This window comes from Oncorhynchus masou, chromosome 24 (genome assembly GCF_036934945.1).
Source record: "Oncorhynchus masou masou isolate Uvic2021 chromosome 24, UVic_Omas_1.1, whole genome shotgun sequence".
Classification (NCBI taxonomy): Eukaryota; Metazoa; Chordata; class Actinopteri; order Salmoniformes; family Salmonidae; genus Oncorhynchus; species Oncorhynchus masou.
The window spans coordinates 56,185,981-56,249,594 of record NC_088235.1 but is presented as its reverse complement, the minus strand read 5'-3'; the positions used below and the strand labels follow the sequence as shown (position 1 = coordinate 56,249,594).

At 43.1% G+C, this 63,614-nt stretch overlaps 2 protein-coding genes across 2 annotated transcripts in view; one reads left to right on the top strand and one right to left on the bottom strand.

The window, feature by feature from the left end:
• Window positions 1–4,787: 4,787 nt before the first annotated feature.
• LOC135512347 (rap1 GTPase-GDP dissociation stimulator 1-B-like) lies at window positions 4,788–22,040 on the bottom strand. Its single transcript, XM_064934295.1, has 14 exons — window positions 21,711–22,040; window positions 19,738–19,842; window positions 17,875–17,997; window positions 16,495–16,620; window positions 16,127–16,255; window positions 15,808–15,933; window positions 15,520–15,663; window positions 10,576–10,707; window positions 10,209–10,343; window positions 9,871–9,996; window positions 7,662–7,801; window positions 7,417–7,543; window positions 6,522–6,650; window positions 4,788–6,392 (listed from the first exon to the last, which is right to left on the bottom strand). The coding sequence occupies exons 1-14, from the start codon at window positions 21,721–21,723 to the stop codon at window positions 6,265–6,267; spliced, it is 1,683 nt and encodes a 560-aa protein (XP_064790367.1). The 5' UTR covers window positions 21,724–22,040; the 3' UTR covers window positions 4,788–6,264.
• Window positions 22,041–60,672: 38,632 nt separating this feature from the next.
• Window positions 60,673–63,614, top strand: part of LOC135512346 (neurotrypsin-like) — a 28,183-nt gene continuing 25,241 nt past the window's right edge. Inside the window, exons 1-2 of the mRNA XM_064934294.1 lie at window positions 60,673–61,088; window positions 62,969–63,011. Coding sequence (XP_064790366.1) covers window positions 61,011–61,088; window positions 62,969–63,011 — 121 coding nt within the window. The 5' untranslated portion in view covers window positions 60,673–61,010. The remainder of the gene's footprint in view (window positions 61,089–62,968; window positions 63,012–63,614) is intronic.

Sequence of the window (63,614 nt, the reverse complement as noted above, 5' to 3'; positions counted from 1 at the left end):
TGGAGCTACAGTGCCTTTAGAAAGTATTCATACCTCTTGACTTATTTCACATTTTGTTGTAAATGGATTAAGGGCTTGTAAGTAAGCATTTCAAGGTAAGATCTAACCTGTTGTATTTGGTGCATGTGACAAATAATATTTGATTTAATTTACAGTATTTCTTTTATTTATGAGGTTGAGTGATGCCCAGTGATGTGCACAGAAAGCTCTCTTCAGGTCATTGCACTGTCTCTCAGCAGCATCAGTTAACATTTGGAAAATGTTAACATGGACATTTTCTATTCTAAGGTACTATGACTGGATTGATGTGGACAACTTGACAGATAAGGTTCATGGGAAATGCACCTTGAAGACTGAAGTACTTGGAAAGAAAATATGTTTGTGGCCCGCAAGGCTGTTCACATCCTGATCAAACCTACAGATAAAACAACAACTCTTTGAGTCAACAGGGGGTGTTATTCGCAGTATGATTTCCTGTCTTATCCCTTACCCAACAACATCCTCAAACCCTCTACTCTGTACAAAAATAATGTGGGGTGTATTGTGTAAACATGAGACCCACTTAACAGAGACCAAGGACAAACCCTATCACTTGAGACCTATGTCACCTTGGAAACTAGTTATTGCCCTCCCAGTCATGTCAGAGGAGAGTGGAACTAAGGGATTCCTATCTATGCATCAAGATCTGCAAGACCTGCTTCCCACAGGAATGCTGAGAGGCCTGATGGTGGCTATTATAGGGGGCTTAGCAAGCATAAATCTACAGAAGGTCAAACAAAAGATGCTTGTATGTGATCCCTCACCTCCTGTGGTATATAAAAATGCTGGGTTATCATCTTTGTCCGCCATGTACAGGTGTAGGATTGTAATTTGACAAGTATTATCGCAGCAAAATAATCCTGCAGCAACAGAATTTGAACATTTAGTCTATTCACTCTTTTCCGCAGATGTAATGTTGCTTGATCGTGGTTAGGCAATTAGCTGGCCAAAATTAGGCTACATGAAAGTGCAGTACTGTTAATAAAACCATGTGTTAGTGCAGGTTTTTAGTGAATTTATGTAAATCCATTCTCAGAGACAGCAGAGCAATCAAATTAAGATCCAACATCTGTATACTGTCTGTCTGTTATACAGTGCCTTCAGAAAGTATCCACATAGCTTGACTTTTTCCACATTGTGTTGTGTTACAGCCTGAATTTAAAATGAATTAAACTTCAATTGTTTTGTCACTGGCCTACATACAATACCGCATAATGTCAAAGTGAAATTACATTTTTACAAATTAGTTAAAAATGAAAAGCTGAAATGCCTTGAGTCAATAAGTAGTCAACCTATTTGTTATGGCAAGCCTAAATAAGTTCAGCAGTAAGACTTTGCTTAAAAAGTCATATAATAATTTGAATGGACTCATTCTGTGTGCAATAATAGTGTTTTTTGTCTCTGTACCCTACACATACAATTATCTGTAAGGTCCCTTTGTCGACCAGTGAATTTCAAACAGAGATTCAACCAAAAAGACCAAGGCGGTTTTCCAATGCCTCGCAAAGAAGGGCATTCATTGGTAGATGGGTGAAAAATGTCAAAGCAGACATTGAATATCCCTTTAAGCATGTTGAAGTTATTAACTACACTTTGGATGGTGTAGTAATACACCTAGTAACTAGAAAGATACAGGTGTCCTTCCTAACTCAGTTGCCGGAGAGAAAGAAACCACTCATGGATTTCCCCGTGAGGTCAATGGTGACTTTAAAACAGTTACAGAGTTTAATGGCTGTGATAGGAGAAAACTGAGGATGGATCAACAACATTGTAGTTACTCCACAATCATTTAAATTTAACTAGGCAAGTCAGTTAAGAACAAATTCTTATTTACAATGACAGCCTAGGAACAGTGGGTTAACTGCCTTGTTTGTTGGGGCAGAACAACAGATTTTTCCCTTGTCAGCTCAGGGATTTGGTCTCACAACCTTTCAGTTACTGCCCCAATGCTCTAACCACTAGGCTCCCTGCCGCCCCAAATACAATATTAACCTAATTGACAGAGTGAAAAGAAGGAAGCCTGTACAGAATAGAAATATAACAAACTGTGTATCCTGTTTGCAGCATGGCACTAAAAGTAATACTGCAAAAAATGTGGCAAAACAATCCACTTTTTGTCCTGAATACAAAGTGTTATGATTGGGGCAAATCCAATGCAAAACATCTCTCCCTATCTTCAGGCATAGTGGTTTCTGTATCATGTTATGGGTATGCTTGTAATCGTTAAGGACTGGGGAGTTTTTCAGGATAAAACATTTATGGAATGGAGCTAAGCAGAGGCAAAATTCTAGAGGAAAACCTGATTAAGTCTGCTTTCCACCAGACACTGAGAGACCTTTCAGCAGGTCAATAACTTAAAACACAAATCTGCACTGAAGTTGCTTACCAAGAAGACAGTGAATGTTTGGGAATGGCCGAGTTACAGTTTTGACTAAAATCTACTTGAAAATCTATGGAAATACCTGAAAATGGTTGTCTAGCAGTAATCAACAACCAATTTGACAGAGCTTGAAGAATTTTGAAAAAAACAATGGGAAAATGTTGCACAATCCAGGTGTAGAAAGCACTTATAGAGACTTACCCAGAAAGACTCACAGCTGTAATTACTGCCAAAAGGTGATTCTAACATGTATTGACTGAGGGGTATGAATACTTACAGTATGTAAATGAGATATTTCTGCATTTAATTTTCAATACATTTGCAAAAATGTCTAAAAATATAACGAGGTAACGAGTTCAAACAGGTGCAGTTAATACAGGTAATGAGTGGAGATTCAGGAGGGCTTCTTAAAGAAAAACTAACAGGTCTGTGAGAGCCGGAATTCTTACTGGTTGGTAGGTGATCAAATACTTATGTCATGCAATAAAGTGCTCATTGATTACTTAAAAATCATACAATGCGATTTTCTGGATTTTGTTTTAGATTCCGTCTCTCACAGTTGAAGTGTACCTATGATAAAAATTACAGACCTCTACATGCTTTGTAAGTAGGGAAACCTGCAAAATCGGCAGTGTATCAAATACTTGTTCTCCCCACTGTAGTTCAAAGCTTCTGCTCTTTTTTTAGAAGCTGTGGGGAATGCTGTATATGGTCTATACATGGCATGTAGGTTTCGCAAACTGGGATTTCGGGGAGGGGAATGGGCAGGGTATATGCAAATGAAATACTGTACTATTTATAATAGTTTAAAAAGTGTAGTGTTTTATAGAACTGTGTTTTTATTGCAGACATTACTTTAGTATTTAGCACAGTGTGTCTGTGTGAATAATAATGTAGTATTCACTATAATAATCAACAGTATTCTACAACATTCTATAGTAAAGTACTACACACCATACTACAGTGTGTAGTGTTGTATTCTACAGTATACTACGGGTTTACTACAGAGTTCTGTAGTATTCTATAGTAAACTGTAGTAGTTTTTCATGTGTGCTTCCTGTCTGTCTAGTGCTCACAGTCTCTGGGGAATGCTCTGCTTGAGTACAAAGAAGATGTAAGAGTCCGTGACATACGAATGACATTCAAATGTCACACGACTTGTACGCTTCCATAGACAACTTGGTATACTGTGATGCACAGATCTAACATGGATGGCTCTTACAGATGTCTATTTCTAGTAGTATGTAGTCCTAAATGTTTATCCCACACAGATGACTTGGTTCATACTGCAACAGAAATGGAAGCCACTGACATGACGGTCACGCTCCAGGTTCTAATTCCAATGTTGCGAGATGTGCAGTGCGACTCCAATAAAGACAACCTGGTATACAACCATGTTGGTTATAGAGGTGGTTATCTGATTAGCTCAGGGTGCAGAACTTGGTGCAGGTTGGCAGCAGTGTTAATGACACACTCAGGACTCAGCTGTGCTCTGCCTGGTGTGAGACACACGCACATACACAAGAATACTGTCTGGGCCCGTGGCCCAGTATCCCACTCTCCTGCGGAGATCACCCATATGTTGGCTACTGTGCAATCTGTGAAAATGTGTGGCTACCCAATGATACACGTACAAGCATGTACTCACACACATAGATCACACACACACACACACACACACACACACACACACACACACACACACACACACACACACACACACACACACACACACACACACACACACACACACACACACACACACACACACACACACACAGAGAGTACTGTAAGTGTGCACATACTGAGACTCATTTCAATAAGGAGCCCTGGAGAAACATCTACTGTACCATAAAACTATGTTGCCACCTAGTGGTTAGAATGGTTGTCTTCCTTTCTAATGTGCTACATTGTTGTTTCCCTGTCCTTCTACAGGAGGGACATACAAGGGCTTTTTACACAGTATGTATGGTGTGAAAGCACAGTACGGGCCTTTAAAACCCAACTAAAACAAGACCTCTCCTGTAACCACGGAGGCTTCACCACAACACCTCATTCTCCTCACAGGGAAAGAGCCTAAGGGAGTCTGTGTGAAACAATGTGTTAATCAGTGTTTCGAGTACGTTAGCAGAGTGAGAAGAGCAGCCATCATGTTCGGAAAATGACAAGTAGACAGCAGACCCAGTATTGAATTGTAGGGGGGAAAAAGACCAGCAGCCCTCCTCCAGTTTTTTTTCACCTGTCCTATGTTTTCAGATCAGTGCAGACGAAGGAAAGGAGACAAGGACAGGAAGTCTTTTAGAGAACTGAAACACACCCACAGTCATTCATATATACTCCAATGAACAGAAAAGAGTCACAGGCCATGGCCATTCATATTTTTATTTTATTTCCAGTTGTTTCTGTAAGCCACCCTTTTTAAAACATCAAAATAGTTATATTTCAAAGATAAATTCAATAACAACAACTCAGCTCCCATTGAGTAGCTTATTAGGTACTATTAAGGGCAGACAGATGGACGGAGGGCTGTTTTCAGTTGATATTCACTATGTAAATGCTTTTGAAATAGCCAGCCAGTCTCCGTTGGGCTCTAGACACCTTAACAAATTGGTCTTAAAAGGAGTTGGATGAATCAGCGGGGCTCTGAGTGCAACATTAAAGCTGCCTTCATCACGAGCCCTTTGCTGCCCCAGCATTCACACAACATATTGATCTCTTTTCATCAGAATGTTGGAGCTGGCACCCAGTGGGAAAGCTGCCTGTCACTCTCACAGCTCTGTAATGATTACTCTGCCCAGTGCCCACCCACCCGGGCTCTTAGATAACTAGGACTGAGCTAGATGTGTCAGTGGGAATTTTTGGGGGGGATAAATGTCTGGAGATCTTCCCTCTGACAACATGGGATAAAAACCTCTTAGGTCTACAGTTACTGTTATCTTCCTGGTACCTGGATGACAATCAAAGAATACTTTAGAATAAACTCCAAACGCCTCACACAATTGTTACTCAGATTAGATTTCTTACTTCCTCGCGCACAGTTTTAACAATTAGAATGTACTTTGGTAAAAGATCATGATTGAGATATTGACTTTGAATGCTTTTCTTGTCCTGTACACTGTAGATATTGCCAAGAGAATCTCACTATACGAGATCCACAGAGAAGAGACAGACATGGTCATATTCTTGGAACATTTACATCCATATACATTGGTCAATACAGAGCATATATAGAACATCACATTGATAAACAGTGTCAGATATTAGTTTTATGTTTTCCATTGAGGGTTAACACATTAGATGCTATGAATAGTAGCCATCGTTAACTCTATGGCGCATACATACGCAAACATTTCCTTTGACAATATACACTGATCCCTATAGGAAATCTACATAGTGTACATTCAACTGATTGGTGTACTGATTAGAATAGCTATTTCACACATACAGTAAACCCTCTTTCTACAGATGGTCATGATGAGTGAACCGGGGATGTTGTGATTCGTGTGCGTTTTACATGGGTTGGCTCATTCAACTTGTGCTTCGAACATCGGCAATCACCTTGTTACCTCTCTGTCAGATTGGGTTGGTCAGTCCTTGTATATCTCTCTCCAACTGTGTTCTCCATAGGCCAGGTGAATGAAAACCCAGCTTTGGAAGACTGTCAATATGTCTTTTCAAACCCTCCAGCTGTTTTCCCCTTTCAGAGCGAGGGATGGGTTGTTCTCTGGTGAAGTGCGGTTGATGGGTAGGATGGTGTGGTCACGGTAGTAGGGGTGATTGTGGTGGCACGTGGTGCGGAGAGTCTATGATCACATTGGCCAGGGCAGTGGTCCGGTCAGGACAGTCTAGTTCGTTTCAGAGAGCATGGCCAGCACTGTGTCGGCCTGTGTGGCTAGCTTGGTGCTGGAGTGACCAGAGAGCTTTGTTAGCGTCTCCTTCAGGTTTAGAGATTCCATTTCTTCCTTCATCATGCCTGAGAGAGTGAGAAAGAAGTAGAGAGAGGACATGCGTATGTGTGTGTGTGTGTGTGTGTGTGTGTGTGTGTGTGTGTGTGTGTGTGTGTGTGTGTGTGTGTGTGTGTGTGTGTGTGTGTGGTACCTACTGGAGTTGGCCAGGCTACAGATGAGGCCTAGGGCGCTGAACTTGACCTCCACTGCCCCTACTGGGTCTTCCAGCATCTTCTGCAGTGTAGGCAAGAGCTCTGCCTCCTGGAAGGATTCCTGCATGGAGTCTGGAGAACAGCAGGACAAACACGCACACACACACACACAAAGAGGGGGAATTAGTATAAACTAGAATATGCTTACTGTAATTCGCCATTGTAAAATATGAGCTGATATTATTACATTAGCAGTATATTATTACATACTGATATAATATATACAGACATTATTACAAATATACACTTAGTATACCAAACTTTAGGAACACCCCCCTTTTGCCCTCAGAACAGCCTCAATTCGTCGGGCATGGACTCGACAAGGTTGTGTCAAGTTGGCTGAGTGTATTTTGGGTGGTGGACCATTCTTGATACACACAGGAAACTGTTGAGCGTGAAAAACCCTGCAGCGGTGCAGTTCTTGACACAAACCGGTGCACCTGGCACTTACTACCATACCCCGTTCAAAGGCACTTAAATCTTCTGTCTTGCCCATTCACCCTCTGAATGGCACATATACACAATCCATGTCTCAATTGTCTCAAGGCTTAAAAATCCTTCTTTAACCTGTCTCCTCCCCTTCATCTACACTGATTGAAGTGGATTTTTACAAGTGACATCAATAAGGGATCATAGTTTTCACCTGGATTCACCTGGTCAGTCTATGTCTTCATGTTTTGTATACTCAGTGTGTTAGTTTTGGTTACTGTCAGTAAACCTGTATCTAGTTATATTATGCTAGTCCAAGATAAGAGCGTCTGCTAAATGACTTAAATGTAAATGTAAATGTATTGGTCTTTCCCTCTGAATGCTCTCAAAGGATAGAAAAATCCCTCACCAATGTCAATGGCAGATGCAATCGCCAGGGCAACCAGGGCTTCATTCTGCATGATGACGTGTTCACTGGTTGCCATAGAGATGAGGTGACGCACCCCATCTGCTTTGGTTACAGCGTTGATGACTTCCTGTCAAAGTCAGGAGGGAGAGAATCAGCCTCTAGAAGAGATGGGGATTACGTACTGTATGTATGGTGTGTGTGCGTGCGTATGTTTGTGTGTGCTCGCGCATGTGTGTGTGTCTCACCGGAGCACGACTGTGTCTAATAAGGGCAGCCAGGAGGCGGTTTGCCTCTCCCCTGACCCCTGCATGGTCCCTTGCCTCACACCACTCCATGACCCTCGCCAAGAGAGCCTCATCTTTGCCCAGCACCGTAGCTGCCTCCTCTGACAGAGGTCGAAAGGAAGGAGCGGAGGAAGAGAGAGTCGGAGATAGAGAGCGGGTGTGAGAGATTGAGATAAGGGAGAGAGTAGAGATGAGAGAAATATGTTGGGTAGAAAGGGATGATTGAAGGAGAGGGATATAGAGGAGAGAGACAAAACAAGAGAAGGCAGAAAAATAAAGAACAGAAAGGATCAGAGAGGGTGAGGACATTAGAAAGTGTCAAGGGGAAGGGGATTGCAGAAGTTAGAAAGAGAACCACAGAGATGGGCAAAGAAACAGTCAAGATTGAGGTGGGCTAGTGAGTAAAGAGAGCAGGAGTGAGAAAGCAGACTCGAGAGTGGTGACTCCCTTTAGACGAGTGTATTACCTCAGTAGACTCCAGTAATCAAGGGGAGCCACAGTACCCTGCAATTTACCGTGACAGGTCATAGCAGTGCCTGTGGCGGCTTGGCATTTACTCTATTGTTTGGCGCTGAGACCTCCCACAGACAGTGTAAATAGGCTGTGATTCCAACAGTGCCGTTGGACATAGTATAACATTACAACATCTAATGGAGCTGAATTAACTATCAATTACAGGTGGTTGGTTGAGGGAACAACAGCCCTGTTTCGCACATTTATCACAACTAAAATGACTCCCACCACATACAGTTGCAGCCAAGTGTATTTGCACACTTGCACTTTTCTTACAATTCCCTACTTGTTCAAAAAATACTTTGAAATTGAAAAAGGTCTGTCCTTGAGGTTTGATAATGCTGTGTGGTTGCTTTGCTGCCTCTGGCACTAGGGGCCTTGAATGTGTGCAAGACATCATGAAATCAGCAGATTACAAAGGTGTCTTGGAGTGCAGCGTTCAACCCAGTGTCCAAAAACTGTGTCTCTTGAGGGTTGTGGGTCTTCCAGCAGGAGAAGAATCCCAAAACACACGTGAAAAAAAACACCCCCAGATATGGTTCAAGAAGAACCGTTCTGGAGTGGCCAACGATGAATCCAGATTTGAATCCCATCGAAAATCTATGGAGAGATCTGTAAACAGTTGGTGGAAGGCACACCTCAAACTTTAAAGAATTGGAGTAGTTGAAGAGTAGGGCAAATTGCCAGTAGAAAGGTGCAGCTCATTGATGGCTACAAGAAGTGTTTGTCTGCAGTTATCTTGGCCAAAGGCTGTGCAACCAAGTATTAGCCCCGAGTGCCAAACATTTGGTCAATGCCATTTGTTTCTATTTTCGTAATTAATATTGTACAAGTAACGGTGCTACATATAGGTTTTTTTTGTTGAATTTTAGCATTGTATTTTCAGAAAATGTTCATAACATATATCATTGTACCATCTAAATCACTGTGAAATATATTTTCACTAACAAAAAAAATAGTGTTTTTACAGTTGTTTGAAGCTGGTGGACCAAAACCTCTGTTTGAAGCTGATGGACCAAGACAGAAAGGTCCATCAGCTTGAAATAGCTGTAAAAACTACATTTTTGTTATTGAAAATAGACGGTACGATGACTCCCTACACTATTGTTTTCTCACATAAACTGAAGAATTTTACAGCCAGGAAATGAGTGCGACTTCCACTAGATAAAACAGCCAGAAAGAACAGTTTTCCCAGTTTATCAACAGATGCCACTTGGGCGGGAAAAATCAATAGGCAAATATCACAGCCAATCACAACACTGGCAGGTAAATAATACTCTGAAACATTATCATTCCACTGTTAGTGCCAGATATATTATCAACATTTTCTGAAATTATAATGCAAAGATTTTTGCAAATAATTTGTGTAGCACCTTTAAGTTTCCCGAAAATAAATTGGTTGTGCAATGTTGAAAATATAATAACAATGTGTGGAGACCAAAATTTTTCCTCAACTTTCTACATATTTTAAAAGAAATAGGGATTTTTTTAAAGAAAAGTGCAAGGGTCCCAATATGTTTGGCTGCTACCGTATAATTACCTCTATACCGGCTAAATGCATCATGCCTTTATGATTTTAGCTTAATCAGATACAGTATAACCCACACATCTACACTGAGCACACACTCCTCCTCCACCATACACCTTTTCCAGTCACCTTGGCCATCCACCATCATGCGCAGGGTGCCCAGCAGTTTGAACTGCACTGGGGGCATGTCAGAGCGCAGCAAGGTCCTGATTCTCTCTGTCACCCCATCCTTCAGCATCCTCACCTTATTAGTGGCTGAAACACCAGGGAGAAGAGGGAGAAGAGGAATCAAAGGGATCAAAGGTCAGAGTTGACAGTCCTGAGAAGAGCTTACAAAAGAATAATGATTCGTTTCATGGTGTCAGTTTGTAATTCAGTGGTGGGGTCAGTGGGGTCAGTGTGTGTGTGTGTGTGAGTGTGTGTGCGCACATGCATGTGTGTATGTGGTTATCCATCCAAATATGCACCTGGGATGGCCAGGTTTCTGAGAGCGCTCAGTCCGGCATGCTGGACGGACACATCGCCTTCGTCCACATGCTGCTCTAGCAGGGTCAGGATATGAGGAACCACCCCCAACTCCAACATCTTCACACAGTTACTGTCTGAGAAGGTTGAGAGAGGAAGGGCGATAAAGAGAGAGTAGAGAAGAGAAGAGACAGTAATTGATGAGAAGAGACAGTGAAAAGATACAGAGAGAGAAAGAGGTGATAAGGTAATCAAATATGAAGATAGACAGGGGCTTAGAACATCAGAGATGGGGGAGAATCCATTCTCATGTCAAAACCAAATCAGACAATACAGATAAGTCAATCTGAAGGCATTTTGCCATCTTACCGTTCCTGGCAAAATTGGCGATGGCCAGGGCTCCAGACAGCTGCAGCTGAGTGTTGGAGGACTGCAGCCAGGAGAGCACGTCCTGGTACACCACCCCTGTGCCCTCGCCGAAACACTTCTGCATGGACTCATCTGATGCACCAATACACAGCACACAGGGAAAGGCAGCACATCAGAGTCGTCAACCACCAACTATACATTTGTTGTGATCAATATTTAATTTATAATTTCATTTTTTATTTATTTCACCTTTATTTAACCAGGTAGGCTAGTTGTGAACAAGTTCTCATTTACAACTGCGACCTGGCCAAGATAAAGCAAAGCAGTGCGACACAAACAACAACACAGAGTTACACATGGAATAAACAAACATACAGTCAATAACACAATAGAAAAAAAGTATATGTACAGTGTGTGCAAATGAAGTAGGTTAAGGGAGGTAAGGCAATAAATAGGCCATGGTGGCGAAATAATTACAATTTAGCAATTTAAACACTGGAGTGAAAGCTGTGCAGACGATGAACGTGCAAGTCAAATGTCAAATGTACCTACGGGGGAAGGATGGCCAGCCACACAGGAGGATGATTTTTTACTAAAGTGGAGAAAGAGGCCGTGCTAACCGAGATTGATGCAGGCCATTTCGGAGTGAAATGCATGAGTGAAGTGCAACATCGACCTATACGCTGATTCGGTGAGTGAGTTTATAAAGAAGTACATTGGAGATGTTGTACCCACTGCAACTATTAAAACCTACCCTAACCAGAAACCGTGGATGGATGACTGCATTCGCACAAAACTGAAAGCGCGAACCATGGAAAGAGGTCTGGGAATATGGCTGAATATCAACAGTGTAGCTATTCCCTCCGCAAGGCAATCAAACAAGCAAAATGCTGGTACACGGACAAGGTAGAGTCACAATTCAATGGCTCAGGCATGAGACGTATGCAGCAGGGTCTACAGGAAATCTCAGACTACAAAATCTCAGACTACAAAAAGAAAACCAGCCACGTCACAGACACTGACGTCACGCTTCCAGACAAACTAAACACCTTCTTTGCCCGCTTTGAGGATAATACAGTGCCACCGTCGCGGCTCGCTGTGTTAACCATTTAACATTACATTTACATTTAAGTCATTTGGCAGACGCTCTTATCCAGAGCGACTTACAAATTGGTGAATTCACCTTATGACATCCAGTGGAACAGCCACTTTACAATAGTGCATCTAAATCATTAAAGGGGGGTGAGAAGGATTACTTTATCCGATCCTAGGTATTCCTTAAAGAGGTGGGGTTTCAGGTGTCTCCGGAAGGTGGTGATTGACTCCGCTGTCCTGGCGTCGTGAGGGAGTTTGTTCCACCATTGTGGGGCCAGAGCAGCGAACAGTTTTGACTGGGCTGAGCGGGAACTGTACTTCCTCAGTGGTAGGGAGGCGAGCAGGCCAGAGGTGGATGAACGCAGTGCCCTTGTTTGGGTGTAGGGCCTGATCAGAGCCTGGAGGTACTGCGGTGCCGTTCCCCTCACAGCTCCGTAGGCAAGCACCATGGTCTTGTAGCGGATGCGAGCTTCAACTGGAAGCCAGTGGAGAGAGCGGAGGAGCGGGGTGACGTGAGAGAACTTGGGAAGGTTGAACACCAGACGGGCTGCGGCGTTCTGGATGAGTTGTAGGGGTTTAATGGCACAGGCAGGGAGCCCAGCCAACAGCGAGTTGCAGTAATCCAGACGGGAGATGACAAGTGCCTGGATTAGGACCTGCGCCGCTTCCTGTGTGAGGCAGGGTCGTACTCTGCGGATGTTGTAGAGCATGAACCTACAGGAACGGGCCACCGCCATGATGTTAGTTGAGAACGACAGGGTGTTGTCCAGGATCACGCCAAGGTTCTTAGCGCTCTGGGAGGAGGACACAATGGAGTTGTCAACCGTGATGGTGAGATCATGGAACGGGCAGTCCTTCCCCGGGAGGAAGAGCAGCTCCGTCTTGCCGAGGTTCAGCTTGAGGTGGTGATCCGTCATCCACACTGATATGTCTGCCAGACATGCAGAGATGCGATTCGCCACCTGGTCATCAGAAGGGGGAAAGGAGAAGATTAATTGTGTGTCGTCTGCATAGCAATGATAGGAGAGACCATGTGAGGTTATGACAGAGCCAAGTGACTTGGTGTATAGCAAGAATAGGAGAGGGCCTAGAACAGAGCCCTGGGGGACACCAGTGGTGAGAGCGCGTGGTGAGGAGACAGATTCTCGCCATAACCCCCTGGTAGGAGCGACCTGTCAGGTAGGACGCAATCCAAGCGTGGGCCGCGCCGGAGATGCCCAACTCGGAGAGGGTGGAGAGGAGGATCTGATGGTTCACAGTATCGAAGGCAGCCGATAGGTCTAGAAGGATGAGAGCAGAGGAGAGAGAGTTAGCTTTAGCAGTGCGGAGCGCCTCCGTGATACAGAGAAGAGCAGTCTCAGTTGAATGACTAGTCTTGAAACCTGACTGATTTGGATCAAGAAGGTCATTCTGAGAGAGATAGCGGGAGAGCTGGCCAAGGACGGCACGTTCAAGAGTTTTGGAGAGAAAAGAAAGAAGGGATACTGGTCTGTAGTTGTTGACATCGGAGGGATCGAGTGTAGGTTTTTTCAGAAGGGGTGCAACTCCCCCAAAAGGCTGCTGGCCCAGTCAGCATCCCTAGCTGCGTCCTCAGAGCATGCGCAGACCAGCTGGCTGGTGTGTTTACTGACATATTCAATCACCCCCTATCCCAGTCTGTTGTCCCCACATGCTTCAAGATGGCTACCATTGTTCATGTACCCAAGAAGGCAAAGATAACAGAACTAATGACTATCGCCCCGAGGCACTCACTTCTGTCATCATGAAGTGCTTTGAGAGGCTAGTCAAGGCTCATGTCACCTACACCTTACCAGCCAACCTAGACACACTTCAATTTGCATACCGCACCAACAGGTCCACAGACGACGCAATCGCCATCACACTGCACACTGCCCTATCCCACCTGGACAAAAATAATATACCTATGTAAGAATGCTGTTCATTGACTACAGCTCAGCATTCAACACCATAATACCCTCCAAGCTCATCATCAAGCTGGAGGCTCTGGATCTCAACCCCGTCCTGTGCAATTGGGTCCTGGACTTTCTGACGGGCCGCCCCCAGGTGGTGAAGGTAGGAAACAACATCTCCACTTTGCTGACCCTCAACACTGGGGCCCCACAAGGGTGCGTTCTCAGCCCTCTCCTGTACTCCCTGTTCACCCATGACTGTGTGGCCATGCATGCCTATACCTCAATCATCAAGTTTGCAGATGACACAACAGTAGTGGGCTTGATTACCAATAACGACGAGACAGCCTACAGGGAGGAGGTGAGGGCACTCGGAGTGTGGTGTCAGGAAATCAACCTCTCACACAACGACAACAAAACAAAGGAGATGATTGTGGACATCAGCAAACAGCAGAGGGAGCATCCCCCTATCCACATCGACGAGACAGCAGTGGAGAAGGTGGAAAGTTTTAAGTTCTTATGAGTACACATCACAGACAAAAACAGCTTCTATCTCAAGGCTGTCATACTGCTAAACAGCAATCACTAACTCAGAGAGGCTGCTGCCTACATTGAGACCCAATCACTGGCCACTTTAATAAATTGATCACTAGTCACTTTAAACAATGTCACTTTAAATAATGCCACTTTAATAATGTTTACATATCTTACATTACTCATATCACATGTAGAGTACAGTATTTTATACCATCTATTACAACTTGCCTATGCCGCTCGGGTCAGTGCTCATGGCCGAGCAGCAAGCTCTGGCTGGCCTCCTTAAACCACTCTCTGTTCCTCATTGCCCCTGGTCCCATATATCCCTGGACTTTGTCACCGGTCTCCCTCCGTCAGATGGCAACCCCACTGTGGTAGATAGGTTTTCCAAAACTGCACATTTCATACCACTTCCCAAGTTACCCTCAGCCAAGGAGACAGCCCCAGTTTATGGTGCAGCATGTCTTCCTGGATCCATAGACTTCCGGGTCGACATTGTCTCCGATCGGAGTCCTAAGTTCTCGTCCAGGTTCTGGAAGGCATTCTGCACCCTCATTGGGTCATCGGTCAGCTTGTCCTCCGGATTTTATCCTCAGTCCAACGGCCAATCAGAGCGAGCCAATCAGGACCTGGAGACTACTCTTCGCTGCCTCGTCTCTGTCAACCCCACCACCTGGAGTACACCAGCAACTCCCTTCCTTGCTCGGCCACTGGACTCTCGCCCTTCGAGCATTCCTTGGGTTACCAGCCCGTGCTCTTCCCTGAGAAAGAGGAAGAGGTCAGCTGTCGCGTACCTGGAAGAGAGCCTGGTCCACTCTTCTTAAGACCACCTCTAGGTATCGGTGACAGGAGGATCGCCACCGTACCCCATCTCACCGCTATCGGCCCAGACAGAGGGTATGGCGGACCTCCAGTGATTGTCTCACAGCCCTTTGTCTCCTGTTTCCAGTTTGTCTTGTCTCATCTTGTCTCTTCAAATGTCCCAGCATGTTTTCCATGTGTTACCTTCTCTCTTGTTCTTGCTTTATAGTCTACCGGTTCTGACCTTTCTGCCTGCCCTGACCCTGAGCCTGCCTGCCGCTCTGTCCCTTTTAGACTCTGCTTTGGACTACGAACTGCCTGCCCTTTTGTCATAATAACTATTTTGAGAACCGAACCATCCACCTCCTGTGTCTGCATCTGAGTCATATTCTGAGTTGTGAGAGGTGTGAGCTGATAGACAGTGAAATGGTGTGTGTGTGTGTGTGTGTGTGTGTGTGTGTGTGTGTGTGTGTGTGTGTGTGTGTGTGTGTGTGTGTGTGTGTGTGTGTGTGTGTGGGTGAGGCATGGACACAGAGGGTTAGGTTGAAGGGGAGGATAGTAAAGGGTTTCTGGTGCCTCCAGGTCAGGTTGAGTCCCTTACCTCCCAGCAGGAGAGACACGATGAGGTTGGAGCCGATCTTGATGCTGCAGAGATCATGGGGGTCAGAGCCACCCTGTAGACCTCGAATCATCTCAGACAGAGCCTTAGGCACCCCCGACTCCACAAACTGCAGCTTTAGCACGTCTGACAACAGCAGCACAGGAGGGATGTGTTAGTCTGAGCACACATTCATTCAACCCTTCATGTGAAAAGCATAAACCCCATACAGCCTATTTCATCTCGCGTGTCTCTGTATAAATTATATTTCAGGCCCTTGTCCAGACTCACCACTCTCTCCCAGGGATCCCAGAACCTCCAGTATGATGTGTCTTCTCTCTGCGTCAGGAGCCCGTTTCAGCTGGGCTGTCAGCACCTCTGCCACGCCCACTTCTACCAGCGCCTCCCGCGCCGTGTCTGCAGGGATCAGAGGCCAAACGTTTTTGTCTAAACCTATATCTAACCAGGTCTTTCAGTTATGAAACAATTATCATTCACAGATAAGATGTGAGGAACACAATATCAACTGGTTCAAGTCAGTATACAGTGTAAAGTCTCCTCGTCATTCCTCGTCTCTGTGATCCTCTAAAGTTCCTCTGGTGGTCCTCACCCATGTCGGCCAGGTTACAGAGGGCCAGCAGACACACATTGACCAGTGGGTCATTCTCTGGATACTCCCTCATGATGTCCACCAGCCTGGGGATCACCCCACTCTGCACCAGCTGATCCTGCTGGGCCGCTGAGAGAGGGAGGAGGAGAGAGAATAGAGGGAAAGGGAAAGAAGGAGGGCAAGTCTAATGGATTGAGACTGAGATAAATAGACATAGAGAGGTGGAGGCACACACATCCACACACACAAAATCCACCAGGACAAGCATTGCGTGCTAAGATTACAGAATTAATTGAATTAATAGGGTACAATCCATCCTGTCACTGCAGGTAAAGCCAGGCCCTGGCCTGCTAGTCAGTCTCACTCACTGTTGTCGAAGCAGATGCGTCCGATGGCTCTTCCAGTGTGGAGCAGCAGTTCCTCATCTGCACTGTTAAGCAGGGGCACCAGAACCTTCACGAGCCCTGCCTCAATGCACGTGTCCCTCACGGCCGCTTTAACACAGGGACAGAATTTCCTCAACCTCTGATTCTACCCACAGTGAGCCTATGGCATTGGACTGGATCTTGGCAGATGTAAATGAAAAGTACTCTAGGCACTGTCAGTGAGTGATAACCAAAACCACCCCCTCATTTTTGGTTTAGGGGGTGGTTAGTACTGAATGCAAATAACTGAGTGGCAGACGTGCTTTAAGCATAGCACAGAATAATGCATAGAATAAATAACAATGTATAGTGAAAGAAGGACAGGGCACATCAGTAACAGATATTATGCATCGATCCAGTAACATCTACATAAAGTTAGAATGTGTCAACATCAAATGTGTCAACATCCATAGCTAAATCAACTTATTGTGTTTTAATCAGTGAGTCTTTGTGACACAGTATGAGTCAGAGTAGTAGTGATTAAGGTCTTTGTTCTCTACATTAAACTCAGATTGCAGGCTGGTCTCAGACTAGCCGTAACATAGTAAATAAAAATCGGTGACACTAAAATAGTATGATATGTTACGTTTGGTATGGTTACATAAAACAGGTTACTTAAGGCAAAAACTAAAGTAGCTTTGTTGGTCGAGGTGGGTGGACAACGCAAACGTCTAGCAACCCAAAGGTTGCGTCTTCTAATCTCATCACGGACAACTTCAGCATTTTAGCTACTAAGCATGTTAGCTAAGCCTAACCTTAACCCTTTAATCTAACTCCCAACTCTAACCTTAACCCTAACCTTAACCCTAACCCCTAACGTTAGCATTAGCCACCTAGCCACCTAGCTAATGTTAGCCACAACAAATTGGAATATTGTAACATATCATACGTATTGCAAATTCGTAACTATTGTACAAATTACAATTTGTATCATATCATATGAATTGTAATTCGTAACATATCATACAAAATGGATGATGGACATCGACAAATTAATGCATACCATACCTAACCTAACATACAGTATCATAGTGGCAGGGTAGCCTAGTGGTTAAAGTGTTGGACTAGTAACCGAAAGGTTGCAAGTTCATATCCCTGAGCTGACAAGGTACAAATCTGTTGTTCTGCCCCTAAACAGGCAGTTAACCCACTGTTCCTAGGCTGTCATTGAAAATAAGAATTTGTTCTTAACTGCCTTACCTAGGTAAATAAATACTAATTTAAGTTTTCTCGTTTACCCCTGAGTCCATGTTGCAGATTGGTATTCATACCCCATACCCACTGTCCCTTTGTCTACAGTAGTAGGGTGGCATCTAATCTCACCTTCCCTGGCCATTTCTGCCACCACCAGTGCCACCTGTTTGGTGAGGAGACTCTTCTTCCTGAGGGACTGGGCCAGGATGGGAACGATACCACTGGAGGCAATCTCCACTGCGGCACCCTTCTCTGGGGACAGATAACACATACTTATATGGCAACTACCTCTGGGTATGGATATAGAATAGAAGAGAATGGAATATAACTGAGGAAGGAAAATTACCATTGGCTCCATAGTAACATACATATCTTTATTGACCTATAGACAACTTGCTAATTGTCAACCAGAAATTAGTTCTGACACAAAACTCTTGCTAATTTACTGTAAGTGTCACAGCAGTAGATATAATTCCATTTCCTGTCAATCTTCTCTGTGTTGAGATTGATCAGGATCACTGGGTGCAGAGGTTGTCTTCGGCCACCCTCTTTCTACTCCTGTTTCTGATTAACAGTGACTCTAACCCCTCTGTTATGAGACCAGAGAGAGAAACTAAAATAGAATCCTCCCCTGTTGAGCTTGGGAGGCAGATTCATTGTCATTAAAGCAGCAATGTGCAATAGACACAGAGGAAGACCTGATATTAGCATTTCCCCTTTCAAAGAATGACACAACAGCCAAGGAGGCAGGTCAGGTTGTCAGGCTACGCTGCGCTGCTATGGTAACGTCCCCTTGCCCGTTTTTTGAGGGGAACCAAATTTAGCTGCCCGTGCACAGTGCAACTTCAGATAAACTGGATATTTGCTGGAGCAGAGAGAGAGAGAGAGCTGGAGAATAACCTGAACTGTCCCTATCACACTTCCTTCTGTTCATTCTTTCTCTCCTATCCCCCTCTCTCCCCTCCCCCACAGCACTGTGATGTTTTAGCCTGGTCTCATAGACTAGACATGACATAGTAAAAGTACATACGGGACACTCAAGTTAGTATGATATGTTACGTTTGGTATGGTTACATAGGACCAAAGGTTACTTAAGGCAATAAGAAAGGTGGGTGGTTGGTCGGGGTGGATGGCTAGGCGTATAATGCAAACATCTATCAACCCAAAGGTTGCGTGTTTGAATCTCACCACGGACAACTTTAGCATTTTAGCTAATTATCAACTTTGCATTTACTTACTACTTTTTTTAGCTACTTTGCAACAAATTAGCATGTTAAAAAACCTTTCCACTAATCCTAACATTACACTTTAATCTAACGTTAACCCTAACCCCTAGCAAACGTTTGCCACCTAGCTAACGTTAGTTACAACAAATTGGAATTCATAACATATACATTTAGTAAATTCTTAACCTAGCGTACACATTTTTATTCATTACATACTGTACGAATTGCAATTCGTAACATATCATACTAATTGTAATTTATAACACATCATAGGAAATTGATGATGGATGTCCACAAATTAATACATACCATACGAAACGTAACATATCATACGAAATGGAGTGTCCTGGATTTATGTTTACTATCTTAAGTCTACCCCTGAGTCCAGGTTGGATACAGAGGAGAAACAGCAGAGGTGTTCTGAACACTCCTGCAACACTCTCACATTGAAGCAATCTTTTAAAAGCTGGAGATTTGGGCTAAGACCACAACAGGTATCAAAAATCTGAAAAAAAGAGAAACTTTGCGCCTCAACCCAGTAACTCAAAAAAGGGGGGAAGGACAGATTCCAAAACAGCCTGATGAATAACGTTGAGATAATTTAAGCTGAGACGATAGATCCACATTGCTACTATAGTTTCTAGAAGCTATGGCCTTGCTTGCCATGGCCAAAGCAATGCCATAAAAGCTGACTGATGGGAACAGGCAAGAGTGAGATTGATGAATCAGAGGTCAGTGTCTACTGCAAATGTGTGTGTAGACTCACTCTTCTCTAGTAGCACAGCCAGCAGGGTGTCCAGATGAGGCTTCAGCTCCTGCTCTACCAACTCCGTGCTCACACTGATGGCATTCAATGCCTCAGTCAGGGAGTCTGCAACATATACAGACACAACACACACATGCACACACACACATGCACCAAGCGCACACACACCCACACAAGCACACACACACACACACACAGGAAGAGAGACACATCATCTATTAGTCATATCCTCCAGCAGAACAACTACCTTGCTCACATATACAACAAAATATTCCTGTACAAATAATACATGCTGGTAACCGTACACCCTGATGCTGTATAAACATCAACACCGCAACTCCTCATGAGCCTTCAGGATATTCCAATCTCATAGTGGCTTACCAATGCACATACATGTCAAATGTATTGCACTTGTTACTGTTGGTGCAATTAATCTCAGCCAAACACATTGGCACATAGAGTATGGGACCAGAGTGATATGAATATATGAATACACAGGCAAAGAGGTCAGGTTGCGTCATGGATTATATATCAGAGACAGCGAAGGGGTGGCTGGCAACGGTATCCCCCATGCCAGAGGCTAGGAGTAGAAGGGAGAGAAGTGGGGAATGTGTGTGCGTACATTATTTCCGCAACATGCCTCTGTCCCCTCCAGCTAGCAAATTTCGGACTGCTTGGTGTGTGACGCTGTCTTGTCACATCCCACACTTTTCTGCTTGATGATGTTGTTGTGACAGGGGACACTGTGTGCGTGTGTGAGTGCATGAGTGTTTGGGGGGCGGTCTTCCGGTTCAGGCTCTGCATTGGTCTCCCTCCATACAGACAAATGAAAGAGTTATCATACAGTATATACATTACTTATGTATATATATAAATTATATATTTATATATATATATATATATATAAATTATATATATATAAATTACTTTACAACTTCATTGAACCTATCTGAAAATAAAGTGATATGAACAAAAAAGAGCAGAGAACCCTTGACTTGAGCGCAGAGAGTAAGAGAGAGTAAAGCAGAGCTTAGTCAATGTGTGGGTGTGACAGTTAGCTGTCCTCTGTGCTGTGTCATCAACACATACTTTCCAAGCAGAGCCACAGACAGAGAGTAATCACCTTGGCTAATCCCTGTTAAGCAGTGGAAAAAAGAACCTACAGTAGGGGGCTATCAGGGTTAGATATAGGCCCGGAACGATACCAGAATCGCAATACTCGTCATTATCGTGGCAAGGAAACTAAACGTATTTCGTAAAACAGCCCCAATGTTGGAAACAATCACCCAGAGTCCCATTTATTTAATTTCCAAGCTAGAGCACACAACATTTTACATACTGCAGGTTTTTAAAGGACCAAAAGACTTTGGTCTGCTTCGTGTTTTTATTTTTGCCATGGAAAAACATGACGATACTGGTATCATTACAGCAATACCTAGTAAATACACAGAGTCAAGTACCACACAGATCCCTATTTCACAGTTACCGTTTGCTATTCATAGTGTGTGTGCATGAGTGCGTGTGTGCATATGTGTGAGAGTCTAGGGAAATGCTGCATACAGCAGAGTGTTAATCTGTTCCACTGATATAGATATAGCCCCCCCCCCCCATGGTCCTTATTACCACTGACATACCACAAGGTGCATCCTTTAGGTATCTCCAGCCCTCCCATCTCTCTCTCTCTTTCTCCCCGCCTCTCCCTGTCTTCCAGGGTTGCTTCAGAGACATCCCGCTGTGCCCTGTCTCTGTCCCACAATGTTTACCTAGGCCTGTAATGTCAGCCCATATTACTATGACCTTTAAACACAAGACAGGGAACTAAAATAGACAGGCTGATTGTGTCTTGGAATCTGAGCTACATCCTTGTTGATTCCCACTGTACTGTACATCCCCTGCTCCAAATATTGGCAATGCCTCCACTGCTATACTCACACGCTGTAACGGAGGTTTTCAGAAAGGGTTTTTCTACTCACCCACGTCGGCCATGGCTGCAGGTCGGCAGGCGCTCACTACTGTCTCCCTGGGATTTTATCCCGGCTCTCTGGCTTCCTTCCTCTGCCGATACTGTATGTGTGTGTATGTTTGTATGTATTTGTGTGTGTGAGTGTGTGTGAGTGTGTGTGTGTGTTTGACTCAGTAATGAGAGAGCAGCAGCCCTGCTTCAGGCCAGGCGTGCCCTGTCTTCAGTCACTGCGCTTGCGTTCTCTCTCCCTCTCCCTCTCTGTCTTTATTTCCCTCTGTCTCACACACAGTAGACACTGTCTCTCTTCTCTGTACCACTCACTCCCTGCCTCTGTTTTTTAATTCTCTCTTGTCTCTCTCCTTCGAGTTCTCTCACACAATCCCTCCCCCACCCGCCCTTCTGCCTCTCTCTCTCTCTCTCTCTCTCTCTCTCTCTCTCTCTCTCTCTCTCTCTCTCTCTCTCTCTCTCTCTCTCTCTCTCTCTCTCTCTCTCTCTCTCTCTCTCTCTCTCTCTCTCTCTCTCTCTCTCTCTCTCTCTCTCTCTCTCTCTCTCTCTCTCTCTCTCTTACTCCCTTCCATGCTCTCTCTCTCTCTTACTCCCTTCCATGCTTTCTCTCTCTCTCTCTTACTCCCTTCCATGCTCTCTCTCTCTCTCTTACTCCCTTCCATGCTCTCTCTATCTCCCCCCAGCCCTCCTTCTCGTTCCCTTTCTAATACGCTCTAAATCCTAAATCTCTCCAAAGCTCATCAGTCGACTATTAGCTCCTAGGAGACACTGAGACTGAAATACAAGAAGCCACAACAATGACGCAAAAACGGATTCCCTTTACTGGTCCAGCCTCCCTGTAAACCTTTAAAGATTACTTTAAAAAGGAATAATAACAACAAATAAAAAAAATCATGGTTTGATTGCTAAATAAATGTCATAATGCAATATAAACTACAACACAGAGGCTACTGTGATAGGACTATCACTAGTATACGACATCATCGTATTACCTCTTATTACCTCTTATTCCTATCAATAAGACTTACTGGGCCAACAGAGCGTCAGACCTTAATTTCATAAGAAGTAGCTAAATGAAGCCACACCGGCGACACGTAATGTAAAGTATTACAAATCCAGATAGAACCTATTACTGGAGTGGTGCCAGGAAATTCTGGGGCAGATTAAGAGGCTCTGTGAGCGAGTTGATCAATACTGGTAGATCACAAACCTCTATGTGGGCAGTGTTAACACCAAATTGATACCAAGAATAATTTCATTACCATGTCCATGGTTGTGTATAGAAGTCACCAACAGAGGACGTTAAAGAGAAGTCCAGCTTAGAGCCACATGGATAGTTCCATTTCTGCTGCCTTGGTTTTGAACAGCAGGTGGCAGTTTAAGACAGCTCATTAAAACTAGAGTTTCTTCCCCCAAGGTTGGTGATTCAATTTTGTTTCTTCAACTTACATCCTTGTGCTGCCAATTCATCACCATCTGGAAATGCAGATACCAGTCAGACAATGGAACGTAATTAATTCAGCCCTTTTATCACTATTCGTGACAGTTACGCTATCTACTGAAAAACTGTCATGCAAAAATGACAATGCCATTGTCCAAAGCTTTAGTGTCGTGTTTGATCCCCCCACTCAATACTAATAATGTGGACAAAATATCAAGGCCTATTCTTTGTATACGAGTCATGTCCCACTCGGGATGAAGAGGACTAAGTAAGTAAGTCTGTAAATAGTTGCCCTCTTATTGGCTATCTGCTTCTAACCCCATGAACAAAATCCATCATGACCCGACAAGACATGTTATCACAGGACAATCATAGGAGAAGCACGGAGAATGTAAGGAAACCCAAGTCTCTCTGACCAGCTTGGCCTCAAAGACGGTTGCTCCGACACAATTTAACAGGGATTTCCCCCCCAGACAAGTCAGCCTAATGTATCAGAGGGTCTGAATAGGCCCCAGAAGGTCATGTTAGCTGGGTTCCTGGCCACTGAGGGACTATTTAGCCTCATAGAGTCCGACCTATGGTAAGGCTTCAGAGATATTAGAGAGATAGATCTCACTCAGTGATACGTCCATCCCAGACTCAGTTAAAGTGAATTATATGGCTAAGTGCATCGTTGTATGTTAAATGCTCCATACATACACAGGGAATCATATTTAGTTAGACTGACGCAACAAAACCATTACCTTTTATTCACAGCATGAGGAGTGTTTTCTTTGAGTGCACCTGCCACAGAGACAACACGTAACCAAATGACCTACCAATCTGATTGGAGTTACAGTTCAGATAACTGTTTAATGGACAGAGCAAGTTTAAGATCAGCCTCTGGGGTATGCTAAGAGAAGACTCCAGGAGCACTTCTGAAGTGCATCAGCTCTCACGGCGGAGAAGCACGGATTCGTATTCACACAGGTTCCTTCCTCATGTCATGCCTTATAACAGAGACATTATTCACACTAATGCACAAGAGCATAAGGGCAGCTTTGTGATTCATTGTGCCTTTCCGGATTATGTCAAAATCAGTGCATCAGGCATTCTCTAAATTCCCTTATGTATATGTCTGTGAAGTAGGGCTGTAGTTCATGTTGTAGTTCTTGCATCAGATAACCACATCTGGTCCAGATGGAATTAATCTATTTCACAGCCTTTACGTATGGTATATGACAATGATAGTGGATGCTGTAGTGCTGTAAGCAGTGCCCTCCCTCCCTCCCTCCCTCCCTCCCTCCCCCCTCCCTCCCTCCCTCCCTCCCTCCCTCCCTCCCTCCCCCTCCCTCCCTCCCTCCCTCCCTCCCTCCCTCCCTCTGCCACATGAATCCAGTTGTGAGGGAAGGAAGGTAATTTCTGGGAGAGGTGCTGTTGTCTTCCCCAGACAGCCTTCATTAGCTAATGGCCTTGTCCACAACTAATCAATTCAGTCTCCCAGACATCCATCTTCAAACCTAGACAGTACGCAGTCACATCCTGTGCTCTCTTTTTTTCACTCTCTCCCACCCTCCTTCCTTCCTTCCCTCCCTCCCTGTTTTTCTGTTTTCTCCTCATTCCATCCCTCCCACCCACCCACTCAGAAACCCTGTTTTGTTTCTGTCTGTCTTTTACCCTCAGCTGTGACATTGGAGATACTGTACGTGCTCATGCATTTCCCTGTTCAACTGCCCAAGGGGCCTGTCATGACGCAGTGTGATTTTACTACAGTCTCCTCAAAATAACTACCATCTAAATGATAACATTTATTAAAATAAAAACTATTATCTGTGGAGTTGTATAGGACATAAGAGGGCCATTCAAGTAAAATGTTTGGCAATCTAATAAGTACCCTAAAGGTTTCAAAATGGATAAGTTTATCAGTGGGGTTCCTCTCTCTCTCTCTCTCTCTCTCTGACAGCTGGGGCGGTGGGCCAAGGCTCTATGGGGGGGGGTCAGGGATGCTACCCCCTGTGCCAGATGAGACAGCTCCCAGACCTTACGCCCTCATCAAATATTGAACAGCACGCCCACACAGGGATCCCCTCCATCCCCCGGAGAGTACCCACGCCATGCAAATCATTTGAAGCATAATGACGACCCTACAGTACACTCACAACTGCATATTTAAAGACTATATGGAGGGAGATGCGCACCCCTTGACCTGGGGCAAAAATACAAAATGAAAGATCCAGAGTGAAGATACACAGCACACATCTATACACACATGTGCTCTCTCACTTTTCTTCATTTGCTCTCATGTAGAGTGTAGAGATTTTACAGTGCCAGAGGCTCTTAGATAACTACTTCAAGCTCGCTTTTATAGATGCCGCCACTGTGTGTTGTTGTGCCAGATGAAGCTGTAAACTGATCAATCAGAGAGATTTGACATATACTGATGAATTCCTCAAAGCCATCCTGGACCATTATGCCAAAACTCTCAAAGCCTGAGATATCTACGCTCAGACTCAAATCCCAAAGCTCTCATATGGCTTATAATAACACACATGATCCTGTTTTGATTTTCCTTGAAAAAAAAGCTTGCTATAATGTGGAAAAACATAAATTTCTGCAGTAGTTCTGTGAATCTGTTTGCCTGGTATGGTCCCATGTGCTAAACATCTACCCTGTACAGTGTTACAGTAAGTATTAAACTGTAAAACAAAGACAACTTGTATAGGTGCAAAAAATAGACTTTGGACAAAAATAGACGTAATTTTGGAAAGGTTATTTTACTGTGGATTTTCTGTGACCCATCATTTCCCCTTGCAAATTACTTTTAAATCTCTGACAGTGCACTGCCCCCTTCCTCTTGGGCTGCTTAAACTCTGATCCTCAAATCCTTAAGCGTCATGAATCCTACCCAAGGAGAATCCATTAATTCACTCCTCTCTCCTTCATGATAATTCAGTTTCATGCTGGTTTCCTGCTTCTTCACTCTCCCCCACCTCTCCACTTACTTCCAATATTCCATAACTCCTCACTATTTAGAGTGTAAAACCCGCCCACTCTGACACAGGCAAAGGAGGTGAGGGCAATCTCTTGAGGCATGAATTCTCATTAACTGTGCAGCACAGTAACAATTTAAATGAATAGGGGGTTTCTTTCATCTACATGTGTAGAACATCTCTCATTATAAGTATACGAACATCCTGAAGGAGAAAGAACAGCAGAGGAAGGTAGAGGGACTTATAGTTCAATATTTAGCATGTACCGTATATTAATCAGACAGCTGAGCCAGACTTGCATTAAATCATCTGTATCATTGGAGCTGGAACATTGTCAATTAGATTATAACACCCTACATTCATTCAAACCCTGTGCGTCTGTTATGGCTTTCTAGGTGGGAAGGAGAGTCGGACCAAAATGCGGCGTGTAGATTGCGATCCATGTTTAATAAACAAACGTAAAACACAAATCAATTACAAACACTACAAAACAAAGAACGTAACAAAAACCGAAACAGCCTATACTGGTGTAAATAAACACAGAACAAGGACATCAGGACACTAAGGACAATCACCCACGAAACACTCAAAGAATATGGCTGCCTAAATATGGTCCCCAATCAGAGACAACGATAAACACCTGCCTCTGATTGAGAACCACTTCAGACAGCCATAGACTTAACTAGAACACCCCACTAAGCTACAATCCCGATACAAACACACCACATACAAAAACCCATACCACACCCTGGCCTGACCAAATAAATGAAGACAAAACACAAAATACTTCGACCAGGGCGTGACAGCGTCAATCGAATTAACATAATAAAACAATCTGTCAGTTTAAGCTAGAGATGCATTTGGAAAGTATTCAGACCCCTTGACTTTTCCCACATCGTGTTACATAACAGCGATATTCTAAAACTGATTAAATGAATTTTTTTCCTCATCCATCTACACAAAAAAGCCATAATGACAAAGAGAAAACAGGTTTTTAGAAATGTTTGCAAATGTATTAAAATAAAAACAGAAATAACTTATTTCCATAAGTATTCAGAGTGTTGTTACTATGATCTATTATTATTATCAAGATTTTAGCTTTTATATTTAGTATTTTTATATAAAAAATATATATAAATGTTATGTTAATTTATATATATATATATTTATATTTTGTATCTCACTTGGTCTCTCTTATTTCTTTCTTTCTTTATTTTCAATCACTCGGAAGGACAGTATGGCAAAGAACGTTGTGGCGTCTTTCATGCCCAAATAATTTCAAAGTGTCTGAAACTGATTGTGTAGCTCATTAACGTTACTTGGCCATATGGCTAGTGTTGACAACAGCTATTAAATACTGAGAAGATGTCACGCCCTGGTCTAAATATATTGTGTTTGTCTTTATTTAATTGGTCAGGCCAGGGTGTGACATGGGTTTATTGTGGTGTGTTTTGTCTTGGGGTTTTGTTAGGTATTGGGTGTGTGGTTTAGTGGGAGTATCTAGCATAGTCTATGGCTGTCTGGAGTGGTTCTCAATCAGAGGCAGGTGTTTATCGTTGTCTCTGATTGGGAAGCATATTTAGGCAGCCATATTCTTTGAGTGTTTCGTGGGTGATTCTTCCTGTCTCTGTGTTAGTTTGCACAAGATAGGCTCAGTCACTTTGGTTTTTCTTTTTTCCTGGTTTTGGAAGAGAACGTGAGCCGGGTACGCCATTCTCCTTGCGGAGATGGTGCAAAATCCATCAACACGGTCGGTCCCTGGGATTGGGCTGGCTAACACGATTCGGTTTGCTTGGAAGGAAAATGAGTTGGAGCCTTTAGGACGGGAAACTTTTGGAAGGACAATATTGATGGGGATTCTGAAGCTGACGGTGAAGGACATGTTTTGTTTCCAAGGCAACTCGTTGGAGGGAGCATACGACGTGGCACTACATACAGAGGAAAAACACGATGATATCCTGAGAAGGGCAAGTGCAGTGGGAGGTGAGAAGTCGATGAGCCACTATGAAATAACAAGCCTGGCGAAGAACAACTTTAGGGATGTAACTGTCAACATATACAACCCATACGTTAAGGACGAAGAGGTGAGGGCCTTTCTGGGGAGAGACATGGATAACGTCTCCTCAGCAAGGCTCCTCAAAGACTCTCTTGGGTTTTGGAATGGGAGGAGAGGTTTCCAGGCCCTCCTTAGGGAGGACCCAAAGGGACATGGTGGCTACCTCCATCCTCCTGCTATGTTCTCCCTGGGGGCTGACAGGGGGACATTGTTTTATGCATGTCAGCCTCCATTTTGCAGGCGCTGTATGGCCTACGGCCATATCTTCGCCTCGTGCAGCGCAAGAAAATGCAGATTTCGTGGATCTGGGGAGCATGAGGCGAGGGATTGTGACAAGCCTAAGGCGTGCCACGGGTGTGGCTCATCAGCACACCTGTGGCGAGGGTGCCCGGCTCGTCAGAGGTCATACGCATCTGCGGCTGGTGGGGGAGCAGGGGCAGGGGATGGGGGAAGAAAAGGGGAAAGAAGCACGCCTCATGACCAGAGTACAGGTCCAGAGGGGAAGGCCGCAAGGAAGGAGGAGGAGCAAGAAGCGGCGGATGGAAGAGAGAAGGAAACGGAAGGCACGGGAGTAGGAGAACCAGGAAAAGCGGCGGAAGAAGGCAAGCGAGTGGAGGAGCATGAGAGAGAAGAAAGCGAGGGAGGGGTGGTGGAGAAGGAGACGGTGGAAGAGCAAGTGGAGTGGGGGGAAAGTGCCCTGGTGGAAGAAATGAGGAGTATGGTGGAGGAGCTTGCGGGGGGGGGGGGGTGGTATCTCGCCACCGCTGCCATCACCAAAGAAGAGAATGAAGAGGAGGGTGCGATTGGCCGACAATGAGAGGGAGGGGATAGTCAAGAGAGTGATGGGGGTGGGAGAAACCTCTGGGTTGCTGCTGGTTTCCCCAGACCCTAAACTTCTGGTGGGTGGGGTCAAACCTAACAAGACTCAGGACTGGGTACAGGAGGAGGTGGGGAGTTTTTTGTTTGGGGACTCAGTTCCCCTATTTTTTGCCAAACCAGCTGCAGCACTGGGGAGGGGGAGGAGTGTGGGAGTAGACCCAGGGTGCAGGGCCCCCTGGAGCCAAACACTATTCCTGCATCCTGGGTTGGTGAGATGGAGGAAGAGGGGGGGTGTCGATGGTGTTTTCACAGGTAGATATGGAGCAGGGGAGCATCGGGTGAGTCTCCTGGTTTTGTTTTTTGTGTCTGGGTTTAGTATTTGAGTGTATTACATGTTTTTATTTTATTCTTTCATGGGGTCTAATTTTACTTTCGTTAGTTTAAATTTAAGGGGTTTAAGGGATTTTGTTAAGAGGAGGGCGGTTATTAGTTATTTGGAGGGTGTGGGGTTCGATTTTTGTTTTTTTACAGGAGGTTCACCTGAGGGATGGAGGGGATGTTAGTAGGTTTAAGAGGGAGTGGGACAAGGGGGAGTCGGTTTGGGGTATTGGGGGGTGCACTCATCGGGGGTAGGGATTTTGTGTGGGCACAGGGAGGTAAAAGTGGAGGGTTCTTTTGTGGTGATGCAGGGGAGGGTTATAGGGGTGGATGTCACGATAAGGGATTGTAAATTTAGATTAGTGGTGGTGTATGGGCCACAGGTGGTGGCAGACAGGAGGGAGATGGTGGACTGTCTGGCGCCCCTGTGTGTCACAAATAGGAAATTAGTGATAGGGGGGATTTTAATACAGATTTAGGAATAGGGGGGATAGCAGTGCAGGCGCCATCACCGGGCTAATGGCTTGCCATGGTTTGGTTGATGGTGGCCTGCACACTACTCCGAAAATGGCCGGTCCTACATGGCGCAACTCCAGGGGGGTTGCGCGGAGGCTCGACTATATTTTTGTACCCAGGTCTTTGGGTAAGTTGTCTGGGCGGCTGTTGCCTGTTGCCTGTGCTCCTGCAGGTGGGGTCGCCAGTCAACCTTTTGGAGGCTTGAAGGCCTCCGGTCCATGTGCGAGGGGATGTTAGAGTGGTGGGAATTAGTTAAGGTGAGGATTAGGGCTTTTATAATAGGGTATTGCAAGAGGAAAAAAAGGGAGGAGAGGAGGGAGGTGGATCGTATCCAAAGGTTAATTGAACTCGAGTACGAAAGGGAAATAGATGTAGAGCAGGGAAATGTGTTTTTAGAACACTTGTCCAGGTGGTTGCCGGTGGACATTAGAGAAGTGAGAGAGGCCCAGATCTCACTAGAAAAGGTTGAGAGCGCTCTTAGGAGGATGGGAAAAGGGAAGGTGCCTGGGATGGATGGGCTGCCGGCTGAGTTTTATCTCAAGTTTTGGGGTATACTTGGAGCAGTGGTTCTCGAAGTCTTGAAGGCCATCCTTGAGACGGGGGTCCCGGGGGGATCAATGGCTGTTGCTGTCACTTTTATATAAGAAGGGGGAAGTAACAGACCTTGGCAACTGGCGGCCGTTGACCATGCTGTGTGTAGATTACAAGCTACTTGCAAAGGTTTTAGCAGACTGGTTGCGCACAGCCCTTCCCTACATCGTCCATGAGGATCAGATGTGCGGGGTAGAGGGCCGCTCTATTAGATGGAACCTCCAGTTAATCAGGGACTCCATCACTTGGGTTGAAGATAGAGGATTGCCTTTAATGGTAGCAGCACTAGATCAGGCGAAGCCTTTGATCGCGTGAATAGATCCTTTTTATTCAGTGTGTTAGGTCGATTAGGATTTGGGGAGAAGTTCATAGGATGGATTCGTACATTATATGTCGGAGCGGGGTGCCGAGTTAGTGTAAATAGTCACTTGGGTGACGTTTTTGACCTCTCGTCTGGGGTCAGGCAGGGGTGCCCACTCTCGACTCTCCTCTTCGTTCTGTACATGGAGCCTCTGGGGGCTGCCATTAGGGCAGACACAGGGGTGGAAGGCTTGCTGATCCCTGGAAGTGGTAGGCTGCGTTTTAAGATGATGCAGTACGCCGACGTCACTTCCTTGCTGCTGTGCAAGGACTCGTGCCTGACAAGGTCCCTTGCCATCGTTGGGGATTTCACCCGAGCGTCGGGAGCGGTTCTGAACCATGCAAAGTCTTCCGTCAAGTTTTTCGGAAGATGGCGCAGTAGAACGGATGTGCCCGGGGGGTTATCTCTCTGTGAGGGGGCCCTGAGGTATTTGTCATTTATGGGCAAAGTCCTGGTCCTAAAGGTGGATGTGTTGTCGTCTCTTTTGTTTTTGGCGTACATCTACCCATTGCCGGCTTGTCTGAGGAGGCCTCTAGTGAGGCTTGTGTTTCAGTTCATGTGGAGTGGCAGGTGCGAGTGGGTCGCCAGGGCACGCATGCTCTGTCCCATCGGGGAGGGAGGTAGGGGGGTACCACATTTCCCCCTCAAGCTGGACGCAATTTTTGTTTCTTTCTTGTTAACGGAGCTTGCTCATCCAGTGATACACCCATCCGGTTACCTCCTGCGGGTGTTCTTCTCGTATCAGGTGAGAAGCGTAATGGTGTGTTCTAACACGGGTCCTCGGGCGGAACAGCTGCCGTGGCACTTTGGTCATGCGGCCAAGTGGCTGCGTGCGCACCCCGAGGTTGAAGATGCCCGAGTAGGTTTAGATCACAGGCACCTGTACGAGGAGGTCAGAAAGGCAGGGAGTCCGGCGCCTGTAGTGGGCATCTCGGAAGTGGTCTGGGAGGGGGTGCAGGCGCGGGGTCTGGACAACAGGCTCAAGGACCTGAATTGGTTGAGCCTCCATAAGTGCTTGCCGGTACGTTCCATCATGTACCGGTATAGTTTGGTGCAATCCCCCACCTGTCCAAGATCCTCTTGTGGCAGGGAGGAGACTGTGCGCCATGTCTTTTGGGACTGTGCCTTTGCCGGAGTAGTATGGGCTAGGGCACGGGTGAAATTAGGTTTGGTGAGGGGGGATTTTGTATTGACGTGGGCCAGGTTAGAGAGGTGTAGGGAGAGCGAGAGGGCCGGATAGGGACAGGTTTCTGCTCTGGCTTCTCATGAGTCTCTTTAAACGGGGGCTGTGGGAAGCCAGGCAGAACATGGTGAAGACAGGGATCTCCCTGAGGGGGGTGGAAGTGAGGAGTGAGGAGGGTGGAAGGAGATTTGAGGGGGAGGATGAAGAGGGAGGAGAGGAAGTGGGGGCAGCATGCTGCTCGGGAGAGGTGGAAGGGGTGTTTAGGGCTGGGTGTTATTTAGATTTGTAAGGGGATAGATTAGGGACGGGAGATAGGGAAAGGTAGTTTGTAGGGTGATGGGGAGGGAAGATGCTCCCCTGAGGTTTTGTTTGGGGTTGTTGTTTAGTTAAATTAAAATACCATTATTGGAGTATGTATGAAAATTATGAGTTGTAAAGAATGAATGGTATTGAAGGTAATAAATTATTTTTTATTTAAAAAAAATGATAGGCTGTATAGGTTTTCACACATTTGGTATTTTGTTTAGTTATTTCATGTCTAGTTCATTTTATTAAAGAACATGAATAACCACCACGCTGCATTTTGGTCCGCTTCTCCTTCGACAGACGAGAACCGTTACAGAAGATAACAGGTGAAACTGTGGATTAGACTATGATGCATTTTCAGTGACACCTAAGCACATTTTTGTTGGGGGCCCCATCTCACAGGCAAAACATTTTAGTGGCCCTCCTCCTGAAAAATTTACATACATTTTTTTTTAAATGCATTTCCTGAAATTTTACACATTTTGACATAAGGCGTAGAGAAAATGATTCCGTTTTAAAGCAAGATCGCGGGGGTATTCAAAGAGCTGGCACACATTTTAATGCTATATTTATAGTTACATAAAATATACGTAACGCATCTTCCACCAACAGGTTTCTGTGCCAATGCACCACATAACCAATAAGCAAAGCATAACTTCTACATATTGATTTGCCTACCTACTTTGATCGAATCAACATTATGGTTTACATTTTCAACATTCAAATAGATTAGGCTAATGTCAATCTTGCCCAACATCAATTACATCCCTCCCTAACTCATACCCATTATAGTTGGCTTGGTTATAGGCTTACTGTAATATCCAATTTTTTGATCATCATTATGAAGAGTAGTCTCCCTAGGCAGATGGGCTGTCAATTTCAAATATTTATTAAAGTTTCTTTACCCTGTCACCAGTCTATGAACAAGGCATGACAGCAAGCCATGCTGGTTTTGTTTCCAAATACTATGTTCTAGCATTTGTGGCACAAATCTCATTCAAGTCAATTATCGATATTAGTATTATTCATCCATCATGTCCAAATCATCCAAAAAGTTTCTGAAATTGACTGTGAAGCTCACCAATTAACATTATTTCTAAAATATGCGCGAAAAATGCTTATCGGTCCCATGAATGGAATAGGATTTGTGCTACAAATGCTAAAATGTTAGCATAATAAATGTTAGTGGAGTGCTGCAGAGATGGTTGTCCTTCTGGAAGGTTCTCCTATCTCCACAGAGAAACTCTGGAGCTCTGTCAGAGTGACCATCGGGTTGTTGGTCACCTCCCTGACAAAGGCCCTTCTACCCTGATTGCTCAGTTTGGCTGGGCGGCCAGCTCTAGGTAGAGTCTTCGTTGTTCCAAACTTCTTCCATTTAAAAATTATGGAGGCCACTGTGTTCTTGGGACCTTCAATGCTGCAGACATTTTTTGGTACCCTTCTCCAGATCTGTGCCTTGACACAATCTTGTCTCAGAGCTCTACGGACAATTCCTTCAACCTCATGGCTTGGTTTTTGCTCACATGCGCGGTCAACTATGGGAACTTACAAAGACAGGTGTGTGCCCTTCCAAATCATGTCCAATCAATTGAATTTACCACAGGTGGACTCCAATCAAGTTTTAGAAACAGCTCAAGGATGTTTATTGGAAACAAGATGCATGTGAGTCTCATAGCAAAGGGTCTGAATACATATGTAAATAAGATATTTCTGCTTTTATTCGTAGTACATTTAAAAAAATAAAAATAATCTGTTTTGTCATTATGGGGTATTGTGTGTAGATTGATGAGGAAAAAATGTATTTAATACATTTTAGAGTAAGTCTGAAACAAAGTGTGGAAAAAGTCAAGGGGTCTGAATACTTTCCAAATGCACTGTATGTCGTTCCATGGCCACTGTGCATCATGACTGGATAGGCTGCGCTTCCACACTCAAAATCCATGCCATTATCAACTGCGTGACCTTTAACACATGCTTTTTGCGGGTCTAAACTTCCCATTGGCGCTGCATGAAATTGTCACTTTTGCGCTTGCTTTTAAGGAACCCCTCATATTGCCACCCCTCCCACCTCAGTGCAAGCCAGCTAATGTTAGACAGGTAAACTGCCGAACCTGACGTAGAAAATTCCAGTGCGCCAGTTTTTGTGTTGAGGATAGAAGTTTTACTCGGACTAGGTGAAAGTTAGTTGAACCTTTTGACAAATATATTTAAAATGGAAATGTTGATCTTCGTTTTGACCTATATGTGTAAGTAGACACATATAATTCCAACATAAAAATCTAAAAAAAAGAGGCAATATTCATACCAGTGATCATCAACTAGAGGCTAGCCTATATACTGTATCAGAAAGTGCGGAGGAAGAGGACTTCAAGTTCTCCATAGTTTATAAACAGGGAATGTATAGCCTAATGACGGGGAAGTAAGATAGACATACAGACCGTACATGTTTTGTTATTCCTTTGTCTGTAGCCAGTGAACCCGTCTCTCAGGCACACTAGAGAGGTGAGAGGCTGAGAAAGCAGAGTTGACCTTAGCAGCAGCCAGCTACCCCCTCCCCACAAGGTCACTAGTAAATATGCAGATTCACTGAGCGCTTCAGAGTGATTCAGAAGTCCCTGGGCGCAAAGCTGAACAAGACAGGACAGGTCAAAGCTGTAGAGGCAGCACCATCCTCCTGACAAACTCAAACTTTCCTTCAATTAACAGACAGTGTACATAGACATTATTTCCCACTGTTAGTACATCTGCTAATTGTTAGCACCTAAAACCTCACTGCATCATTACTGGGGCTGTGACAGGAGAATGGGGCGACAACTTCATGGGGCTCCGGTTGACCAATTTACCAGTTAAGGGTTGACTTTCTGAGAGCTGTTTCCATACCAACAGTCCTGTAATTGACAGGCCAGCCCAGTTCTGCTCCAGTTGGTAGGCAATAGGTTGTGGTTGGTGAACATTGACAACATTGTGGAGGACAGGCTTTTGACACTGAGTTTAACAGCAATACCGGAAGCCTCAAGCAATAAACATTCCATTGTTCATCAACAATTTTCATTTCATCATCTTAATCCATTGTACTCCTTGTTGTTCCATTGGTTAACCACACCATGCTCATATTGAGGGTGATGAAACACACAGGATATTGGTTGTCCCCATTAGTATACAAACAATGTCATATATTTGCCAATGCTGTGGTTCACAAAGACATCATCTACATCAAGCTGTCAAAGGCCCAATGCCTGTCATGCTTAAACAAGGCATTTTTTTCACGACAGCCATACATTGTACCACATGACAAGTGTTCCCTGTGCCAATTTAGCTTATCTAAATGATCTCATTGTCATACAGCAATTACATTCAAATGCTGGGGTTGTGTTACAACTTGACTTATCACTGGCATGAGTGATACTGCTAATAACCTCAAGTTAGAGGCAAGAGCTCTGGAATTGAACAAAAAGAGAAACCTTTCCCATATGGTGACATGCAGATGTGTGAGAAAAGAAGAAGAAACCAGCACACTGCTCTTGCTAGTATCACTGTTCTTTATGTATCCGCCGCAGGGCCTTTGTCAGAGCGTTTTTGGCTCTGACGAAAGGCCTTGAGGCCGATACGTAAAAGCTAAATAATGAGCAGTGATAGTAGCAAGAGCAGTGTGCTGGTTTCTTCTTTTTTCGCTCATGTTATTCAATTGTTACTGCGCACCTGCAACAAAGATAGCTTAGACGTGCGAGTGCCTTTGGAATTTTGACATGCAGATATGCAAAAAAAGAATGTGATAACTTGTGTTTGTAAAGAGAGGCGGGGGAAGAAGGGTAAATTGCCTAGCCAACAAATCAGTAATGAACGCTCAAATAGAAAGTGTCAGATTGATTTATGATTAAAATCCTCACAAAAGGAGGAACTTCACAAACCTTTCTGAGAGTGTCTTTCTTTGTGAGTGTGTGCGTGTGTGTGTTTGTGAGAGAGAGTGTGAGAGAGTGTGATATAGACAGAGACAGAGAGAGAGAGACAGAGAGTGAGAATGAGTTAGCGAGCGAGTGATTAAGTGTGTATTTGCCATGTAGAGCTGCTCAGTCAAGCGAGTGTCTGGAAGGTTCAGGGTTCAGAGTTCAGCAGGGGCCACTTAATGTCTCCATAGCATTGTCCATCCCAAGAGTTTCCGCCTGCACATTCATCATCAATATCTCATTTGCATTTCCCCTGTCAAATTACCAGGATATAGCTTTGTTTAATGGACTACATTCCCTGATCTGTAGATACTGTCGGGTGATTGTCTCTTTCCAACTATGTGTATCATTGAGCCCTAAACCTTTGGATGTCCAAGCTATACCTAATTGACTGCGGTGGGATTAGGCTCCTGAGGAGAAACTGATGCTGGCTGCACATCAACTATTTTATCTTGTGCTCTTATGCAAGTTTCCTCCAGGTATAAGCTTGCAGAGACAGAGTGAATACCAGAAACTTTGGGTCCAGGAGGCGGTGAATCAATGGAATGTGCCAGTGTGAATATGCTGGAGCCCATCTGCTGAAATATTACCCCCACAGAAACCTGACTAGGGAAGGAAAGCAAACATAATCAGTAAACATATTAAGTGATAAATATTATTCTACTAAGAGCCCTAACGAGCCTTGTGTTGTTCCCTGAGGGCCCAGCATACCTCTGAACAACTTCGATGTCAGGAAACACGATAGCAAACTGAATCACTGCAACACACACACACGCACACGCACACGCACACGCACACACACACACACACAGGAAAACGTTCATCATCCTGGTTATATCCACGCCACGTGATAAAAAAAGTAGGAGAACATGACTTTGCCCACCTACTATACTGTAACTCTCTCTGGGTTTGAAGTTATGTGCAGCAGTCACATGGTCCGACTTTAATGGTCTTAGATGGATACTGGATGAAATGTTGTGCAGTAGTTTATGGCCGCCTCCACGGTGCATGGCCCAATCACTGCCACGTTTCAGTGGAAATGGCACCCAGTAAAAACACGGAAGAACGCATTAGACAATTTCCTATAGGCAATGTAAATAGTGTATTACTCCTTTATCGATTTTGCAAGTCCACTACCCAAAAGCATGTTTATTTCATAACTATCGATTTATTTCAAGTGATTCACCTAGTTATAAAACGGTTATACTATTATACTGCTATTAACGTCCCTTAGATGTGTGCGTCATCTCTTGAAGATCCCCTTTTGTGTATTGGGAGTTGGGTGGTGAACTCACCTGACAGAACTATCAACACTAATATCTGCTGAGTTTGCAGCCCCAACACAACGTTCCCCAAGAGATGAGCCAATGTTTTGACTTGCCCTATATTATAACAAATATGTCACACTGCCGTATTGGAGAGTCAACATATTTATCTTTGCATGCTTACCTTTCCACTGGAAACTCCAGACCAGCGTTGGATAGACCTAATCACGGGCGCTTCCTTTTTTTAGTTTCTGCCTATAGGAGGGGAGCAACAAGATGGGGTCATTGTCAGATTTGCAAAATAGAGGGTCTTGTATGCATCGCGGAAGTTGGAGTAGCAATGGTCGAGCGTGTTACTCGCTCCTGTACTGCAATCGATATGCTAATAGAATTTACATAGCCTTGTTCTCAAATTAGCTGTGTTAAAATCCCCAGCTACAATAAATGTAGCCTCAGGATATATGGTTTCCAGTTCGCATAAAGTCCAGTGAAGTTCCTTGATGGCCGTCTTGGTATCCACTTACGGGGGGATAAACACGGCTGTGATGATAACCGAGGAAAGTTCTCTTGAGAGATAATACAGTCGGCATTTGATTGTGAGGAATTCTAGGTCAGGTGAACAAAAGGACTTGAGTTCTTGTATGTTGTTACAATTACACTATGAGTCATTAATCATGGAACATACACACCTGCCCTTCTTCTTACTGGATAATGTTTATTCCTGTCGGTGCGATGCACTGAAAATCCCATTGGCTGTACAGACTCTGACAGGTTAACTAGGGACTGGACATTAGCCAGAAATATACCCCGAAACAGTGGGTGGTATGCACGCATCCGAAGCCTCACTAGAAGACCACTCCAGCACCCTCTCCTCCGGTGGCGTTGTTTTGGGTCGGCCTCTGGAATCAGTTCAAATGCTCTGGGAGGTGCAGACAAAGGATCCGCTTTGGGAAAGTCGTATTCCTGGTCGTAATGCTGGTTGTGCTGGTAAGTTGACGTCTCTCTGATATCCAATTGTACTTCCCAGCTGTATGTAATAACACTTAAGGTTTTCTGGGCTAACAATGTAAAAAAATAATAATACATAAAAAACTAAATACAGCACCATTTCCTAAGGACTAGAAGTGAAGCTTTCATCTCTATCCGCACCATATTGAACAAAAAGTTAGTGAAAGTCAGCCAGTAAATGAGTAAAAGTCTAAAAGTATTTGGTTTTGAATATACTTAAGTATCAAAAGTAAAAGTATAAATTGTTTAAAATCCCTTATATTAAGCAAAGAAGACTGCACCATTTTTCTTGTTTATAAAATGTACTGATAGCCAGGGGCACACTCCAACATTCAGACATTATTTACAAAAGATGCATTTGTGTTTAGTGAGTCTGCCAGGCCAGATGCATTAGGGATGACCACGTGTTCTCTTGATAAATGCGTGAATTTGACCATTTTCCTGTCCTGCTTAGCATTCAAAATGTGTACTTCAGGTGAAATGTATTGAGTAAAAAGTACAATATTTTCTTTGGGAATGTAGTGAAGTAAAAGTTGTCAAATATATAAATACAGATACTGCAAAAACTACTTAAGTAGTACTTTAAAGTATTTTTACTTAAAGGACTTTACACCACTCAGGGAAGGTAAGGCTTTCAAATGAATCTGTGTTTAACCTGTGTAATGACGACATGATAGCTGTGTTTGAATACTCATACTAACCATACTATTTGTGATGTAAATGCAGTGTATATTATACTTATTGGTCATAGTATGGATATAGTTAGTATGCCAAAAGTTCCTGGATGTCGTACTACATTCGCCAAAATATGAAGTATTCAAGCAGTGGACACTATTTCCGTGCTTTTAGGGACCATAATGCAATTCTTCAGAACATGGCCTTGGCTTTAAAATCTTTTCAGATTTGAAGAAAATGGCAGAAAATATGCAGCGTATGTCCAACGAGAGCAGATACAAATTCATTGCTTTAGCTAATGACAAATGCTAAGATAATGTTGAGCAATGTAATAAATTGATTACTTTTCAAATAAGTTACCTTTCATGTTATGTTGGCTGACAATTGCTATCTACACTATCCTTACGAATCGCATATCATTACAGCAGTATGTACCGGTATATTAGCTACCTAACGTTAGTTGGCTACTAATACTGTCACGTCTGCTCCCACTCTTCCCCCCTCAGGCACTTGAGGGTGCCAGGCTGCCCTGCATCACTCACACCTATCATCTATTATGCACACCTGCCTTCCCTCGTCACGCACATCAGCGATATTGGACTCACCTGGACTCACCTGGACTCACTCATCATCTGTTTATTACATCCCCTATATTTGTCAGTTCCCTTGCTGCATTGATTGTTTTTTGTCTTTGTTTTCTTGTATGCTGACGCTGTTCCTGTCTTGTTCCATGTCCGTTCCTTATTAAATGTTTGCCTCCCCGTACCTGCTTTGTCTCTCCAGTGTCAACTCATGTGACAACATCGAACTTGCCAATATATTCACTATATGCTATTTAACTAACTAACGTTTATTGACTTAATTCACTCTGGCTATCTACTCAGAATTCAGAGCACTCATCTGAGTGTACCCATGCCAGAGCACAGAATAACTGATGAATTTACGAATGCTCAGCTCAACACCAGTTGAATATGGCCGGTGTCCGTAAATGTCGGCAAAAAAGTCTCATTAAATTGTTGCCAGCAGCACAGTTACAGTCATCAACGCTCTAGGTAACATGAAAACAGCCTATCCAGCTCTGCTCGGGCGATTAAAATGGTCAGAGTCAGGTCTGGAAGTAGCTAGCAAGTTATGATGGGTCCAGTGTGCAGTCTGAAAGCTCTGAATTTACAAACCCACAATCTGACAACACTCTGAATTTACGAATGCGCAGAGTGCACTCTGGCACTCCAGATTGAATTTAATAACACACCTGAAGTCGTAAAATGTCTAGCTAGTAATTTGTTATGCTAACAAGCTAGCAAGAGGTGGCAAAGCAACAGCATCAACTTCCTGTACGCAGGTGAAGCGGAAGTACGCTCAACTGAAAGGATACCGTTCGTTTACAGTATACTAAAATTAACTAATAGTATGTAGGATACAGTATCTTAGTATGGGTATTCAAACACCGCTATTGTCTATTCATTGTGCACGGGTATAGACTGGACATACCTAACTAACACAGGCAACATCCCAGATACTCAGACATCCTGGGATGCATTCAGTTCATTTGTGCACTTGTTGATACATTAGAGTTGCATGAACACGTGTACTGAAAGACAAATTTCCCCCAAACGGTGCGCACCATTCTTAAACAGTCTTGAGGTACGTTTGCTGCCGTTTGATGGCTGTGGCAAGGTGTGGCCTGATCAATATGGGTGTGAGTGATCATTTGAAATCACAAAACTCGTGCAGCACATGCACACCACTCATTTTTAGATTAGATTAGTATTTAGTCACATGCACAGGGTCACAGATGTGAGAGAGATGTTTTATTGTCACATACACTGGATAGGTGCAGCGAAATGTGTTGTAGTAGTAGGGCGCCCCTTTGGCAAATTAGTGTTAAGTGCTTTGCTCAATGGCACATTGGCAGATTTTTCCCCTTGACGGCACGGGGATTCAAAACAAGCAGCCTTTCAGTTGCTGGCCCAACACTCTAAGTGCTTAGCTACATACCATGTGCAGTGTTGCAGTGTACAGGGAAATATTTAAGCTCCGAACTTCAACAGTGCAGCTGTGAATGAAACAATACAAAACAATTATGTATACATACTGTATTTACAACTGTGACAATTTTTATTTGTAACCTTTATTTAACTAGGCATGTCAGTTAAGAACAAATTCTTATTTACTATGACGGCCTACACTGGCCAAACCCGGACGATGCTGGGCCAATTGTGCGCCGCCCTATGGGACACCCGATCACGGCCGGTTGTGATACTTGCTGGATTTAGTGCCGCCTCTAGCACTGAGACGTAGTTCCTTAGACCGCTGCTTTACTCAGGGGCCTTGAGCAGGGGGTAGGAGTAGTGGTGGCTATTCAGCATGGTATTAATGTCCATTGGGTGGGGGCAGGGTAGATGTCTGTTGGGGCAGTCCAAAGGGGAGCAGTATCGGGGGAGGCGAGAACGTTAAGGGAGATTTTTCAAAAAAGATTTTAGGGGGTAGATCAGCTTTAATATTGCAGATAGATTGTAGCTTCCATCAATGTAATTCTCTGCATCATTTCCAATCCCCCATATAATTGTGTGTAAAAAAAAAATATATACAGTTGAAGTCGGAAGTTTACATACACTTAGGTTGGAGTCGTTAAAGCTAATTATTTCAACCACTCCACAAATTTCTTGTTAACAAACTATAGTTTTGGTTAGGACATCTACTTTGTGCATGACACAAGTAATTTTTCTAACAATTGTTTACAAACAGATTATTTCCTTATAATTCACTGTATCACAATTCCAGTGAGTCATTCCTGAAAATGATGTCATGGCTTTTGATGCTTCTAACAGGCTAATTGACATAATTTGAGTCAATTGGAGGTGTACCTGTGGATGTATTTCAAGGCTTATCTTCAAACACAGTGCCTCTTTACTTGACATCATGGGACAATCAAAAAAAATCAGCCAAGACCTCAAGTCTGGTTCATCCTTGGGAGCAATTTCCAAACGCCTGAAGGTACCACGTTCATCTGGTAACAACAGTACACAGGTATAAACACCATGGGACCACGCAGTCATCATACCTCTCTGGAAGGAGACGCGTTCTGTCTCCTAGAAATGAATGTACTTTGTGCAAAGTGCAAATCAATCCCAGAACAACAGCAGATAACCATGTGAAGATGCTGGAGGAAAAAGGTACAAAAGTATCTATATCCACAGTAAAATAAGTCCTATATCAACATAACCTGAAAGGCCACTCAGCAAGGAAGAAGCCACTGCTCCAAAACCGCCATAAAAAAGCCAGACAACGATTTGCAACTGCACATGGGGACAAAGATCGTACTTTTTGGAGAAATGTCCTCTGGTCTGTTTAATAGAACTGTTTGGCTATAATGACCATCGCTATGTTTGGAGGAAAAAGGGGGAAGCTTGCAAGCTGAAGAACACCATCCGAACCATGAAGCACGGGGTTGGCAGCATCATGTTGTGGGGCTGCTTTGCTGCAGGAGGGACTGGTGCACTTCACAAAATAGATGGCATCATAAGGGAGGAAAATTATGTGGATATATTGAGGCAACATCTGAAGACATCAGTCAGGAAGTTAAAGCTTGGTCACCAATGGGTCTCCCAAATGGACAATGACCCCAAGCATGGCTTAAGGACAACAAAGTCAATGTATTGGAGTGGCCATCACAAAGCCCTGACCTCAATCCTATAGAAAATTTGTGGGCAGAACTAAATAAGCATGTGAGAGCAAGGAGGCCTACAAACCTGAGTCAGTTACACCAGCTCTGTCAGGAGGAATGGGCCAAAATGCACCCAACTTATTGCGGGAATCTTGTGGAAGGCTACCCAAAACATTTGACCCAAGTTAAACAATTTAAAGGCAGTGTGACTGGATACTAATTGAGTGTATGTAAACTTCTGACCCACTGGGAATTTAATGAAAGAAGTAAAATCTGAAATAAATAATTCTCTCTACTATCATTCTGACATTTCATGTTCTTAAAATAAAGTGGTGATCCTAACGGACCTAAGAGAGTGAATTTTTACTAGGATTAAATGTCAGGAATTGTGAAAAACTGAGTTTAAATGTTTTTGGCTAAGGTGTATGTAAACTTCCGACTTCAACTGTATATAGGCACTGTGTATCTATTCCTTCCCTCTCCTTGCCTCGAACCAGGGACCCTCTGCACACATCAACAACTGACACCCATGAAGCATTGTTACCTATCATGCCACAAAAGCCACGGCCCTTGCAGAGCAAGGAGAAAAACTACTTCAAGGTCTCAGAGTGAGTGACGTCACCGATTGAAACACTATTCGTGCGCACCCAGCTAACTAGCTAGCCATTTCACATCGGTTACATATGCATGTATGTATGTATGTATGTATGTATGTATGTATGCATGTATGTATGTATGTATGTATGTATGTATGTATGTATGTATGTATGTATGTATGTGTGCCAGTCAACATTTTGGACACAGTTACTCCAAGGATTTTTCTTTATTTGTACTATTTTTTACATTGTAGAATAATAGTGAAGACATAAAAACTATAAAATAAAAAATATGGAATCATGTAGTAACCAAAAAAGTGTTAAACAAATCAAAATATATTTTTGATTTTTCAATGAAGCCACCCTTTGCCTTGATGACAGCTTTGCACCCTCTTGGCATTCTTTCAACCAGCAAGGTAGTCACCTGGAATGCATTTCAATTTCAAGTGTGCATTTTTAAAAGTGAATTTGGGGAATTGTTTTCCTTCTTAATATGTTTGAGCCAATCCGTTGTCTTGTGACAAGGAAGGGGGATATACAGAAGATAGCCCTATTTGGTAAAAGACCAAGTCCATATTATGGCAAGAACAGCTCAAATAAGAAAAGAGAAACAACAGTCCATCATTACTTTAAGACATTAACTTTGAAAGTTTCTTCAAGTGCAGTCGCAAAAACCATCAAGTGCTACAGTGGGGCAAAAAGTATTTAGTCAGCCACCAATTGTGCAAGTTCTCCCACTTAAAAATATGAGAGAGGCCTGTAATTTTCATCATAGGTACACTTCAACTATGACAGGCAAAATGAGAAGAAAAAAAATCCAGAAAATCACATCGTAGGATTTTTAATGAATGAATTTGCAAATTATGGTGGAAAATAAGTATTTGGTCACCTACAAACAAGCAAGATTTCTGGCTCTCACAGACCTGTAACTTCTTCTTTAAGAGGCTCCTCTGTCCTCAACTCGTTACCTGTATTAATGGCACCTGTTTGAACTTGTTATCAGTATAAAACACACCTGTCCACAACCTCAAACAGTCACACTGCAAACTCCACTATGGCCAAGACCAAAAAGCTGTCAAAGGACACCAGAAACAAAATTGTAGACCTGCACCAGGCTGGGAAGACTGTATCTGAAATAGGTATGCAGCTTGGTTTGAAGAAATCAACTGTGGGAGCAATTATTAGGAAATGGAAGATATACAAGACCACTGATAATCTCCCTCGATCTGGGGCTCTGCGCAAGATCTCCCCCCGTGGGGTCAAAATGATCACAAGAAAAATCCCAGAACCACACGGGAGGACCTAGTGAATGACCTGCAGAGAGCTGGGACCAAAGTAACAAAGCCTACCATCAGTAACACACAATGCCGCCAGGGACTCAAATCCTGCAGTGCCAGACGTGTCCCCCTGCTTAAGCCAGTACATGTCCATGCCAGTCACAAGTTTGCTAGAGAGTATTTGGATGATCCAGAATAAGATCGTTGTGTTTGGAGGACAAAGAATGCTGAGTTGCATCCAAAGAACACCATACCTACTGTGAAGCATGGGGGTGGAAACTGCAAAGGGACCAGGACGACTGATCCATGTAAAGGAAAGAATGAATGGGGCCATGTATCGTGAGATTTTGAGTGAAAACCTCCTTCCATCAGCAAGGGCATTGAAGATGAAGTGTGGCTGGGTCTTTCAGCATGACAATGATCCCAAACACACCGCCCGGGCAACGAAGGAGTGGCTTCGTAAGAAGCATTTCATGGTCCTGGAGTGGCCTAGCCAGTCTCCAGATCTCAACCCCATAGAAAATCTTTGGAGGGAGTTGAAAGTCCGTGTTGCCCAGCAACAGCCCCAAAACATCACTGTTCTAGAGGAGATCTGCATGGAGGAATGGGCCAAAATACCAGCAACAGTGTGTGAAAACATTGTGAAGACTTACAGAAAATGTTTTACCTCTGTCATTGCCAACAAAGGGTATATAACAAAGTATTGAGATCAACTTTTGTTATTGACCAAATACTTATTTTCCACCATAATTTGCAAATAAATTCATTAAAAATCCTACAATGTGATTTTCTGGATTTTTTTCTTCTCATTTTGTCTGTCATAGTTGAAGTGTACCTATAATGAAAATTACAGGCCTCTCATCTTTTTAAGTGGGAGAACTTGCACAATTGGTGGCTGGCTAAATACTTTTTTGCCCCACTGTATGTTGAAACTGGCTCTCATGAGGACTGCCACAGGAAAGGAAGACCCAGAGTTACCTCTGCTGCAGAGGATTCGTTCATTGGAGTTCACACCCTCAGATTGCAGCCCAAATAAATGCTTCACAGAGTTCAAGTAACAGACACATCTCAACATCAACTGTTCAGAGGAGACTGCCTAAATCAGGCCTTCATGGTAGAATTGCTGCAAATTAAAACAACTACTAAAGGACACCAATAAGAAGAAGAGACTTGCTTGGGCCAAGAAACATGAGCAATGGACATTAGACCGGTGTAAATATGTCGTTTGGTCTGATGTGTCCAAATTTGAGATTTTTGGTTCTAACCTCCGTGTCTTTTATGAGATGCAGAGTAGAGGTGACTGGATGATCTCCGCATGTGCGGTTCCCACCGCGAAGCATGGAGGAGGAGGTGTGATGGTTTGGGATGAGTTGGACTGTAGAGTGAAGGAAAAGCAATCAACCAAAATCAAAGTGCTCAGCGTATACCATGAAGATGGTGCCGGAGGGGATGGCTGCCGTCTTATCGGCTCTTAACCAACCATACTATTTTGTTAAAAACTGTAATATCTTATGTTTCATACCCCAACCAGAAGCCATCGATTACAGGCAACATTCACACTGAGCTAATGGGTAGAGGTTCCTCTTTCAAGGAGTGGGACTCTAACCCGGAAGCTTATAAGAAATCCTGCTATGCCCTCCAACAAACCATCAAACAGGCAAAGCGTCAATACAGGACTAAGATCGAATCGTACTACACTGGCTCCGACACTCGTTGAGTGTGGCAGGGCTTGCAAGCTATTACAGACTACAAAGGGAAGCACAGCCGAGAGCTGCCCAGTGACACGAGCCTACCAGACGAGCTAAATAACTTCAATGCTCACTTCGAGGCTTCGAGGCAAGTTCCTTGAAACATGTTTCAAGCAGACCACCATAGTCCCTGTGCCCAAGAACAATAAGGTAACCAGCCTAAATGATTACTGACCCGTAGCACTCACATCTGTAGCCATGAAATGCTTTGAAAGGCAGGTCATGGCTCAAATCAACACCATTATCCCAGAAACCCTAGACACACCCTAATTTGCATACCACACCAACAGATCCACAGATGATGCATTCTCTAGAGCACTCCACACTGCCCTTTCACACCTGGACAAAAGGAATACGTCAGATTGCTATTAATTGACTACAGCTCAGCGTTCAACACCATAGTGCCCTCAAAGCTCATCACTAAGCTAAGGACCATGGGACTAAACAACTCCCTCTGCAACTGGATCCTGGACTTCCTGATGGGCCGCCCCCAGGTGGTAAGGGTAGGTAACAACACATCTACCACGCTGATCCTCAACATGGGGGCCCCTCAGGGGTGCATGCTCAGTCCCCTCCTGTACCCCCTGTTCACTTGTGACTGCCCAGGCATGACTTCAACACCATTAATAAGTTTGCTGATGATACAACAGCGGTAGGCCTGATCATGAGACAGTCTATAAGGAGGAGGTCAGAGACCTGACCGTGTGGTGCAAGGACAACAACCTCTCCCTCAATGTGATCAAGACAAAGGAGATGATTGTGGACGACAGGAAAAGGAGGATTGAGCATGCCCCCATTCTCATCGACGGGGCTGTAGTGGAGCAGGTTGAGTTTCAAGTTCCTTGGAGTCCACATCACCAACAAACTAACATGGTCTAAGCACACCAAGACAGTCGTGTAGAGGGCACGACAAAACCTATTCCACCTCTGGAGACTGATTTTTTTTGCCATGGGTCCTTAGATCCTCAAAAGGTTTTACAGCTGCACCATCGAGAGCATCCTGACGGGTTGCATCACTGCTTGGTATGGCAACTGCTCGGCCTCCAACTGCAAGGCCCTACAGAGGGTAGTTCGTACGACCCAGTACATCATTGGGGCCAAGCTTCATGCCATCCATGACCTCTGTACCAGAAGGTGTCAGAGGAAGGCCCCAAAAATTGTCAAAGACTCCAGCCACCGCTATTTATAGACTGTTCTCTCTGCCACCCTGCATGGCAAGTGGTACCGGTACCATTAGACCCCTGAACAGCTAATCAAATGGCTACCCAGACTATTTGCATTGCCCCCCCCTTCTACGCTGCTGCTACTCTCTGTTATTATCTATGCAAAGTCACTTTAATAACTTTACCTACATATACATATATATATATACATATATATATATACATATATATACATATATATATATATATATACACATATACATATATATACACATATATACACATATATATACACATATACATATACATATATATATATATAACCTCAATTACCTCGACACTGGTGCCCCCACACATTGACTTCGTACCGGTACCTCCTGTATATAGCCGTGCTATTGTTATTTACTGCTGCTCTTTTTTTACAGGTATTTTCTTTAAACTGCATTGTTGGTTAAGGGCTTGTAAGTAAGCACTTCACTGTAAGGTCTACATCTGTTGTATTCTTCGCATGTGACAAATAAAACATTTGATATGTGGGAACTCCTTCAAAACTATTGGAATGCATTCCACGTGAAGCTGGTTGAGAGAATGCAGTCATAGTTTTGATGTCTTCACTATTATTATTAAATGTAGAAAATAGTACAAATAAAGAAAAACCCTTAAATGAGAAGGTGTATCCAAACTTGACGCTACAAGCATGGCACAACCGTATTTGGGGATTTTCTCCCATTCTTCTCTGCAGATTTCAAACTGTCAGGTTGGATGGGGAGCGTTACTGCACAGCTATTTTCAGGTCTCTCCAGAGATGTTTGATCGGGTTCAAGTCGGGCTCTGGACAAAGCGACTCCTGCATTGTCTTGGCTGTGTGCTTAGTGTCGTTGTCCTGTTGGAAGGTGAACCTGAACTCCAGTTTGAGGTCCTGAGTGCTCTGGAGCAGGTTTTGATCAAGGATCTCTCCTTTCATCTTTGCCTCGATCCTGACTAGTCTTCCAGTCCCTGTGGCTGAAAAACATCCACACAGCATGATGCTGCCACCACCATGCTTCACCTTAGGGATGGTGACAGGTTTCCGCCAGACATGACACTTGGTATTCAGGCCAAAGAGTTCAATCTTGGTTTCATCAGACCAGAGATTCTTGTTTCTCATGGTCTGAGAGTCTTTAGGTGCCTTTTGACAAAATCGAAGTGGGCTGTCATGTGCCTTTTTACTCAAATCAAATTAAAATCAAATCAAATTTTATTGGTCACATACACATATTCAGCAGATGTTATTGCGGATGTAGCGAAATGCTTGTGTTCCTTACTCCAACAGTGCATTAGTATCTAACAGTGCAGTAGTATCTAAAAACAATTCATAACAATACACAAAACTAAAAGTTAAATAATTTAATTAAGAAATATATAAATATCAGATCAAGCAATGTCAGAGTGGCATTGACTAAAATACAGTAGAATATAATACAGTATATACATATGAGATGAGTAAAGCTAGATGCCCTCAATCTCACACAAATCATCAAGGAACCCACCTGGTACAACCCTAAATCTGTAAACAAGGGAACTCTCATAGACGTTATCCTGACAAACTGGCCCTCCAAATACACCTCCGCTGTCTTCAATCAGGATCTCAACGATCACTGCCTCATTGCCTGTATCCGCTATGGGTCCGCAGTCAAACGACCACCCCTAATCACTGTCAAACGCTCCCTTAAACACTTCTGCGAGCAGCCCTTTCTAATCGACCTGGCCGGATTATCCTGTAAGGATATTGACCTCATCCCGTCAGTTGAGGATGCCTGGTCATTCTTTAAAAGTAACTTCCTCACCATCCTAGATAAGCATGCTCTGTTCAAAACATGCAGAACTAAGAACAGATATAGCCCTTGGTTCACTCCAGACCTGACTGCCCTCGACCAGCACAAAAACATCCTGTGGCGGACTGCAATATCATCAAATAGTCCCAATATGCAACTATTCAGGGAAGTCAGGAACCAATACACACAGTCAGTCAGGAAAGCAAAGGCCAGTTTTTTCAAGCAGAAATTTGCATCCTGTAGCTCTAACTCCAAAAAGGCCTGAGACACTAAAGTCCATGGAGAACAAGAGCACCTCCTCCCAGCTGCCCACTGCACTGAGGCTAGGTAACACGGTCACCACCGATAAATCCATGATAATCGAAAACTTCAACAAGCATTTCTCAACGGCTGGCCATGCCTCTTCAACGGGGGAGACACCCTGGACCCAAACTGCTACAGACCTATATCCATCCTGCCCTGCCTATCTAAGGTCTTCGAAAGCCAAGTCAACAAACAGATCACTGACCATCTCGAATCCCACCGTACCTTCTCCGCTGTGCAATCTGGTTTCCGAGCCGGTCACGGGTGCACCTCAGCCACGCTCAAGGTACTAAACGATATCATCTTGGCCAGGTCGCAGTTGTAAATGAGAACTTGTTCTCAACTAGCCTACCTGGTTAAATAAAGGTGAATAAAATTAAAAAAAAAATAAAAGCAGTATGTTAACATGATTAAAGTGGCCAGTGATTCCAAGTCTGTGTATATAGGTCAGCAGCCTCTAAGTTGCAGCGTTGCGTAACCGAGTGGAAGCCGGCTAGTGATGGCTATTTAACAGTCTGATGGTCTTAAGATAGAAGCTGCTTTTCAGTCTCTCTGTCCCAGCTTTGATGCACCTGTACCTCACCTTCTGGGTGATAGAGGGGTGAACAGGCAGTGGCTCGGGGTGGTTGATGATGTGGTAATATTGTCAGCATTTGATTGTGAGGTATTCTAGGTCGGGTGAACAAAAGGACTTGAGTTTCTGTATGTTATCACAATCACACCATGAGTTGTTAATCATGAAACATACATCCCTGTCTTTCTTCTTCCCGGAGAGTTCTTTATTCCTGTCTGCTCTATGTTTTTTATTTTTTATTTATTTAACTAGGCAAGACAGTCAAGAACAAATATTCACAATGACAGCCTACAGATGTACTTAGAACCCAGATGGCTGAATGGACGGGGACAGTATATCTCGAGAGAGCAATGTTTTAGTTTCACAGAGTATGTTACAATCCCTGACGTCTCACTGGAAGGAGATTCTCGCCCTGAGCTCGTCTACTTTATTATCTAGAGACTGAATATTAGCGAGTAATATAATCGGAAGCGGTGGATGGCATGCACACCTCCTGAGTCAGACTTAAAGTCCACTCCAAATACCTCTTCTCCGTCGGGTGTGTCTTGGAGCAGCCTCTGGAATAAGTTACATTTCCCAAGGCGGGTACGAACAAAGGATCCAATTCGGGAAAGTCGTATTCCTGGTCGTAATGCTGTTGAGTTAGCGCCACTCTGATATCCAAAAGTTATTTCCGGGCTGAATGTAATTAGACAAAAAAAATTCTGGCCTTATAATATAATAAATAATACACACACAAAAGAGATACTGCAAAGTTGCTTAGGAGCTAGAAGCAGATCTGCTATATCTGTTGGCGCCATCTTACTGAGGAGTGGCTTCTGTCTGGCCACTCTACCATAAAGGCCTGTTTGGTGGAGTGCTGCAGAGATGGTTGTCCTTCTGGAAGGTTCTCCAATCTCCACAGAGGAACTCTGGAGCTCTGTCAACGTGACCATCAGGTTCTTGGTCACCTCCTTGACCAAGGCCCTTCTCCCCCAATTGCTCAGTTTGGCTGGGCGGCCAGCTCTAGGAAGAGTCTTTAAGGTTATGAACTTATTCCATTTTAGAATGATTGAGGCAACTGTGTTCTTGGGGACCTTCAATGCTGCAGATTGTTTTGGGGCCCTTCCCCAGAGCTGTGCCTCGACACAATCCTGTCTCGGAGCTCTACAGGCAATTCCTTCAACCTTGGTTTTTGTTCTGACATGCACTGTCAACTGTGGGAACTTTTTATAGATAGTTGTGTGCCATTCAAAATCATGTCCAATCAATTGAATTTACCACAGGTGGACTCCAATCAAGATTCAATGGAAACAGGATGCTCAATTTCAAGTCTCATAGCAAAGTGTCTGTTTACTTATGTAAATAAGGTAATTCTGTTTTTATTTTTGATAAATGTTCAAAAATGTCTAAACCTGTTTTCGCTTTGTCATTATGGGGTTTTGTGTGTAGATTGCTGAGGAAATAGTTTTATTAATACATTTTAGAATAAGGTTGTAACGTAGTGCAGTGGTCTAAAGCACTGCATCCAGACTGTATCACAACCGGCCGTGATTGGGAGTCCCATAGGGCGGCGTACAGTTGGCCCAGCGTCGTCCGGGTTTGACCGGTATAGGCCGTCATTGTAAATAAGAATTTATTCTTAACTGACTTGCCTTGTTTAAATAAAGGTTAAATAAAAATAATAACTAAATGTGGAAAAGTCAAGGGGTCGGAATACTTTCCGAAAGCACTGTATCTAGATACTCATACAGACGAGGGACAGGTTGAGGGAGAGGTTGTTTAGCTGGTACCACACCGTCAGAGTGCCAAACTCTTCCCTGTAGAGGATTGAGTGTGTCTGGGAGGGAGGAGGTGATGTACTGAAGTCTTTGACTAGCCTCTCGCAGCACTTCATGATGACTGATGTGAGTGCTATGGGTCGGTAGTCATTCAGTTACATTCCCTTTATTGGGCCCTCTGGGCCACCATAATCACAATGTTCTTCAACTGGTCGTTCAGTACAGTAGGCTACCGTTTCAGTTGAATTAAATGTTGCACCATGTTCTGTCTACTAAAACGCCCTCAGCACTCTATGATATGATTGGTCAGCTATGTTGCCTGTTACACCTCTTTTTACTGCAGTATGCATAAATTATACACTCATATTTGAAATCAATGTATATCAGCATGCTGAGTTAGTAGTACCTTAGAATTCAGTGTTTTATTAAACATTTTAATCTTTTTGGTGACAATGACAACAACACTGGAAAGTGATTACACTGTTTCCCCACAGATGCCATGTGTATCACTGAGATGTCCATGATGATGGCATGCTGGAAGCAGAACAACGATTGCCGATGCCCTGTGTTCCAATGAAATGCAGTCCTTCTACAAGTGTGTTGAGAAGCCCAGGTAAGATGCTGATTCTCACAGTGTACCGGAAATCCTTGCTCCAGGCTTATTACACCCCCCCCCCCCCTCCCGACTCCCTGTTGTTTTAAACTAGGTCAGCATTGTTACATTAAACATTTTATTAGGAGATAAGGTAACCAAGCAGCATGGGTAACATGGTTTTCTATGGCGTTTCCTGGCTTGGGAGGAGTCATAACAAAAAATCTACCCCAGGCCTGTTTCCTTGAAGGTCTTCCTTCCTTCCTGTTTTGCTTTTGTTTTCCATTCTTTCACAATTTCCCTTCCTCGGCAGAGGTGCCCAGCTACCGCATGCTACTATAGCACTGCATGGATGGATGACAAGTATTTGGCTCAATTACGCTTTCAGTTTAGTGTCTACAAGGAAGTAAAACATTATTTACAAATGTGAATAAATAGCTCAAAGCCATTACGCTTTCAATTTAATTAGTATTGAATGAGGCAATGCATTTTCTTTAACAGTTTTTGTCAAAATGTATTTCCTCACAGATTGCAGTGAACGCCATATCAGAGCATCACATCATTGGCCAAGGGGGATGCCTTCAGAATGAATGGGGCCATGTATCGTGAGATTTTGAGTGAAAACCTCCTTCCATCAGCAAGGGCATTGAAGATGAAGCGTGGCTGGGTCTTTCAGCATGACAATGATCCCAAACACACCGCCCGGGCAACGAAGGAGTGGCTTCGTAAGAAGCATTTCAAGGTCCTGGAGTGGCCTAGCCAGTCTCCAGATCTCAACCCCGATCTCAAATCTTTGGAGGGAGTTGAAAGTCCGTGTTGCCCAGCAACAGCCCCAAAACATCACTGCTCTAGAGGAGATCTGCATGGAGAAATGGGCCAAAATACCAGCAACAGTGTGTGAAAACCTTGTGAAGACTTACAGAAAATGTTTTACCTCTGTCATTGCCAACAAAGGGTATATAACAAAGTACTGAGATAAACTTTTGTTATTGACCAAATACTTATTTTCCACCATCATTTGCAAATAAATTCATTAAAAATCCTACAATGTGATTTTCTGGATTTTTCCCCATAATTTTATCTGTCATAGTTGAAGTGTACCTATGATGAAAATTACAGGCCTCTTGCACAATTGGTGGCTGACTAAATACTTTTTTGCCCCACAGTATTTTACATTTGAGATTCTTCAAATAGCCACCCTTTGCCTTGATGACAGCTTTGCACACTCTATGCATTCTCTCAACCAGCTTCACCTGGAATGCTTTTCCAACTGTCTTGAAGGAGTTCCCACATATGCTGAGCACTTGTTGGCTGCTTTTCCTTTACTCTGTGGTCTGACTCATCCCAAACCATCTCAATTTGTTTGAGGTCGGGTGATTGTGGAGGCCAGGTCATCTGATGCGGCACTCCCTTACACTCCCTTACACAGCCTAGAGGTTTGTTGGGTCATTGTCCGATTGAAAAACAAATGATAGTCACACAAACCCCAAACCAGATGGGACGGCGTATCGCCGCAGAATGCTGTTGTAGGCTGGTGCTTCCATTCCTGTGGCGGAGGTTTTTGCTTGATGGTTTTTGCAACTGCACTATTTTACCCCATTTTTCCATATTGACTGACCTTCATGTCTTAAAGTAATGATGGACTGTCGTTTCTCATTGCTTATTTGAGCTGTTCTTGCCATAATATGGACTTGGTCTTTTACCAAATACGGCTATCTTCTGTATACCCCCCCACCTTTCTTGTCACAACACAACTGATTGGCAAGAATTTCCAGAAATGAACTTTTAAGAAGGCACACCTGTTAATTGAAATGCATTCCAGGTGACTACCTCATGAAGCTGGTTGAGAGAATGCCAAGAGTGTGCAAAGCTGTCATCAAGGCAAACGGTGCCTATTTGAAGAATCTCAAATATAAAATATATTTTGATTTTGTCACGCCTTGGTCTTAGTATTTTTGTGTTTTCGTTAATTAGTTGGTCAGGCCAGGGTGTGACATGGGTTTATGTTGTTGTATTTTCGTATTGGGGTTTTTGTAGTTATTGGGATTGCGGCTGAGTAGGGGTGTTGCATAGGCTTGGCTGCCTGAGGCGGTTCTCAATCAGAGTCAGGTGATTCTCGTTGTCTCTGATTGGGAACCGTATTTAGGTAGCCTGGGTTTCACTTTGTATTTCGTGGGTGATTGTTCCAGTCTCTGTGTAGTGTTCACCAGATAGGCTGTAATTAGTTTTCACGTTCCGTTTCTTGTTTTGTGTTTATTTAAGTTATTTCATGTATCGCTATCTTCTACATTAAAGACATGAGTAACCACCATGCTGCATTTCGGTCTGACTCTCTTTCAACAAACGAAGAAAGCCGTTACAGATTTGTTTAACATTTTCTTGTTACTAAATTATTCCATGTTTTATTTCATAGTTTTGATGTCTTCACTATTGTTCTACAATGTGGAAAATAGTACAAATAAAGAAAAACCCTTGAATGAGTAGGTATTCTAAAACTTTTGACCCCCCCACACAGAAACATCAAGTTCCATCGATGCCAGACGTGATTAATCAACAAACTGGGCTGCATATACACTTGTTGTGATTGCTATGTTTAATTGAGTATGATGTTATAGGTCATCTAAAACAGTACCATTTAAAATTGCTTCAGTCACAAAAGAAGGTTCCTACAAATATATAACTTCACTCAATGTCTGTAATATTTTGAAAAGCATTTTCATTAGGCTTTCAGTTATTGCTATATTATTACATGACTATATTAATATTACATATATTTCTACTTTACTTTTTACGATGCGCTACTAATTCACATTTCTCATAACAATCAAGGACATTTGTTTTCGTAACTTACTTGACACGATATTGGGTGTGACCTGGATGAAATACTGTGACTGACTGTAAACCCAGTATCTTGAGTTAACGCCCATAAAAATGATCGCAATAATTCCATACTGCACAGTGGTTGCTAATGATATGAAGATATTATTAGTGACCAGTATTGAATTATTGTTATTTTGTTGCTCATCTTCTCTGGCGTGCACTATAACTTGATGATCACCTCAATAGAATACCTACTTTGAGTTTCAAATTGATCACTCAAATGTAATTTGAAACACTCCTAATATAGTGAACATTCTAGCTATTCTGTATTATTGGCCAATTTGCCATATAGGATTACATGCCGGAAAGTAAAGTCCATTGCTGTTCATAGTCACACAGGTATTGAAAATTGCATTAAGATGACTGAGGTGCCAAGAAAATAGCTCATTTGATGACTAACATCTACTGTAATTTCAGATCCAGCTGCATTACCTTATAATTCATACATTGTTTCCGTTTTCTAATCTTAAAACCCTCCCTTCGTCCTTTTGATTCAGGCACTGGTTTTTATATTACGCTAATGATGTTTGAAGTCAACATTAGGATGTTGGATGCTCTTATGCTTTGTCTGCCGTCCAGGAAACGGCTAAATCCGATGTCAGAATTGGGTATTTTAAGTATTTCCATATTAGGCTGCCCCTCATTATGAAGAGAACCATTGCCATCCCACCCCATTGACACCCCGCCCTACCATTTCCTCACCCTCCTTATAATTTCCTGCTAAACGCCTAGACTGAAAAAGAAATACTGTCCTTCACCATTAGCAGTGCAGATGGGTTTGATCACACTACCACAAAATAGCTATTCACTATATATACAGTGAACAAAAATATAAATGCAACATGCAACAATTTATAAGATTTTACTGAGTTACAGTTCATATAAGGAAATCAGTCAACTGAAATAAATTGATTAGGCCCTAATCTATGGATTTCACATGACTGGGCACACAGATATGCATGTGTTGGTCACAGATACCTTAAAAAAAATTGGCCCTACAGTGGGCCTCAGGATCTCGTTATGGTACCTCTGTGCATTCAAATTGCCGTCGATAAAATGCAATTGGGTTCGTTGTCCGTTGCTTATTCCTGCCCATACCATATGTTCTGCTAAATTCTCTAAAACGTTGGAGGCGGTTTATGGTAGAGAAATTAACATTAAATTATCTGGCAACAACTTTCAACAGCATTCCTGCAGTCAGCATGCCAATTGCACGCTCCCTCAACTTGAGACATCTGTGGCATTGTGTTGTGTGACAACTGCACATTTTAGAGTTGCCTTTTATTGGCCCCAGCACAAAGTGCACCTGTGTAATTATAATGCTGTTTAATCAGCTTCTTGATATGACATACCCATCAGGTGGATGGATTATCTTGGCAAAGGAGAAATGCTCACTAACAGGTATGTAAACAAATTTGTGCACAACATTTTGAGAGAAATAAGGCTATTGTGTTTATGGTACATTTCTGGGATGTATTTTTTCAGCTAATGAAACATGGAACCAACACCTAACATGTTGCGTTTATATTTTTGTTCAGTGTATTTATGTACAACTATGAAACAGTACAATACTGGATTGCGTTCCTTTGTTTCTATATTACTGTACTTAGACTGGCAGTCATTTTAAGTTATAGTATTGAAGCATGGAAAAGGATCAAGGCCTCCTATCACAACATGCTGACCTTGGCTTAGACATTGCGAGAATATTCTAGACCAGTTACAAAGTTTAACTGTTCTTAGACTGTGTGTTGCCTGGTATCTAAATCTATATTCATAAAAATGTGACTATATTTACTTTAGACTGACACCCCGAAAGTAATTAACAGTCCAAGAATAGAGGCAAATCAATAGGTCCTTTGAAGATCATATCAGAATCTAGAAGGCCTTTCCCCTTTTGTTTGACCCGCTTTGATTCCTTGTTAAGACCAGAATAGAACTTCAGAAAATAATCAGCTGTTTCAATAGGATATAAGACAAAATGGGCTATCTTTGACATCTCTTAAAAGGTTGCCAGCAGAGCATCACAGACTCTCAAGTCGCACAGAAATATAAAAAAATCCTTTGAGGATATGTTGATTTTATCATGCTCATGTTGTGTACCCGTCTGAATATTTATGTTGGGATGCCAGAGAAAACAGTGGTGCCCCTTAAGTAGGACTAATCACTCCTTGGTCAGTGAGAAACAAATTCTAAATCCTTTAAAGCCATGTTTGAAAATAGCCTATAGGCCTATACTAGAAGTACATCTCATGATCTCATATTTGTTATAATAACGATAATCTTCTTACTAATGGTGAGAAGGTCAGTTGTGGTTGGTTTTTTAAGATCTGTATTAAAAACATGTTTCTATTAAGCATGCTGTAGATCAGTGGCAGTCAGTGTCGTTTAAGATGAGGGAGGACAATTTGTTTTTCAGGAGCATGGCCTTATTTCTATTACAGTAGTATATTGGATGACTCAGCGTAGCCTAGTGGTTAGAGCATTGGACTAGTAACCTGAAGGTTGCAAGGTATAAATATGTCGTTCTGCCCCTGAACAGGCAGTTAACCCTCTGTTCCTAGGCTGTCATTGAAAATAAGAATTTGTTCTTAACTGACTTGCCTAGTTAAATAAAATAAAAATATTCCATTCACCCAGTTCAATGTGACAGGTTTAGGTTACTACATAATACTCAACTTTTCCCTATACCCATCTTGAGGTTGCTACAACCAAGCCTATGAATTAAAGTTTACATGGTAGGTGCACACAGATCGAGAGACACATTTGAGGTGACAGACAGTGACATTCAATACCGCCTAGCAACACTCTTGCCTGTATCTAGCTGATATAGGGTGTAATCATTATTCCAACAGTTGCAAACGAGAGTTTCTATTGGACAAATTCAGGTATGTTTATCCCCATTTTGTTCCGTTTGCATCCATTTAAGAAACGTTTTTCAACAGAATTGGCAGAATGAATACACACCTGATCACGAGTAAACAGTTCACTTTCATAGCAGCCACGTTGTATTCCTTCTCACATCTATGTGCTCTTCTCTCACCTCTTCCCTTCGCATGTGGACTTCAATGCACAACACTTCAGCTGTATTTGACCCGCCAATCCGCTACACACAGCCTACATCGTTGTCACCATATTAGCTAAAATAACGTCATAGTCAGCATAGCTAATAGAGCTAACGCGTTAGTACGTCTGCTACAATCATGCAGTAATGTTACATTGTACAGTCAGTATGCAGGTACACCGGCGGGCCCCGCTGGCAAAAAAATTGTAATACCAAAAGCTTACCTTGACTTAGAAGAGTTCCAGTGTCGTGTTAGAAAGTCATAGCCAGCTAGCTAACATAGCATCCCTCTGTTTGAGCAGAATGTTTCAGTCGGCTGTACTAACGAGCTGCATTTGCTAGCTAAGTAAGTGAAACTGAAAGTGAAACAAAATGATAATCTCTATTTCTCTCTTGCTTCTACATTTTGGAATAAATTAATTTGTTCAAAACTGGTGAACTATTGTCTTTTTATCTTTGATGCAACCACTCACCACATGTTATAGACTGCAGTGCTAGCTAGCTGGAGCTTATGCTTTCATTACTAGATTCATTCTCTGAACCTTTGATTGGTCAGACAAGATGTCAGTTCATACTGCAAGAGCTCTGGTAGGCTGCTGAGGCGACTGTAGACCGTTGCAAAATAGTGTTTTAGTATAATTATATTTAGTATAATTTTATCTAAAAATTATGACTTTTTAAATGTTTTACCATTTACATTTTATGAAATTCCCTGAGGAGGATGGTCCTCCTCTGAGGAGTCTCCACTGCTGTAGGTGTGGGTCACAGTTCCACACAGAAAAAAAAATCATACTTTATCAAATTCGGGACACACCTTTTACACAGTTACTGATAAAACATAGCCAAAAGGCGTAGTCTATTTCAAACTCTAAAATTAGTCCAGAGCTAACAAATTCAAATACTCTGTAGTTGACAAACAGGCATATATATGGGTCCAACATATCAGACAACCTGGCTTTTAAGTAAGCTCTGTGCATTAGGCTATACTGCTGCTGTCAACATGTGTTCATAAGTCTCATAAAATGTTTCCACTGCTGCCTCGGGTTGTGAGCAGTAGCCTAGCTTACTCTACTCCTGGAACGAATTTAGTGGGAGAATGACTAGTACTAGCCTATTGCCAATTACATATCTGGAGATCTCCATTAGCCAAGTATGGCACAATACCTGTCCCGTTCTGACCTTTATTTTCCTTTGTTTTGTCTTTATTTAGTATGGTCAGGGCGTGAGTTGGGGTGGGCAGTCTATGTTTTGTGTTTCTATGTTTAGGTTTCTGTTTCGGCCGAGTATGGTTCTCAATCAGAGGCAGGTGTCGTTAGTTGTCTCTGATTGAGAATCATACTTAGGTAGCCTGGGTTTCACTGTTGGGTTGTGGGTGTTTGTTTCCTGTGTCAGTGCTCCACGGGACTGGTTCGGTTTGGTTTTCGTTCATGTTCACATGTATTGTTTTGTAGTTCTTAGTGTTCAGTTTATGTTTTATAATAAACAATATGGACATTTACCACGCTGCGTTTTGGTCCGATCCCTGCTCAGACAAAGAGGAGGTCCGATCCCTCTTCAGACGAAGAGGAGGAAATCTGTCGTTACAATACCCTTGCCTAAATGAGAGTGCCACAGTGTCATGACATATGTTATAGAATGTGTTTTGGTCTCGTTACTGCAAGGCAATATATATTTAATTAATCTTCGAGTTTAACTTTCCATGCTAGAAAAGCATAATTTGGAGATGAGTAATTTTATGTTTTTTTTTTTGCGTTTTGGTGACTTGTTGAAATGACCGTCTACTTCAAATCCAGGTGGAACATGTGTCATTAAATTCAGGCATATTCTTGATTTAATATCCAACAGCAATATTAAGTTAGGGGCCCACTCAGCTCAATCAAATATTAATTAATTAAACATGCTACCCTCACTCACCTACCTATCCTCTGAGCGCAGTAACGCCCCTTTACGCAAGTGCAATAGGCCTACAACTAAACCGCGTTGAGCTTGCTGTGTTGTTTATTGTCGACATATCGGCATATGTGGGCTGCGCAGAAGGCGAGAGGCGACAGCGTGTTTCTCTTACCGGTGTCTCCTTTCAGTGACACTTCCTCACTAGGAGGTTCGTCATTTATAGTCGAAGCTTGGAGCACAGCTGGTACCTCAGGGTGTGTAATGTCACATAGGAGTTTGGATTATTTTAAAAATATTTTTCCAGACAGAAAAAACAAGCACATCGTCTCATTGTCCACCGCCTAACTTTGGACGCTCAGTAGCGGGCTCTCTCTGGTCAGTGTCGCTTGCACTCGGAGGCTGGCTGTTTGTTTTGGATATGGGTGAAATCTGCTCAAGGTGCGGGCAATGACACATATAACAGGATGATGGACAAGGACGCTTTAAAAGGAATCTTCTCTCTCTCATTTGCATGGTGTTTTCTGGTTTCAGTTTCTGGAGAGGTATGTGTATCTTTCATCGTCACTGTGCGTCTTCTGTTTGCGAGGGGATATGTATTGACAACAGAAAGGTAAACAGGTGACCATAACCAAATTCCTTACGATTTACATTCATTGGGAATATATAGGTAGGCTATAGACTTCGCGTAGTCTATTGGCTATATACTTTGCGTAGCCTATTGGCTATGTAACATAAACCTATGTGTAATTGCAAAAGGTATGCTGTGCGTGGCACCTTCTCGTGTGCCAGTAAACCCGAATTCTGAGGTTAAACCATCCAAATTGGTTCACACATATTCACTTGAATGTATCATATTAGGCCTGCTCTACTGCTGCAGTGCATCATTACTGAGCTTTCGCTTTTATTTTTCATCCAATTATTTTATAGTGCCCTATGTAGGCTACATTTTCATTTCACTAAGCACTTTGCTCCCAAGAAAACTTAAGAACGAGCAATAGCCTGCCTATAGCCTACCCTTATCAGTTTGTTTTATTGCCAGTGAAGGAAATAATTGGGACAGACTATCACCCTATCCTCAGCAATCAAACTTGGCCTGCTGTTGTCATAAGGTAACTCATAAGATACTGTAAATACAGTATCACTTTGTAAAACATTTAAGATAAATAAATGCTGAGCTTTCCTAAATGCATTTCTGAAGACTGACTGTGTGTCCTAAATTAGCCTGCACAGTAAGCGCGCCCATCAGCTGGTAAATACGATACTCTAGTATAAATTTGGTAGAATTGGACCCAATTCTTTTTATTCTCCGACAGCGATTTCATCAGATGGCGAGAAATAGTTTGTCAAACCGCGCCATCCCTTGCGGAGGTCGTGCGTCAGAGTTATCTCATCATGTGTTTTACAGTAGTTAAAGCCATGCACACTGGTGTGTGCAATACTGAACCACCAAGAAAAATATAAAAACACTGGGGCAAATGCATTCAATGATATGTTCAAACTTCCTTGCAAATAGCAATTGATTCATATAGCCAATGACATTCCTTGAGAACAACATTTTTGTTAAACATGGTTCGAGGCTGTAGACTACGTCATTTTAAAGTGACAACAAAAGCACAAAAAAAGAGTAAAGGCAACGGTTGTAGGTTACTTGCTTGCACTTTAACTTTCAATGTTAAATGCTTATGAAGTGTAATGTTTATTGAAATGCTTATGCATGTTTACAAATAATGAAATACTATTTTAGGAATAATGTGTATAAGCTACTATTTATAAATAGTTTATTAATTCTCATTCATGTTATTTTAAAGAGTTACCCATTGAAAACGGTGAATTCATTTTTAAATGGGCTAAGGAACTACTCCTGTCCTTTTCCCCAAAGAATCCTTCTATGGAGAACTCCAGCTGCCCGTCTCCATTAGATTGACAGATGCAATTATTAGAGTTCAACTGATTACGGCGCAGCTGTTTCCCATGCATGACAGTATTGATTTTAGTGGCCTGGGTGGGGATAGTGGTGCCACAAAGTAGAACCCTTTAACTTAACCCTTCAATAATTTAATTGCTTTCTGCATAGACATTCTAAGCGATGCCACCTGCTCCCGGCCTCAGTGGTAAAATAGAAAGTAATTGAAAACAGATAGCAGAAGAGGGATGAACATGCTTAACACAGTGTAACAATGCTTTTCACAGATCTACAGAATAGCATAGATAGGTTGAGTAAAACCATATTTCTACAAGTAGGCAACAATATAATACTAGAGAGAGAAATCATTGTTCTGTATGAAGGCTGCAAATAATCCGACAGGCTACTTATGGGATATAAGGGACTACTTATGAACAGGCTTCCATAACCTAATGTGGAAAACTTGGTCAAAATTAAATAAGCCTGCAGTTTTATATTCTGTTGTCTTTTTTTTTGCAGGTCATCTCTCAAGATGGCTACCTAAATACTATGCAGAGTGCAGGTAGACACCTCTTTTCCTCTTCCTCTTATTTCTAATAGGTCTTGATTTCATCCATCCATCATTGTGATTCTGCCAAGTCATCCAAGGACATGGATGAATGACTCAGCAGCACTAATTGAATAGCCTAAATCAGGGATGGGCAAGTCCAGTCCACGGGGGCCAGACTGCTGTCACACTTTTGTTCCAGCTAACATAGCGGACTCCAATAATCAACTAATCATGATCTTCAGTTTAGAATGCAATTCATTTAATCAAATCAAATTTAATTTGTCACATACACATGGTTAGCAGATGTTAATGCGAGTGTAGCGAAATGCTTGTGCTTCTAGTTCCGACAATGCAGTAATAACCAACAAGTAATCTAACTAACAATTCCAAAACTACTGTCTTATACACACAAGTGTAGGGGGATAAAGAATATGTACATAAAGATATGAATGAGTGATGGTACAGAGCGGCATAGGCAAGATACAGTAGATGGTATCGAGTACAGTATATACATATGAGATGAGTATGTAAACAAAGTGGCATAGTTAAAGTGGCTAGTGATACATGTATTGCATAAAGATGCAGTATATTATATAGAGTACAGTATATGCGTAT

Coding starts and splice junctions, on each gene's coding strand:
- LOC135512347 (XM_064934295.1), bottom strand. Junction 16,621..17,874: donor GGCAGAAATGGCCAGGGAAG/GTGAGATTAGAT, acceptor CCTGTGTTAAAG/CGGCCGTGAGGGACACGTGC. Junction 16,256..16,494: donor ACGCATCTGCTTCGACAACA/GTGAGTGAGACT, acceptor TCCCTCTCTCAG/CGGCCCAGCAGGATCAGCTG.